Raw genomic sequence first — 71,326 nt, forward strand, 5'->3', positions numbered from 1 at the left:
CCTGCTTTTCATTTCCTTTCAGAAAAAATTACAGCTGTATCATGCCTTAGAAAATTTCAACCTTGAAAAGCTGCAAAATTACAAACTTTACGTGTGGTTTTGAAAGTGAGGATGGAATGGAATTGGTGGATCAGAACTTGCCTCGAACTCTGAGCTCTGGCCCAAACAACTGCTTGGCTGGAGATGATGCTTGGCATACAAGCAACTGGATATGAACTGGCCACACACAGATTTCATCTGGAAATTAGAAGAGGGTTGCTAACCATTAGAGCAATTCTGCCTTTTCCAAGGATGGTATTGGAAATGGAAAATCTCACTGCTTTTGAGATGAAGTTTATTAAATTCTTTATACAATGCATTGTCTGCAACAGCAGGGGACAGACTTGATGTCTCAGGAGGTTGATTTGAGTGCTAAGGTGCTGTGTGACATTGATTACACACCCTGATATTTGAATTTCAGAGGCAGCAGCTGCTTATCCCAGCAGATGTCTTTCCTGTTTATTGTAGGGTGAGTTTTCTTCTCCTGGGCATGTGGATGAGTTTTACTTTAGTCCTGGAAAGATTATGGAGATGGCAAGTACTCATCATGATTCAGGCTATAAATGGATTACAAGCAGGATATAGAAGAAACTTTCCTGCATGGAAAAGACTTCTCCCATTAGTTCTGGAGGTTTTGTTCCCTCTTTCAAAACAACTGCCAGGTGCTCCTGGAGAGTCACTGGCCTGGGCCAATTCTAGTTATAGGCAGATCTCTGCACTGCAGCTCCTGCAGATGATGCAGCAAATGGAGGTCTCTGCCCATGCTGCCTATGGGTTCCTGCAGTGCCTGGAGGCTGCTGTGCATCCTTCTGTGGATTAGGACAAGTAACATCTAGAGCAGGGAGAACACAGGAAGTGAAACCAAACCCACAGTAAGCTACAACAGCATTGTATTTTTGGAGAGTGCATCCTCAGACATACATCCGGCTCTGTTACTCTCTCTGGAGCTCGGTGTTTCTCCCTGTCTGCCAAGTCAAGGAAACCCTCTCTGTGTACATCTCTGGCTAAATACGTCACAAAAAAAAATTCACGAAAGAGGTAAAGCATTTCCTTTTCAGGGTCCCAATCTGGCAGAAATGCTTTGCCACTTTACATGGTACTGCAGCCTTTACACCCTTTGTAAAGCCATGTGTCTAAATCAGTGAACCTAACTGAGCTACTCATTAGAAACTTGGCCAAACCACAAACATTTGTTTCCTTGCTTTATGCCAAACTCTGAGAAAGGGGGAGGGAGTGGCATGGAGCTCATGTTAATGAGTTCTTCAATCCCCACAGAGAGATAATCGGAGCATTGCTCAGAGATTCATCAACTTTTTTTATTAGCACTTTAATGACCTACATGTTGGGATTTTTTTTTTAAGGAGTTACTTCAGCTAAGAGCTAGATAATTCCTCATGCAGCTGTGGTTTAGGAAGCAGCTCAGGGGACACACATGCCAAATTACTTTAGCTCTAGTTAAAAAAAAAAAAAACAACACAACAAAACCGAAAACCAAAAAACAACAAAACATATACTACAAGGTTTCCTGGGTGTCTCCCTTTTCAATCAAGGGCATTATGTCCTCGATCTGTCTCTTCTGGGTTACATGTGGGGGGGTGGTTTCTTTTGCAGTCTTTGCAGCTTCATCAGCCATACAGCCAAGTGCCAAACACTGGTGGTACTGCGTGTTCCCCGTGGACAAAGAACTGTAACAGTTCCCTGACCCTGGTCACTCTGGGAGGCAGGTTCCCTCGGGAGGGATGAAAGGCATTCCAGGGACCAGCACAGATCTTAGAGAGCACTCCTGCTTCAGATGGCTCTATGAGGAACAAAGTTGCTAAATGCTGAGGGCTGGAACCTTTTCCAAGTTGCTGCAGGGTGAACCTCCAACAAGGGATTCCCTGGTGCCTGCTGAGGAGTCTGTGGCCCTGCACACCTGGTGGGAACTCACTACAACCATCTACACATAACAGTGAGAGCCAATGGCAACAGAGAGCTCTCACAGGCTTGGTGGAGGCTGCTCAGAAATTACTCCAAGTTTGGTATTTGCAGCTTTCCTCCCATAAGGAACTGCTCATGGTGGCAGTCCATAATGGCAGCTGCTCAGGAGTCCGTTTGGTTTAAAAGGGGGAGAGCTGAGATGGCCTTTTGCTGTCACTCAGTAGGGCCATCGGATGGAAAATGCTGTACAATCTCTTCCCATGCCTCCCCCGCTCCCCAGTGGCCAGATTTCCTTCTGGTGTTCTGGAGAGAGCTGTGAGAATATATACATTAAAGACAGGGATGTAGTCAAATACTGCAGGATAACCGGGGTTATGAAAGTATTATAGAGGAATACTATTTACTTTTTCCTGAATCAAACCCCAAGTGTTTCCTGTCAGACCTCAGTACAATGGGATACAAATGTACAGTCCATTACATTCACATTTCCTCCAAGCTGCTGTCTCTTTCCTTCGAACAGAGTACAGGAAAGGATGCTTTCTGCCCCCACTTGCGACTCTCAACTGACTTTATCTCTTTTGAAAAGGGATTTGAGACATTCAGCATGCACTGTCTTCAGTAGGTTGCCTCCCTTCTAATACCTATCGCCTTAGGATGGGAGAGGTTGTAAACATGAAGGAATTCCTTTGATATCAAAGAGATCTTCATTGGAGTAACATCAGCATGAATGAATGCAAAATGAGGTCCATGGAGAATAAAATGCTAAGCCTAGAGAAAAAAAAATAAATCAAGATTCACAGCACTAGTCCTGAAGAATAGTAGCTTATACCATATAAGAACCCCATAGTTCTCATTTCCTCTTTATCCCTTCAGGACAGGAAAGAACATCCTGCTCTTCTAATATGAACAAAATAAAAGTTATTTTTGGAAGCAAAAACTCATGTTCAGAGCACATTTTTAAAAAGACACCACTAATCTGTGATTCTGATGATGCATTTGGAGCACAGCACATCCTCTTGCATCAAGAAACCCATGTTTGTTGGCTCAGCACCGTCTACACTTGGGCAAAAGGTTTATGTTGGTTGAACAACAAGGTAGGGATTCTCTGTCAGCACATTAACTGTGACTTGAACCTAAATTGCCATCTCTGACAGGACTGTGCTGTCAGCAGACCCATACCAGATGGGAAGCCCTGTACAACTGCCTGGGGCAGAGGAGCATGTAGGTACAGGAGTGTAAGGTCATGGGCTGGTAGATGTGAGTGTTGATTCAGTAAGTCTGAAAAAGGCTTTCTGTACCAAACCTGGACTCCAGGGTAAGCTTCCACTTTCTTCTTTGTTACACCAAGACAAATTGGACATAGGACAAAGCTAGAGTTACCCCCCACCCTCAGTGGTGAGGTATCTTTGTATGCTGTGCTTGTTCTCGCCCTGGACCCACAGAGGAGCATGTGGCGTAATTTGCTGGACAGATGTTTTGAAGTTTAGAGCATCAAATCAAATTCAGGGCCTTCTGGGCAAACTGCTGCTTTTCATATTTGATGGATTGCTTGAAAAGACAGCACAGAGACAAAATCAATCTCAAACTTCTTAATATGTGTAAACAATATTAATTAATGAATAATGTTTTATTTTGGATTGTGCATTGGTAACTGTCACTCCCAAAGCCTCTTAGGAAGCAACTGAGATCAAAGAATATATATTAGCTCAATTTCTAACAATAAGGATAAACAAACTGTACAGGAGTTAGTAATTTACCAATTCAAGATTAGCAAACAGCTAATGTACTATAAAGAGAGTTCCACTTTCCCTTTAAAATCCATTCACAGAGCATAAGATTTTAACTACTCTCAGTGTCAAGGGCCCCAAATACCTAAGCAGACTCTTGGGAATGACCTCATCTGTAGTTTCTGAGTATATTCCCAGGGATGTGTAATGGTAGGAAGGGCTGGATGGAAAGCTGGGGGGGGCAGGAGCTCACTGCCCCAGCACAGCAGGGCTCCCTACATTGCAGCACGGGCCAGCAGCGCCTGCGGGGAGCTCCTGGCACTCGCCTGAGCAGTGTGTGCTCAGGGCAGTATCCTTCTGTCGCTGCAGCCATCGAGACCACGCTTAAAAAACCCACCCAGAGATATTCCTATGAAGTCAGTGGATTGCTCACATACTTGAAGCACTGATTTCCCTGGCGGGACAAATTGTGTTCAGTGGTTTTCATACGAAAGGACGTGTGATTGCTGTTGCTGACTGTCTCCATTTGTTCTCAGACAGGAAGCGGAGAAGGGCAGCGGGACCGATGATCAGGTCTGTGCAAACAGACACTGGAAACTCAAAACAAATCAGTCACAGAGGTATGTGGATAGAGAGAAGAGAAAAACCTTTGCTTCTCTTTGCCCAGCAAATCCTGATAATTCGTCAGAATGTGTACTAACCAGCTCTAAGTCTGTCTCTTACCCTGCTGATGACTTACCCTAAATTGCAAAGTCTGTGGTTTTAACTGGGATATCTGAACTCTCTGGAACTCTGCAGGGTAAAGATAAATGAATCTACACAGCAGACTTCAATATCTCAGCCATTTTGCTATGGAAGATAAGGAAATTGTGGAGGAATAAAAGCACAAATTCCCTTTAAGAAGAGAAATGTGTAATTTTGCATACCATCACTTACGTACTAGAAAATAATATACAGATCCACTATCTAATTAGAGTTCTGAATGTGTGTGTTATATGGCAGAAGAAGCAGCTCAAACTACTGTGCAGAAAACAGACCTTGGATTGTCTAAAGATAGATGGTGAGAAGCTATCAAACATCCACAGAGATCCGTAGACTTCACCAGAGTGAGAGATACATCAGTACAAATTGAGTCTCTGGCCTCCTGTAGCTCTGCAAATCATCAAAAAGGACATTAATGTCATTAGCAAAACCAACAAACGTGCCTATACTTATTACTTGTTTGTAATAAGATTTGGCTAGTGTATAATTAGAAGGCTGCAGAAGTCTTTTACGACCTCTGAGAACAGTCTCTGCCATGCTGAGGTTCACCAGAAAATTCCTGTTCTTTCCGTACAGTTACAAATTCCCCATCAGTTTTTACCCCATCAGATGGACTGACATAAGCATATGCAATATCATATAAATCCATGTGAACTATGTATGTATATATACACACCTACACACGCATTAGTTTGGTTTGATTATTTACTCTACCAGGATAATTTTTGATGAGGAGTGCTTGTTTCCCAAGAGCCAATAACACTTCTGCCAAGCAGGACAGTGAGTTATCTTGTTTTTGTGGTACATAGGCACAGGATTACCCATTAGATGGCTTGAACACATCTCATTGTGAGTGGTTGATCAAGCCCATTCTCTGTCCTTCTGCTGGGATCCTTTTTTCTCTAGGCTTGAGCATGGCTGTATTGAGTTATTTAAACATGTGTCTAAACAAGCACATGCACAGCCCAAATGAGACTGGAATGGGACAAGTCTCTGAGTAGCTGCTGAATCAAGATCCTGATTTGGATCCCAGTGTCAAAAATATTAACTGGGTGACAGCAAATGACACTGAACAAGAATGCAATTCATGCCACCACCTGTAGAAAACTGGGGGAACTTTGGTCTTTGATTTAGGCTCATATGTTGCGGGATGGGAAAATGGCACACAAATGTTCAGCTGACACTAAAGCAGATGAGAACAGCGGTGTTGGAGTTGGCCCTCTGTCAAGCCAAACTGCAGCTACAGATCCGGCATCCTGCCTGGCTTTCAGATAGGAAACCAACTCCAGACCTCGCAGCTCTGCTCCGTTTTTCTACAACTGGGGGGCTTTTCAGAGCTGTTGAACATATACATGAGAACCGGCTGTTTCACTTCCTTTTCCAACACCAGAGGTGTAAAGAGGTCGGCACGCAGCCAAGAAATGGGGCTGAGAGTCAACTGGGGGTTTCTGAGCATCTGACTGATAGATACCCTTACTTGTATCGAGCGTTCCAGGTGCTGGGGCCGGCTGCTGCTGCTGGGGGCCAGCTCTCAGGTTCCTTTAGAGTGTTCTCTCTGCTATGCTCTGAAGCTGAGCTCAGTGATATGAGTGCTTTGGGAAGCTGGCATGGAGGGACCTGTTCTGTGATACACGCTCTGTCACTTGCACTGGTGCTGTGCCAGCCACGCTTTGGGAAAGCTGCTCCTGGCTTGTAAAATGTGTATGTTGCCTCTCTGCCTTGCAAGTGTGTGCTCGGGACAGCAATGTTCTGGGACTGTGGGAAGGGTTCCTCCCATCTAATGGATGAACAGTACGGTCCCTTCACTTGTGATATTGTTATCAACGATTCAAAATGAGATAGCAAAAATACTTTCCATGCTGTGTAACTAGCTTCCCAGCAGAGATCCAGCTGCAGATATGATACTCACACTCTTGTGCTTTCAAGGGTTATCAGTGTGATTTTGGACACTATTGGAAAGACAGCACTGAGTGATAAAACCCCCCAAAACAACAGCTATAATAAAATGGGACTGTAGTTCTGTTGCTGCTATGAACTTGGTGTATGAATATGGGCAGGTCTTAGGGAGAAAACATCAAATTTCTATCCCCACATATGACAGTCCAACTTTGCAGATGTCATGACAGATGGTCTTTCAAATCCCCTTGCAGGAGGTGTGGCCATAATTCATAACCTGTCTTCCACCTGGGTGTTCATTTTCCCAACCCTTGACTAAAGTGTCCTGAGCCACTGACTCCTCTAATTTGATCCAACACTTTGTGCTTCTGTTTCAAAGCCTGTTAGCAGACAGGCAACACCAGCCAGCTTTACTCACAGAGCCCTTCTGGTTTGTGGGGAACTTTCATTTCTCTCAAAGTCAGACTGATGATTCAAGACTAATGAACTGCTGTGAATACTCTGCTTTATCAGAGGAAATAGTTGGAGGCTGAAGTCTTGGTCCCTAACAAGTCTTTGCGAAGATATTAACATGTCTTGCCAAGACATAGTAATTCGCTCGCAGCCAATGTAACATTCCTCAGAGGCCATAAGGCAAGACTCGAAAAAAGGATCATGTGGCTGGGTCCAAGCTGAATTAGCTACTCCAGAGAAACACCCTGAGCATGTGACTTCTTTGCAGACAGATCTAAGGTAACAAATCCCACCAGATTTTGGTGAATCCATTCATCTATTCTCAAGATGTTTCATGCAAGAAAGAGAAGAATACATTTTCAAAAAAAGAAATTAAAAACTGTCCATACAATGCAGTAGTCACAGGAAAAGAAGTAACCTTAATGACTGGGGTTAAAAAAAAAGAATTGTGGAAGAGGACATTTCACAGCTATGCCTACATTTTGTTTGCTTGCTCTCCTGTGAGAAAAGTGTCAGGAGAAATAAACCAGAAAAATGCTACACATATTCCCTGTAACTGATTATGCAAAATACTGTCCTTCTGGGAGCTGCCTACAGTAGGTTAAACCTGACTTTCAGAAGATGAACAGCAGGTATTCAATTATGGCATTTGAGATCTGTGGGGTGGGGATTATGAGAAGATAGCGTAAGTCAGATGGCTCTTTGGAGACATGCTTTTTATTCAGTGACAGGACAAGCCCTCACACTGGTACTCTCACAGGCACGCAAGGTATGTACAGAAAGGGCAACACAAAGATCCCCAAACAAGCTCCAGCAACAGTGGAGCATGGTTTGGGCTGGGGCAGGATCAGTGCCTTGGATCCTGGGTTTTACCATCCCTGTGCCTCTGCTCAAATGCCATGCAGTTAATTAGTTGTGGGAATAGCCTTGGTGCCTGATAGTTGGGTTACCTCTGTGCCACATGCTATTTCTCCAGCCTGAAGGGCAGTGGCGATTTTATCAGCAGCTTCAGTGAAAACAGGCCAGCAGGCAGTGCTTTGCATCTCCTACGCTAAAAATCGTTACTTGGTTCACCACTCATTGTTCTGACAGTTGTCTCATTTATTCACTTTTTACATCAAAATCCATTCCTCTAAAGCTTATATTCAGCCTTAAGCTTCAGCATGTGTTAATAGTATTAATCATTCTGGAAATAGCTCTGTCTGCTCTGCTATCAGTAGCTATCTTGGAGACACACTGTCCCGGCTCCACATTGCTTCCTGCTCCCTGGGGGTGGCTCTCGAGCAAATAAATAGATGCACAGAAGGGGAGAGGGGCAGGAGGCAGAAGGAAGCAGAGGGGGATGCCCTTGGGCTGTGCATCCATATTTTAGAGGCTGTGCCAAGGTGCATTTAGCTGCAGTATGATTCAGCCATGGCTCTTTCTGGGGGGGTTTGACCTTCCCCTATGCATCCCATCTGTCCTGAAGGAGGCATAACACAACATATTCGGGGTGGTAAACATCGTCTAGGAACCTAGAAGCCTTCCAAGAAGGATCCTACTGTCACAGGCATCAGGGGCAGATGGGACCTGCAGATAGGAGAGTCGGGTCTTGGAAATGCTCTGGGATCCTGCAGTTCAAGTAAGTGTTGATGTTGCTGAGTGACCTGCCCATATGGTTTTGCCTTTTTACTTGCCTGACTTCTATGTATGCATCTCTTCAGAAAAATGAAGGGTATTTTGGAGGGCTTTGAAACCTTCTCCTGGATATATTAAGAAATAACACCATATGTGGAATCACCAGCAGAGAAATTCAACTAAGACTAAAAATAGAGGGGGTTTTTTTGCTTTCTTATTATAAAAAAAATGCTAATGCCCAGTTCTAGGATCCTCACATTTCTTTATCTAATGGACAGTCTCCAAAGAAAAGCATCCTCCGGGGCAATGTCATGTTCTCTTCCCAATTGCCTGAACTGTTTTTTCCTTTCTTTCTAATTCTATAACATCTCACAGCTGACTGTGGCAGTTGTGGAAAAATGCCAGTAACAGTAGTAGGGGTACAAGTAATACATTGCTACCTTCTTTGAATATTACTTAGGAGCTGAAAAACAAATGATGGTTACAAGCATATGACCAGTCACCTGCCTGCTTCCTGGACTATGACTTAAGAACTTCAAAATAGTAAAAAAGTATTTCACAGTTAATCAAAAACCTTACTTTTATCAAGGTCAATAGAGGTGGCTCTGCCCATGATTGCACACAAAAAACATTCCAGCACAACTGGCAAATCCCTTCCCATGTCTAAGTTTCCCATATTTGAATAGTACAAAGTACTCACAGACCTGGTTTTCCATGATCCACAGCAGGTGCCAGAAGAACAAATTTCCGCATAGGGCATTTGGTCAGGTATAGTACTGCATGTTGCACATGATGCAATAGTTATTGAATAGAAAAACATGAGGTCACCTTTTGCTATTGATAATCCATGAAAATGTAAAATACATGAGACATAAGTAGGAGTGGATCAGAACAATGCCATGGCAATTGTTTAAGAAACATTATGCTTTTACTCATAAATCAATAGAGAAGTCAACAAGTTCATCTGAGATCATCGTGTATCTATTTGAGGCACTTCTGTAGTACTTGCATTTTAGAAGATCCCCTAGCACATGTCAAAATATTTTATTGGTAGTTGAAATTAACTTAATTACCTGACTTCTTTGGCATTGATCATTTATTTTGACTCTGTGGTCCTTGGAGTAATATTCTTCCTTCAATTCAGAGCATAGTGTCAGCACTAACAGTGAATCACAGACAAGAGAGAATAATCAACTTGCAGCCTCATCTCTTTTCTAGCTAAGATTTTGCCATGAAGCACATTTTAAAAGGCTGGAAATGAACATAAAACTGAAAGTTAACTTAGCTACTTCATGGTTTTCACTACAGCAGCAACAATATCTGTGCCACTGAACAAATTTACTGAGGAAATGATTTTTGCTGTCAACACCATTGGGAAAAAGCCAATGTTCCTGTTCAATTGACAGCAGTACTGTCCAAGTTAAACAAATTTTAAAAATGAGGATTTTGTAATTCTTTTTTACTCCCTCCAAAAATGTGGTGCATTTCTTGCATCACAGGTTAAGACTTCCTGTTCAACTATACGGCTTTTTAACCAAATGCTTTCCTTTACCTGTTACTTGACATTAACCCACCACTCCTCCTCTCCATCCTCTCCTCCCTCTCTGTGCTCCCCTTTCCCTTCTGCTCTTTAAGTTAACATCACTTTCACAAGTTCCCTTTTAATCAGCCCATGCCTGCTGGCACGAGCTGTCAGCAGTATTCATGTCTCCAGGCTCTAGCCTTGTGTTGCATTGCCTTGGCAACAAGATTTAGCAGCAAGGCAACAGCCTTGAACTTGTCAGAGTCTGTTGCAACGCGCCGAGCATGTATTACTCTCCGGCACCTCAGGTTGCTATAACAACTACTAACAATAAAACTCATCTCCTGGCTTTAAATACAGGAACTTCTACAGTCTGTTTCCTGGCAGGACTGCAGTAATATTATGTGATTCCTGGCTGTGCTTGTTTTGCCTTCTTCTTCCTTTTTGCACATGATAGCAGCCTCCAGGAGCAAGGCGCCGAGGTACGGGAAGGAGCTCGGCAATGGGAAGCACAGCCCCTGACAGTGAGTGTGGGCACTGCTGGTGCAGGGCTGGAGGAACAAAATGCCAAGTGACCCCAGGGACAATGCAAGGCACAGAGCCCCAGCAGCAAACTCCAAATACTCCAGACCACAGGCTTTGCCCAGTGACACTCAGCACCTGGTTGCACCAGGCCTTTGGCTGCAGCACTTCGATTTTTCCCCCATTCCTTCAAAATATCCTGAGTGGCTGGTAACAGCATCCTGGGGAGGACACTGCAGCCATCAGAGAGGCATTTTTGGTATCTATCAGCACAAAGTATTTCCTCCCGCCCTTGCAAATATTCAGCTGGCAATACTGATGAGAATAAAGGAGCAGTGCTAGTGTGGAAAGATAGGCAAGGGACCAATGACTGTTGTAGAATCGTGTATCTCAAGTTGGAAGGGACCCATAAGGATCACTGAGTCTAATTCCCTGCTCCTCACAGAATTACCTACAACTAAACCATATGACTGAGAGCATCCTCCAGATGCTCTTTGAACTCTGGCAGGCTTGATGTTATGACCAGTTCCCTGGGGAGCCTGTTCTAGAGATCAACCACCCTCTCAATGAAGAACCTTTTCCTAATGTCCAGTCTGAATTTCCCCTGACGCAGCTTCATCCCATATTCTTGCGTCCTATTGCTGGTTACCAGAGAGATCAGGACCTGCCTTTCTCCTGCCTGCTGTGAAGAAGCTGTAGACTGCAGGCTGTCATGACACAGATGTCACAAATTAGGTCTGAATCACTAGTGTTAAGTATTTAAAAAACATTTTAGCAGAGACAAGACTTTTAGTGCCAGAGGATCCCTTTATGATCTACATTTTCAGTTAATGAAAATGCAGAGTGAGGATGCAAACTGAGCCAGTGCAAAATCAGGAACCATGGAAATTTCTCAGCAGCTCACCCAGTGCCCTGTCACACCTCCTTCCTGTGCCTTCATTCATGAGGACAGTGCAAAGCATTCATCCTTTTCCTGTATGTCACATCCATGAGTATCTCGTGCAGACTTAACATCATTCTCACTTTTCCATACCACGTGTCATATTTCTTCAAAGAGACAGAACTCATAACCTGCGACTCAAACAATGGGAAAGCTTGTACAAGAATAGCTCAGGATACAGATCATGTCAAGTGTGCTGAGGGATGCAAACAGGAACAGAAAAGGAGCAGCAGATCTTTCCTCCTCTATGAGCGAAGCCCAGATCCTGCAGCCAGGAAGCACTGCCTGTGATACAGTGATTGGTGGGATGTGGGAGGAGGCTGAGCTGTGTCTGAGCAAAGGTCTGTTTGTTCAAACAGATTTTACAATGTAGAAGTGGTGCTTTTCATTTTCCACAGTGCTCGCCAGCCAAAGGACAGTGGATGCATGTGGCAGGAGAGGCTGGAAGTCTGGTCACACTGTTTTCTACTGACTGACACCCTGCAGGGCCAGAGGCTGTGATCCCTCAGGGACCCCAAGCACAGGGCACTGCCTGGACCCACAGGGCTTTTAGAAATTACCCCAAACAGGACCCATGTGGGCAATGCTGCTGACGATAAAAGAATAAGTGCAGGGCAGAAAAGTCGCAGGCAAGGAGCATCCTTGGATATGCACAATCTTTCTACAGGGATCCTTCTCTTTACCTCGCTTGTCTTTTGGGGCTTATGCTTTCTCTTGCGTAGAGTTTTGAGCAAACATTCCCTGTACTGAGTTGCTAAGAGTCAAGCAGCCAGCCCGATAGAGACACCCCAGCCCGCAAACTTCTCTGGAGCTTCTCATATTTCATATTTTATTTGGGGGGAGTTTTTCTCATACTTAATCTAGAGTTTTGGCTTAACAGATAAAAACAACTAATCAAACATAATAAGCCTTTGTTTTAAGGAAAACAGCTCATTTGGAAAGACCAGGGTTCAGTTCTGCAGTTAGATCTAAAGACACTAGTGTCCAAAGACCTGAAATATCATAGATGAGGTCTCAGACAGTCCCAAACCTCTCTTAGATATGGGCTATGGATCACCATCCCTTGGGCATGGGAGTCAAAAAATGTGGCCAGGCACCAAACTAAAGCACCCAAGTGCTTTACATGTTACACCGAGGTTGGTGTAACATGCGGGACATGTGCCAGTGCTCAGGTTTGTGCCCAAGTGCTGATTGCAGCCTGCGAATACAGCACAGCAAATGCAGGTTTGCTCCCATAAGGCCAGTTACAAGGACCTGGGCTACATTTTTAAGGTTTAAAGTTTCTACGTTGGGCACATATAGAATGTTTAATCCCAACTTTTCTGCTTTGTCCCATTATCTGAGACAGAGAGAGTAACCCAATACTTTGTGTGTGGACTCCTGCACTCCCTGGAATAAACATCTGTTTCTTGTACTGTGATTCATTTAATATATTACACAGCTTGGGACACAAAATTATTTCAACACGTTCAGGCTCAAGGGATTTTTCATCAGGTGAGTGGGCCTCGCTTACAAAGGCAGTGGCTTCGGGTGGGAGCTGGGGCTTGTAAAATGTGGCCATATATAAATACACATACAAATAAATGTCTACTACACTGAATATGTTAATTAGAAACAAAATCCATGTCTGATCCCTCACTGGCAATGCCAGACACTTGGATGAGCACTGAGAGGAGAAGTGCCACTAACCCAAGCTCTGGCAGAAACTTGCAGGAGGGCTCCCATTTGCCTCCCAGGCAGACAGCAAGAGGAGTGGGACCTATCAGACACCTGGCTCCATTAGTTTTATTGCTGGAGCAGATAAGGAAACATGGTGTAATAGAAATACTTCCCAGGTGTCAGGCCAAAACACAGACAGGTCATTGCACCTTGTTAATGTTTGTGCTAGTGAAGACTTTGAGGAAGAATGGCATCGTAGGAACTGAATAAAAGTCTCTGTTGTGCAATAAGCATGATTTTGATATTTAAATATGGACTATACCCATAAATGTATGCAATTCATCAGCATATACTTCCTTAGCTGCATGGAGTTTTATGTAGGCTGAAGGAATGATCTCCTAAAGCACTTAACACCAGTGCTGCACCAATGACCACTATGGTCTGTTTTGCATACATTAGATCTAGCTTTTTCCATCTCTTTTTATCTAGAACAGGCAAGGGAAAACTAGAGAGTCCTGGAAATGGCCACAGGGCTCACATTTTACTTGCAAACAGGCGAGTACAGGTGAGTGGGGATCTCCGAGCATTGTTTGGTGTTGAAATGGAGCCAGGCAGAAAACGCAGCAAACATTTCATTTTCATCCCTGTTGTTAAAGGTTTACAGGCAAAGTCCAAACATCTGGTATTTAACTGAAAAGAGCAGATGTGGAAGTACTCAGATATCTACCTGGCCTGCTGCTGCCTCCCTTTCCTTTCCAAATGCAGCTGCCGGGAACCACCCAACCAGGATCAAACTTTCAGTGCTGGCTGCATAAATTGTCCTCCCAAGAAAAACGAAGATAAGATCTCTAGATAGGCTTGTTTCTTCTCTCCCTGCTATCTTTTCCCCCAAACACACCATTTGTTGTTGTAGTTTCCAGTTTCACTGTTTCCAAACACACAAAATTTATTTTAAACGTGATCCAAGAGGACTGGTGCCACATGCTTGAAACTTTCATTTAACTCAGAGCTGAGAGCTGAAAATACAAACAATATTTTGCTATTCTCAGGCCCTTCCTTGTCTTGGCACATTACAGTGCTGCTGATATATACCACCAAAACACCAGCATTAATTGCTGTTAGGTGATTTTCTAGGGTGGACTAGGAAGAAAACTGAACTTAGAATACTTGCTCTCCCCCGCATGGACACAGGTGTGCCTCTGGATGGGAAGGATGTGACCCTGCCCAGGCAGTGCAGAGACATGAATGCAGCCAAACTCGCTGCGGGTCTTTGTGAGTAAAACAACCTGCATGTGACTGTTTGCAGGACAGCCCCTGGAAACACAAACACAAGTGGGTGGGTTATTGTTCCAGCAATCTCAGTGCTGTTACACGGATGGGAGAGGCTGTTTGGCCATGTGTGCAACCTTGTAAAAGTGTGTTTTGTACCTGCGTTGACAGAGAGGAAGTGATCCCTGGTCTTCACCTCCAATCCCTTATGTATCTCCTAATACATTTCCCAGCTTGGAAGCACTGCTGAGGCTGTGGGACTGTGGGACCATGGAAAGGTACAGTCCAGCAGTGCTGGTGGCACTGGTCTCTGTGTCAGGAAAGCAGGGCTGAGAGCATCCTTTCATCTGTCCGGTGACCAGGAGATGTCCCAAGCCACTGGCAGATACCACTGGCATCCCCTGTCCTCATCAACAGCTGTGTAGATGCTCAGTCCCTCGCTACAAATCCCCATTTCTTACTGCTGTCTTCCACATCCTGCATCACTTTGAGGGGAAAAAAATGCATTCTGGTCACAGACCAACACCATGGTCTCACCAAGATGCCAAACAGCTTCTGCCATGAAAAGCCTGTGGGCTTGCTTAAGGTGGGCAGGGATCATTTTGGGAGATTACATTGCAAAGCAGGAGTCTAAATTTCCCAGGTGCCCAACAGGAGAAGGTAAAGGAAATGAAAGTTACAACCACAATAAAGGTATCATGAGTATAGGAGGGTTGATAAGATAAGGTGAGTTCTTTTATGGCTTATTTCCCGGCCTTGATCACTTGATACAGATCAAGATTACAACAGAGTAAATAGCTCTGTCATTTGGTGAGGTTGGTGTCAGGGAATTTTGGTTGCTACTCCTCAGGTCTTTCTCCCTCACCCCTTTCTTTTGTAATCTGATGCAAATAAGTATTATAAAAACATAAAAGATAGCCCAATTAGGACAGTTTAATTCAAAGCAAGGTGTATTGAAGTGCTTCCATAAAAGGTCTTTGCAGAACTTGCACCATTTTAATTGAGATCAAACAACCACTTATAAAGGACAGTTCCATCTCTTTAAACATTTCAGAATATATTTCATAGACAGCATTGCCTGATAAATTAATTATTAAAGATTTTACATTATCTACATCGGCAAGTTCATTAGGACCACTTCAAAGCTTCCCAGAGACCCAAAATGCCCAGGAAACAAGCATCAAACATTTTGGCTTAACCGGAAAGCTCACTTTGCTTTCTCTTATTTAACTTACTAGTCATGTATTATTCAAATGAAATAAATAGTGCTGCCTCCCATGCTTATCTGGGCAAAGCCTTTAGCAGCAATTCACTGGCTCATTCAGCCTGGGTATGCATCAGCCATGGGCCATATCTCAGCACCAGCCCCCCACGCAATCCAGACTCCCTCAGGGCTCATCCATGGGCTTAACGCTGGTCCTGCTGGCTCAGGCCACCAGTGGTACTGGGATGCTCGCAGTGTTTAGACCCAGGTCTCTGCAGACAGGCAGGACAGCAGCCCTCGTGGCCCAGTCACACTTCCACCTGTAAAATGGCTGTTTACTGCAGAGGACTTGTCACGGGCACAGTCAGAAGATGTCTGCAAAATGCTTTTTGGTCTGACTGCATCTTTTCTTACGAGATCATTACTCTGCTGGAATGAGGTTCCTATGCAGAACACCCGTCAGTTTGTCATTATTAATTCTACCAGGAAGGAAAGCAAATTAGTCTAAATTTTAGTGCTCAATGAGTTAGAACCAGTTAGAAGTCACCTCTGGGTACAAAAGCCTTCACAATGTGGCTCTGCAATACCAGGCGCTCAGTAGCAACTAAGAAGCTCTTGCAGACATCAATATCTTCCCTTCTGTTTTCTGCTTCCTTTAGCACATTTTTAGGAGACAGGAATGCAGACTTTTTTTACCTTTATTAAATAAAGATCTTGATCAGGAAGACAGAATGGGGACACATTTTGGTCACCACACAATGCAGTAAGGTGTTTTTGAGTGGTGGCTTAATTCATTTTAAATTACAAAGAGACATCAATATCACATCGATAGTCTGTCCACAGTGATGCTTGTTATTTCTGCCCTGAGCTGGGTCCAAAGTAGCGAAAGTTAATCAAATTCAATGTCCCTGTTTTGCTCTCCTCTCATGCTGGGATTGTAGTGTAACTAAAGGAGGCAGGACAGGGTTGCTCTCATGCTGTAGTTCTTCTTGGACTGGCTGCAGACAGGCAGAATGATATCTCCAGACCTGGAGGAATTGAGGCAAGTTCTGAGAAGATGCTGAGCTTTCCCCTGCCCTGTCCTCCCTCTGGTACTCTGGGCTCTGCCAGCAGCTTGATTATTTCATGCTGTGCACACTCCCCAGGTCACACTCCCACATAGAAGAAGTATTTTCTTTCCTCCCTGTATTTGATTGCCACTGCTCCCACGGTCCGTTAGCTAGCTCAGACTGATATAATAATGATTCACCGGCAAAAAACAATCAAACACTTTCACTGGCACAGGCATTAAGACTCCCTTGTGTTTAGCTACTGTCCTAAATTCAACCAAACTGAAAGCACTGCAGATCAGGAAGGGAAGAGGTAAGACACCCTTAGCTCTGCCCCTGGGAATCAAGCATGGAGAGCAATGCCAAGGGGACAATGCCAAGGGGAGACCAGAGTCTTCTGTTCCCTTGGGTACAACATGCACAAGCCAAAAAGAACAGGAGAGGAAAAGGCATCCCCACTTGGGGAGCTGGAAAGGCATGTGACAAACATTTGAAATGTTTCAGACTGATCCTTCCCCCTTCACTGGGCTGGTTCAGCTCTGGCAGGTGCAGGTCTCCACAACCCTCTATTAAGAGCCACAGCCAAATGCAAAATCTAACCCCAAATTATTATTATTATTATTATTGTTAGTCAGAGGAGGCTGAAAGGACCATTTCACAACCCTGATTGGATTCAGCTGCAGAGTTCGCCATTGGCAAATTATCTCTGTGATCATCGTGACAATGTTGCAGGGCTTTTAAAATGTCCTGACACGTGCTTCAGTATAAGCATCGCTGGATTCTGGCTGGTTTCCAAGAAATGAATCTCCTCAGCAAATATTCTGCAGGGTGAGCATAATGTGGTCTGTAACACAAATGAAAAACACGGCTGTAGTTTACCCTGAGGGGGACACTGATGTGATGATCTAAATGGGCCTTTCCGGGCCAGATTGCCAGGATTGCAGGAATCCCTTGTGGGCAAGGCTGGAATATAGGGTGAGAATAATCGGGAAACAGCAATTAGTTTCACCCAAGGAGGTTAACGAGGAAAGAAAATTTCCTGCTATACAAGTTGTAGTCACCAGCCTCCCTCTCCCCTCTCTGCCATCCCTCCTCAGGGACAGTCTGCAACCCCCGCCCCATCCACCGACCCTTCCCAATGCTGGGATGCTGGTTGCAGGACAGACCTTTTATTCTCTTCTGTTGGATTACAAGTTTTGCTGTGCTGTGTTATGCTCTAAATTTTATTGCAGAGATCTATGAGACAGAGAACTGCAAAGTGGAGAGAGCCTCAGTTGCTCGCCGGGGCTGCCTGCAGGGGAGCTGGAATTGCTGAGCCTGGAGAATGGTCAGAGAGAAAAAGGAGCTAGACTCTTCCAGATGTGCACAGCAAAAGGTCAAGGGGCAAGATGCAATGAGGAAAATCTGTTTGGATATCAGGAACAAACCTTTTTTGCTCCATGTTGGTTAATGCTAGCATGAGGTGCCAAGGGAGGCTGTGCTTATCTGTTCTTGGACGTACTCAAAACCCAGCAGGACCTGCTCTAGCTTTGAAGATGGCCTTGCTTTTAGCAGGAGGGTTGGACTAGAGACTTCCAAAAGCCTCTTTCCCCTGAATTATTCTACATTTAACTCATCCTGGTTTTGCTTCATGCTTCTCCTGGAAATACATGAATAGTTGGGGAGACCCAGGTGGTTTAGTAAAAGCCTGGCTCATGTTTGCTTACTAGATGCAGCAGCACAGCTTTGGCAGTCTGTGGGTAAAGCTCTGCAGGCTACAGCATTGGTGTGGACTGAGGGAGAGGAGGAGGAAGGGCAGAGTAGCTGCTGGCTGCACTTTTTCTCCTGGAAAAATGCAAACAGACTGAGGCCCAGGAACTGTTTTCATGAGCTGGCCATGTACCCACACAGTCTTTCCCTACCAGTGGGATGTTGGGTGTAGCCCCCAGCCAGTGCATCTTCAAGGGCCCCAGTAGTGGGGCATCGTGCAGCCAATTGAGCACCTTCTCCTCTACTGAGGCCCCAGGATTTGTGAGAGGCCCTGAACTAAGATGGGTCCCACTGAGCAGATTTTCCTCCTTTATTCACCCTTTGCAGAGTCACAGTTAACGGGGGTGCAGTGATGAACCCCATGGGAGAGGGGTGGCTCCAGCACTGTCACAATGCTGGGGCCAGAGGGTCCCCAGGGTACGCACTGCTGCAAGCAAACCCCTCTTGCCTGGACACAGTTACAAAGCACTTTTTTTGTTTTGTTGTAGCCTTTCTTGGTGCTGATCTTCTCATGTCTCCATTTCTGTAATAGCCTTGTGCTTCTGTCTGTAGGGTTTACTTACAGCCCACCTGTAAAAAACTGCCGGAGCAGTGCAGGGTGGTGGAAGGTATTTTCATTAGGGAGCACACATGGCAAATGGCCAGATTTTCATAGAATCATAGAATGGTTTGGGTTGGAAGGGACCTTAAAGATCATCTAGTCTCAACCATGGGCAGGGACACCTTCCTCTAGACCAGGTTGCTCAAAGCCCCATCCAGCCTGGCTTTCAACACTTCCAGGGACGTGGCATCCACAGCTGCTCTGGGCAACCTGTTCCAGTGCCTCACCACCCCCACAGCACTGAATTTCTTCCTAATACCTAATCTCAACCTGTCCATCAGTTTGGTGCTGGGGTGGCAGGTGTGAGCCCCCAGCCCCTTCTTCTCCACCCGGCTCGGGCAGCTCCCAAACCCCAGCGGCCCGGGGCCTGCGGGGCGTGGAGGGCGCGGAGCCGGGTGCGCTCGCTGAGCGGCCACACACACCCGCACCCCCTAAAGACGTATTTTTGGAAGTTCAAGAGCGAGGAGGGTCGCGGAGGCGAGAGGTGTGGGACAGGGGCTCCGCTCCAGTCCCTCCCCGGGGAGGGGTTCGGCGGGGCTGCAGTGCACGGGGGCTGCCCCGGCCCCCGCGGGCTCAGTCCGGCGGCCACGCCGGGCAGCGCGGCTGCGGCGACACCGGTGCGCGGTGCCCATCCCGACCTCGGTCCCGGTCCCCAACCCGGTGCCTATCACTATCCCGATGCCGGTCCCGCCCCGTGACGCCAGCCGTGATGCCACAGGGGGAGGCCCGGCCGGCCCACGTGGCGCTGACGCGGCGGAGGCGGGCGGGCCGGCGGCAGGTGAGCAGCGGCGGGCGGGGGCGGCCCCGGGCGGGAGCCCCGGACTGGTGGCACGGAGCGGCTCGTGTGGCCGGGGCCCGGCCGCGGGGGCTCAGCACGACCTGGGCACAGCTTGCCCCTCCGGCCGGTGCCTGGCCGGGTGTCCAGGCCCAGGCCCTGTCAGGGCATCCAGCACTGACAGCCAGGCCCAGGCGGGGTGTCCGGGCCCAGCGGCCCTGTCACTCCTGAGTGGGGCTGGGGGAGGCTTTTGGCTCAGGGGGCAGGAGCATCTCTCCTATGAGGACAGACTGCAGGAGCTGGGCCTGTTCAGTCTAGAGAAGACTGAGAGGGGATCTCATTAATGCATATAAATATCTCAAAGGTGGGTACCAAAAGGAGGTGCCGGACTATTTTTGCTGGTGCCCAGTGACAAGAAAAGAAGTAATGGCCGTAAACTAAAACACAAGAAGTTCCACCTCAACACGGGGAAGAACTTCTTTATGTTGAGGGTGGCAGAGCACTGGGAGTCATTCCTGAACTCTGGACATGTTCCTGTGTCACGTGCTCTAGGTGACCCTGCCTTGGCAGGGGTGTAGGACTAGATCATCTCTAGAGGTCCCTTCTAACCCTGACAATTCTGTAATTCTGTTTGGTGAGTGTGCAGGCAGGTACAGGGGAGGGACAAGCAATGGGGCTTTTGCCTCCATATGTAGCTATGTGTGTTTGGGCTGCCCTGCATGCAGCCAGCCCAGGCCAAAGAGGCCTGGCTTTGGGGTGGTGCTGCTGAATCCTGACTATGCAAGCTTACGTGCTTATTTTGAACAAGGCTATACATAAAGAGAAAGCGAAGCGGAAATTGTCACAAGGACGAGCATATATGAAGGAAATGGGACATAAACTCTCAGGGTGATCTAACACAGGCACAAGCAGACCCAGCTGTAGCCAGACCTCCCGGCCTTGCCTCCTGTCCCTGCCATGGCACTGACACACACCTTGACAAATTGGGCCTGGTATCCCCAGCCCTCGCTGGCAGCCCATCGCTGTCCATGCATGTGGGAGGCAGGAGGGGGTGTCTGGTTCCTCTGGCAGCATTTTCACTATTGCTTTTTGCCCTGTGTGTCTGATGGAGTTGCTGCCCAGGCAGGATCTGCTCTGAGCTCTTGCAGAACTGCCTTCTGAAGTCTGAGTGAGTTGTAGATAATATATGTCTAGACAGTGACAGATTTTGGGATCCAGCTCTGACTGTCTTTATGCAGTGGTACTTTGCATGTTACTCCTGCTCTGCCTTGGTTTCCCCATGGGAAATGGGGAGTGGCCTCTGATAGAATGACTGAGGAACAAATTGGCATAAACCAGCACACACTTGCAAGATCTAATCATAAGTCTTGAGAAGCAAATGCTTGGCCCCTGACGTTCCCTGTTGCCTCATGGTTCACCCTCAGTGCATCTCTGATCATGCCAGTAGAACGTAGTGTTAATGCATTTTCAGCTCATTGCTGGGGGATGAGAATGTTTTATTGGGGGGCAAAGTTTGTTAGCCATTTCAGTTTTGCCCTTTGCTTTCTCAGGCACAGTGGAGCTTATGAAGGCCGAGCAAAGAGCTGGATGGTATTTTGTGTGAGCAGAGGTGAGCGGCATCCAGACGTGGGGAACTACAGAGACAGGTAACAAGGGAGCCTGATACCTTTGAAAAAGTTAGGACACGGAAGGGGACTGGTCCTTGAGCTGTTAAATCCTCTACCTTAATTCCAGCCGTGTTTGATTTTGATCACTGGCATGAGTAAATAATGATTGACAAGCTGTTTTAACTTCATAGAGGCTTATAATTATGGCCAAGGGAGGAAAAGTCACCTGTTAAAAGTTATATGAAGACCAGAATAAAGGGCTAGCAAAGATCTGTGAGAAAATAGCTTTTCTCTCTCTGGAAACTGAAGACAATTTTTATTGTAAAGTTTGTGGAGGACTTTTTGAAAGGGATTTCTTATACTGTGGGGGTTATCTAAAATAAATGTCCTTCTCAATATGAGTTTCATTACTAATCTAGCTTAGTTTTGGTTTTAATATTGTAAGCAAATCTTTCAACAGGGAGAGTACTTTTTAAATGATTTTTTTTTGTCCTTGAGAGAATCTCTTGCTTGTCAGCAAGGAGCTTTATTAAAAGGCAAAGCCTTGTCATGCCTTGCCTGTTTATATGAGACTTTTAGATTCCTAGAGACAAAGCACAGGCCAAGAATGGAAGCTGTGTCCTTATGAGTTTGTAGAAAGAGATTCTTTTCTGCTGGCTAGTCGCTATGTTGTTGCTCTCTGTCCTTTGTGTTTTACTCTATCAGAACATAAATCAGCAGCAATATTATAGAATGTTACAGCAGCTCATTGCAGAGGACAGACAGAAACAATCACAGTATTATAAAGTTCAGTGTAGCTTGCAAACACTGTATAAAACTATGAAAATTGTCCTGGAAATAAATCTGAGGTGTAATCTAATCCCAGCGAAGGGACAAGATAATACCAATTTGAGGATTCAGTGCCTTTTGACCTTAATTTGCTTCATGTGGTCTGGGTTGTGCTGGTTTTAAAGTTAACCAGCAGGGGAAATGAACTCAACTCAAAAGAGAGATTATAAGTCAGAATAACAATTTAATAAAATAATACAATAAGTACGATTATACAGACAAACAATTGGTTTTAACCCGCAAAACCCAAATGTATAACCCAGCACCCTGGGGCATGAACAAAGTGGTGCTCCTTGGGCCCCCCTAAGTCCAAAGTAAAGGGAGAGGGCAAAAACCTGCTGGTGGGAGAGCTGTTGCAGTCTGGTCAAGAGTGGTGATTACAGTCCAGTTGAGGGTGGTGGTCTCAGTCTGGTTGAGAGCGGTGAGCTGCAGTCTTCCTCTGGATCCCACGAGTGGTTAAAAAAGTCCCAAGACTCCAAGATTATATATCCTCCAGTTCAGGCAGGGATGCTCAGTACCTCCCTCAGGGTGGCGGGTTCCTTAATGAGTGTGAGGACAAAAGCAACATCCTGTCTCGCAGGCCTCTTAACACCTAGTTTATAGCCTGAGGAGTCAGGCTCTATGTGCAGATGGCGTAAATGGTTCATTGATAACAGTTTCTGGGAAATGGCATGGAAGGCTATAGAATACACAGTTTTGGGTTACACCCATACCATGATGAACTGGTCAGTCAGGCTCTATGGGCAGATGGTGTAAATGGTTCATTGATAACAGTTTCTGGGAAATCGCATGGAAGGCTGTAGAATACACAGTTTTGGGTTACGCCCATCCAGTGATGAACTGGTCCCAGTTGTTCTAACTAGGACATGGGTTTTGAAGCACAGTGTACCTGCGTGGGCAAAGTCAGTCACACACAAGTCTTGTGTGCTCTAAACTTCCTGTGATGAGACGTGTGAATGGTGGGCTTGGATTGAGATTTTTATACCTGAATGCGTCAGATCTTGGTTCAGTTCTTGACTTGGTCACAGCTCTGCTCTGTGATCTTGGTCAAATCATGTCCTCTTACGGCTTGTGAAGGGGAGGCAGCTTTTCTACCTTCTCAGTTAGATGGCAAACATCACAGGGCAAGGATGCGCCTTATTGTGTTTTGGCATAAGACCATAATGTCACTTGGGACTCCTGGTAGTTAGGGAGGTGTAAATAGAGTAAGTGCCTGGATAAGCAAAAAATGTTTTAGACTTGCATGCTGTTTGCTTCTCCCATCATGATCTGTTTGTAGACATGGCTGTGAAATGAGCTGTGAAATTAACTGGTCAGAATAAAATACTGCATAGTGTGGCATTCGAGCAGCACACAGCCTGCCCACCTTGCCCTGGAATGTGACAGTATTAAAGTTTTAAGATCCCAGCACATTCTTAAAAATGTGAAAGAAGTGGGTAGAGAACTGGGAAGAGGCTCCCTTTGGGCACCCTTTGGAGGTGTGAGTGAAGAAAAGATGGAAAGAATCTCTGAGGAGGTTCAGGTTACTTGATTTTCATACACTTTCTGGCCAGGCATCTCCCACAGCTTGGGCATCCTGCAGTCAGTGAGTGCCTTCCCCTGCAGCTTTCTCTTGTGCCAGCACAGCAGCACGGCCTGGTGCATCACTGTGCATGGTGCTCACAGCGGGCCCTGGCTGGAGGCACTTTTTGGGTAGCAAATTGAGAGACTGATGTTCACTGCAATGCCAAAGGTACATCCATTGCAAAACCACAGCCAAGGAGTGTGATTGGCCTGTGCCCTTGTTTTCCCCTGTGATCTTCCATCCAGGCTGTACCCCACCCCTGCCTGACACCAGCTGAGATCTGCAGAGAATTTGCCAAAGGTCTTTAGAGGAGGTTCCCATAAGTTGTCCTCTGGCAGTCCCTTGTGAGAGCTCAGCGGGCTGTTCCTCCCCTTATAGTTCTGTTCTTCTAGATGAACTAGCACACAGCCCAGAGGTGAATGTGGCCAGTGAACACGTCCCTCTGTGTCCTTGGGAGCAGATATCTTTTGTCTGAGTTAATCCACTCACCAGTCCGCTATGAAACTCTGGGCTACAGAGTTTGTGGTTGGTCCCTTCCTGAGTTCCTGATGTCATGTCTTGCTCTCCCAGCAGCCTGAGCATATAAGCCACAGCATCTCTGACCCCAGAGTGAAAAGACTGGAAGTTTCTCTCAGTGCATGTCATGGGTGGAGCTACTTCTGATCTGTGGGTACTTGGAACCATCCACATGGCATGCCAAGCCCTTTCCTGGCTGTCATAGGGAATGTATGAGGTGCTGTGGTTCCTGGTCCAGTCCACATGCAAGGAGGGTTGGCCAGTGTGTTAAGCTCATGTGTATCACCACAGGGCATGCTGTCCTTCACCAGGTGGGAAAGATCCTTTGTAGGGCCGACCAGCTGTGATTCTCTGGCCTTAACCTGATCCCTCATTCTTAAGGAAAAGGAGTGAAGTGACAAGACAGGCAAAATTCTGATCTGAGAGGGTTGATATTGGCACAGTTGTCCTCAAGGGGAGTTTCCAGTGGTGATGGCTTCTTGCCTGTGCATGTGAGTGACTTGGAATGGTTGGAGAAACTGAGGTTTTGTGCTTTGTTTTAGTTGTAGGTAGGAAGATGAGTCCGAAAATTACAACAGAGCTGCTGAAGCAACTGCGGCAGGTGATGAAGAATCCCAAGTATGTCCAGGAACCTGTCCAAGCCTACATAGTGCCCTCTGGAGATGCCCACCAGGTATGGATGGATGGATTGTGGGAATGATCGTACTTTCCTTCCCTGCAAAAGATAAAAGCCAAGGATAACTGAAATCACCCTTAGTTCACTTGCTTTAATGGTTGCAGCATAAAAATCTGTGTAACCTGAGAAATATTGTGTTGAAAAATGTTTCTGGGGTCTATTCAGGAGACTGAGGTTTTTATGTTCTTGTAAGAAATCGGAGTGGACAGTCTACCAACAACTTCTCATCAGATTGTCTCCAGGGAACTCACACTGCAGAAAAGAGAGCTTGCTGTGTCCATCCTGGCTGTTGGGAAGAATGGATTTACTGGGTGAAGAACAGACATTATCTAGGCTTTAGTTTCCCCATTAGCATCTCCTGATCAACATATACTCTTAAGTGAGGTGATGAAGGATTAGTTGCAGAGCTTTCCCTTTACTAGATCAAGTTCTTACTGGAATTTGCTGCCTTATGCTAAAGCCCTTCAGATCCCACATGGAGGAGCCTTTGGAGAGGCAGGGAAGGAACAGGCCACACTGATGCTTCCCTTTCCATGCTTCTCTGCATCATGTTCTCTGCTCTTAAGATAGGAGGGAAGTCTGGGCCCAGAGTGGTAACCCATGGCAGTAATTGTGATGTGCGCTGCTTCCACTGTTAAGATTTTTGTGGTCTGTGACATAAATTTGAAATTGCTGAACTGCCTTTTACCTCCCCTGCTGGCTCATGTGCTAGTTTTACTCTTCTGTTCTCTCTGTTAAGAGACCCAAGAACTGCCGAGGGTTTTTCCCACCTCAGCCATTTTCAGGAAACAAAAGACCTGAAGCTTTCCTGGCTCACACCCAAAGCTCCCTTTTACCCCAGGGTGCACAAGAGCAAAATGCAACTGATTCGGAACCTTTGCCCTTGACTTGGCACGGGGGTGAGCCGGGTCCAGACTTGCCTGTGCCCTGGGACCATATGTGCAGCATCATATTTCCTCTTAGGGAGATCCAAACTTGGGCAGGTAGGGGGAAGGCGTTTTCTGCAGCTGCTATTGTCTGCTGCATTCCTGCCTCAAGCTGCCTCTGTCCATATATAACTCCGGTTTCATTTCACTAGACATTAAATGCTGTCATGTGAGTTGAAGAATGTGACCCCCAGGACTTCTGGGTTTTTCTGTTGCTTTCTTTTCCTTGACAGAGTGCAGTTAAGCAGAGAACCCCATGTTGCTATTTCCTGCCAGGCGAGTTGGTCAGGTTTCTCTGCAGAGCGAATGTATCTGAATGGAAACGATTACTGAACACTGCTGATCCTGGTACCTCCTGGCTAGCTGGTGCAGGATTTTTTTTCTGTGAGGTTTGGGAATTGGTGCAATTTTTGGCATTGACAGGAACCTGTTGATCCCAGAACAGCCTTACTGATTCCAGGTACACTGAGATAACCTGAGATTTGTAGCTTCCCCATGTTCCAACCAAGGGTTTGTTTGCTGTGCGCAAACACACAGCCCCACAGTCAGATTTTGGTCTTGGGCAGCTCCCTCCATGACTCAGAACATTGTTCTTGGGTATTTAATGATACCCAAGTGTTTGGTGGCTAAACCATTTCCTTCCCACAGCCTAAGCAAGCTGTGTATTGCTGTCCTTGCCTCAGCTATTCCTGAGGCTGTCCTGGAATCCACATCACAGAACTTGTCAACAAAGAGGGCTTTCCCTCCTGTGGTGTTGCCACAGGGTTAGACTGGGGAAAGCTCTATTCCCTTCTGGGTAGCAAAGGAACCCTGGAATTGGACTGATGCTGATACACCCTGATGCTGCAACTTGCTGACTAATTTCTTCTTGTAACACTGGGATTGTTTGAGCTCTGAGTTCTGTCATGCTTTTAATACTGGTTTTCCTGCAAGGCTAGGAGGTTTACATTATAATACTGCCACGAGTCCTGCCACCAGTTGTGTCTTTTGCTTTCCATGTTTAGTTGTGTAAGGAACTGAAAGACTTGCAGAGCTTCTCAAACGCATCTGGCTCTGACTCTGGCTTAGCCAAAGCCACTAATACCTTAGATTTGTGGCTCTTGCAGTCAGCCCTGGATGTTGTCTGGCTGCTTTAATTTTTGCAAATTTTGATGCTGGTGATAAGAATTCTGAAGAAACAGACTGTTTCCTTGGAGACCTGGGTGGTCCAGAGGCAGATGAGAAAGGAGAGAAGTCCCAATCAAAAGTGGGATGAAGTCCATGCAACGAGTCCCACTTCCTTTCATGAATGCTAGGTGTATCTTGTGGCTGCAGGTGTCCAAAGATGACAAAGGGGTGAAAAGCCATGTTTTTGGGAAAGAGGCATGTAAGTCCTTTGTGGTTTGGTTAAAAATGTCTGTCAGAGCTTTTGGAGTGTTGCAGTGCTAAATGCAGGATCCATTTTTTATGTTGAGTCATGCAGTTTACATTGAATCTGGAGTTTGCCCATATGGAAATATTCAGAGATTGGAGAAGCTTCTTAATGGGAGGGAATGATGTTTGGATTAGAGCTTGGGTTTGGAGCCAGTTACAGCTTAACTGGGGCTGGCTTCTACCTTCAGGCCTTGACTCAAAACAAATTTAGTCAGATCTGACTGGTCTTCCACATCAAGGAAGCACCTGCCCAGCTCAGAGCCCTGTGTTTGGGTTGGCAGAGGTGCTGTCTTCTGCTCAGGGCTGGCTCCTCTCACACACACTTGTGCTGAGCTGAGGAATCAGCAGGGCTATAAAGCAAGAGAGAGCTTGTGCACAGGTTGTACTGACCTGTTCCAGTTCTTACCAGTGCAGTTTGGTTTTTGGCAGTGAATACTGACCTCCCTCCAGGTACACGGCAGTGTTTGTTCTTTAATGACACCAGTGTCATTAAAGCTAAGGGTAGCGAGCTGCACTTTTCATTGCTGATCTTGGTTGACATTAGGCTAGAATAAGCTTTAACATGTTAATGGCTTAACCTTGCAGGCTTTGGGGGTAAGCACCACTGATATTTGGGGTTCTTTCTGGCTTAGATGAGCATTTTTGTGATGTAGCCCCATGTTTTGTCTGCTGGACTGACAGGTGTGGTGAAAAGCAGATGTAAAAGGCCTGAGGAGGGCCAGGTTGAAGGCCATCAGAGCTGCAAGACAAGCCCCAGGGAAATACCTTGTTCTGACTGTGCTGTGGTCTCTGCTTTGTTTGGCGTACACAGGTGTTTCCCTGGTAATTTTAGCTCGTGCAAAACATGGGCTCGTCTTTGCACCGTGGGGGTTGCTGCTTGAAACAGAACAGGTGGGTGTGCAAGAATTCAGACTGACAGATGAATGAACCATCTTTCCCTCCAGATCCCTCATATTCCCTTTTAAAGCCCATTTGCCTCATGCCCTGGATTTGGCTGTGGATGGGACAGCATGAGGTAATTTCACACAGTCAAGGTCTTTACTAATTTAGGTCAGCTTTTACCAGATCTAAACCGGATACACTTGTTTTTTTCTTTTTCTATTTTTTTGAACTGTTTTCATCCATTTCACTGTTTTGTGGTGCTAACCCATCCTATGAATGTGAGATTCATGTCTGCACAAGCAAACTAGTCTGTAGTCTCTGCTGTGTTGGTCAAGAGAAATGGAAGAGAAATCACTGCTCTGTTTTGGAATGTACTTAGTGATATGTCAGGCTGAATAGTTGTTAGGAAATGTTGAAATGGGGAATCCTCATCACTCTGCCTTCATGTTCCGTCCTTCTGCTGTGAAATGGGCAGCGGGGAAACAAACACTTGATTCTGTTCCCTGAATGACTTTGTCCTCTCTGTCTGCTGATGCCTTTGTTATTATTTTAAAGGGGGTTAGTGGTGAGAGTGTGCTGTGTGGGGCTGAGGCAGATCTGCCCCATCAGCTAGAGTTGTGCCAAGGGCAGTTATCTCTTCCCAAGGTGGGTATCCTGACCCCTCTCCTCTCCACAGCTGCTGAGCATATGTCACAGCCCAGTGGGGCTGGACAAGAAAAGGCATGGGAAACTAACTGGTCAGAGATGAGAGCATGCATGGTCTCCATACCCCCCTCCTTTCTGCCAGCTTTCACTAGTGTTTGGATGAAATGGAGGATTTCTTTGGAGCATATCCCAGGAATCTTCTCTGGCAATTGGGAGCAAAAGCTGCTCAGCGAGATCCTCTTTTGGGCCATGAGATTTGCTGTTGCAAGGCTCCATTTCAAAATGATGGTGGTGAATGGTTGGTAGCTGCTGCCTGGGGCTTCTCCCAGGAGGGGAGAGACATGGCTGTTCTGGAGGGGGTTTGATCATGGCATGATTTGGAGCAGAAATAAAGAGCCAGTCTCAGGTGCTGTGATTTGTGCTTCCTCACTCCTGTGCTTTGAACCCTCTGCCTTCTTCAGAACAGTGAAGAGTAACAGATTTGAAGGGAGCATTTTCTAACAGTCAGGTGATTCTATCACAGTAGGAACTAAAACTGCCTGAGAATTGGGCTGTAATTTCTTATCTCAGTCCGTAAGATGTTTCTTTTGCCCCAGCACAGCTGGGTGCAGAGAAACTTTATGGGCTGAGAAACAGATTTGGGTTTCTGACCATTTGTAAGGTACAAATCCAGGGGTTTTGCAGCTCAAACATTGGTGCTGTCAGCCTGGATTAAGCTGATTTGCTGAGTTGCACTAGTTAATTAACAGGCCTACTCAGCAGTTCTGACCTCCAAACTTGCCAGAATGGGGTCCCATAAAAAAGGCTTGTAGGCCACATAAAGATACAGTTGTTCTTTTAATTTTGGCAGTTCTTGATGGTATCAGATGTCTGTGCATTCTCAAGGTCTTCTACAATACTGCCAAGGGATGTGCCCACAATCACAGCTTGTGATAGGTTTGGGATGAGGATGGACTAGTAGCCTTTGATTCCCTCTCATCCATCAAACCATGTGCTGGCGTTTTTTGCTGTAGTCTGATTTTGAGTAGGCAAGGGAGGAGTGAGAGGATCAGCATCTATTTATGAAAGGTCCTAAGGATTAAATTTTTTACAGTTTTACCACTTTGATGATTTTCTTTCAATGTCATTGTTACAGAAAGGAAAGGAATTCCTGTAAATGCGAGTGAGGGGACTTCACTGGAGATAGTCAAATTTACAGATTTTATGCACTGATTAGTCTGGTCTCCAAGATCAAGGAGTGCCTCTGGTTTCTCTTCCTTTTGCATTGCAGCTTCAAAGGCATCATTTGTTTGTTGCCCAAAGGGGAGGCTGAGTGTGAAATAAAGGTCTGCAAACTCTGAAGCACTTCAGTGTTTACAGATGTTTGTGGGAGAAAAGTGCTGCAGCTTAAAAAAACCCACCAGTTGAACATAAATACAGTATAATCACAGATGATTAAATGTTCCAGTGGAGTAGAGCCTAGGATTTTTTAACTCATTTTGTTCTCCCTGCGGTGTCCTTTAGGAGAAAAAGCTTATCAAAGTATTTGTCATCAGCTGATCGGGTTTTTTTCCCCTGCTGCTATAAATAATTGCTGCCTCTTTTGTTTTCTAGAGCGAGTACATTGCACCCTGTGATTGCAGAAGGGCGTTCATCTCTGGATTTGATGGCTCTGCAGGTACCTTTCCAGAACTTGGGTTCTTGCATAATTCTCCTAATAAAGAAATAGTTCCATTCATGGCATAGAGGCAGGATGGAAAAGGAAACCTATCGAGCTTGTTTGGACTGTTTATTCCCATTTCAGCATCTGTAAAATTATGTCTTGGCTACCCTCTGGAATTATGTAATATCAGCAGAATAACAAGTTTTCAGAAAATGTTTGACCCCTAAATGAACCTCTCTTAAAGTAAAATCCTGTTAACTCTTTAATGTGGTGCTTATAACCTGCGGTCATTTCTTTTGATGTGCAGCCAGTACGAACAGATTTTTATGTTGCCCGTTTGGGCTGGGTGAATAGTAGATGGACTTTAGTTGGCCTTTCTGTTTAAATAGAGCCAGGGACAGAAACACTGCGTTTGGAAACTGAACACTGTGGAAAAGTTTGCTTATCTTGCCGAGACAGGATGTTTTCTTGGCTGTAGGATAGGTCTGTGTTTCAAGAGACCTAGTTTTTACCCTGGCTGTACCCTAAGCTCTGCAAATTACTCTGCTTTGTGGTTGTTGGAAAGTCACTTTAGTCTACTGAAGTCTTTTTTCTCCTCTAATTGTAAATCAGTTTAATAAATACCAGTACCTATGTGTTTGGAGGGTCTGTTCATCAGTTCCTATGAGCTCTGGGATCTCATGTGGAAGGTGATAAATCCAGGGCTGTGGGCTGCTGTTAATGGCTAACATGAATCCTGTATTAATTTCGTGCCTTCTGCATGACCTCTTCATAGCCTTCCTCTATAATTTGTGCCCTTGTTATGTACTTGGAAGGTCCACGTTCCCAGCCTAATGCTCAGCAAATCAGTGAGGCTTCACACAAGGGTCACCTTGTGTTTCTTGCTTCATCTTTTTGGGCTGAAGCAGCTTAAAATGTGGTTTGTGTTGGGGGAGTTTGGTAGAAGACAATGAATTCATACTTGGAAACTCTGTTCTGGTAATCTGGGCTTCAGTTTCTGGTGACAGAGAGTATGATCAAGATGCAGACTCAAAGGACTTGGATTCAGTTTCTGTTTGTGCCATGGTTTGTTTTGTTTAGTATTGCCAAGAGGAAGGCAGCTCGAGTGCCTTGCTGAGATGTCACTGCCCCTCAGCTGTCTACTTGCATCCCTCCATCTGGAGTCACTGGAATGGGACAGACTCTGGAACCAGCAGAAGTTTATGTTCATGTTTCCTGTTCGGCCATCTCTGCTAGAGCTGTGACATTTGGGAAAGAGGTGCAGGTGACAGCTGGGAGTGATACTCACGTCTGCAGGCCTAGTATCAGCTGTTTCTTGGGGATGGCCAGAGCCCAGGCTTCCTCCCCAGAAGAAGATGGGATGGAGTTTAGGGATGCACAGTATGTGTTACTGTGACAACAGTTAAGTAGAGACCACAGTCTGTTAACAGAGGGTTTGGAAAGCCCCATTTACTCAGTTCCACTGACTGGCTGAGGTTTGCTTAAGTCAAATTCATCTGAGGCAATTCATTAGGGTGCATCCTCGTACACACTGTCTCAGATAGGATTTGGAAAGTCGTAGTTCAGAGGAAACAGTGAGTACTGAAATAGGACTAACTTTTGAGCAGTGAGCAGAGGTGCCTTTTAGGGAATTAGAGTGCATTTCAGACACTGTCCCTGCTGTCTGTATCTCTGCACAATGTCGGCACACCTCTGAATCACCCCACCTTTCTGCCTTCCTGCCTAGGTACTGCCATAGTCACTGAGCAGCACGCGGCCATGTGGACTGACGGACGCTACTTCCTGCAAGCGGCACATCAGATGGATAACAACTGGACACTCATGAAAATGGGTATGCAGGAGGCTGGGATACTGCTCCACTGATAAACAGAGAACAGTCACAGGCTGTTTGGTCACTTCACACATGTACACTTTGGGCTCTTGGTATATCCCATTGTGCAGGGACATAGGGACATCTTGGATACACTGCTCCTGCTTTAGCATCCTGTGATGACTCTTGCTGATGGGTCTAGACATTTGTTACTAAATGCATTAGCTTGGACTTTTTGCATAGTGTGGGAACATTTCAGTAGGACTGCTTCTTTGAACCTCTTTTTTTTTTTAAATCCTCTTAGGTCTGAAAGATACACCAACTCAGGAGGATTGGCTAGTGAGTGTCCTCCCAGAAGGTTCCAAGGTGGGAGTGGACCCTTTCATTATTCCAGCTGGTTGGTTTTACTTTATTTTATAATTCTGGATTGGGCAACTATATTCTGGCTCCTTGCTTCTCTGTCTAGCTGTTGTATGATGGTGTGCAGCTAAACATGTTCCAGCCCAGATGGGATGGTGGGTTAAACTGTTACACAAAACAGGTTGGATTTTGGTATAGGCATGTATCACGAGAGCTCCACAGCAATGGATTGAGTCCAAAACGCAAGGGATGAGAACTGCTTTCCAGTGACCTTACCTGAAAAACAGAATCCCCATCTACCTCCTTTTGTCTGTGCTTTGGCTTGTCATAGGCACTTCAGTACAAAGCTGCTGAATGCCTTGGCCAGCATGTGAGCAAGAACACCCTGGCAAAATCCACACTGCTACTCCTGCTTGGTGGTCTCAGCACCTCTGCAGCTTTCCCTGTAGGAAGCACAATGAGAGGTACCATTTATATCAGAGTACATATCTATTTGTTCTTCGACACATGGGGCCCAATGCAAAGGTCACTGGAGGCAAGGGGAAATATTTGCTTGATTCAGGTGGGCTAAGGATTCATCTCCTGGCTCTGTGGAGGCAGCTCTCTCATCTAGCTTAGATCTAGCATGGTTCTGCACTGGGGTAGAGGAACACCCTTATGGCAACTTCTGGGCCTCTTCCAGGGGCTTTTGTCCAGGACTGTGACTACCTGCCAGCCCTGGCTGTAGTGATGTGTTTGTATAACTGTAGTTGCAATAGATTTTGCCTTTTTTTTTTTTTTTTTCTTAAGGGAATGGGAAGAAGAAGAGTCTGGAAAGAAAGGAGGAGACTCAGATTCTTGAGTCTGCCCTTTGTGAACAGGGCTATTGTTGAACCTGTGTGTGTTCTTTAAAGCCATCACTCTTGACTTTTTTCCCTTTGTCAGACCAGTGGAAGAGGATGTCCAAAGTCTTGAGAAGTGCTGGCCATGACCTTGTGCCTGTCAAAGAAAACCTGATCGATACAATCTGGACAGATTGTCCTCAACGCCCCTGCAAGCCTCTCATCATGCTTGACCTGAGTTACACAGGTGAGAAGCTTAACTCCCAACAGATGTGGGTTATTTCTACTGTCCTATCCCCCTTCTGCTTTTCTTTTATAAAGTAGTGAGAAAAACAGTACTGCAGCACAATATGATCCACTGTGAATAGGTCAAGAAGATGATTGAACCTCAGCTAACAACCCCTTTGTCCTCAAAACTCCAAATAACTATTTGCTGGAAGTTGGTTGATTTCAAAACAAACCATGGGTGTCTGGAGGGCAGCTTGTTTGAGATCGTTCCTATCACTTATTAGAATGGAGTGAGGAGTAGAAGCACAGTGTGTTTTGGGTCCCTTCACAATCCAGTGCGTTGGTCTGTGTTTAAGTGATCTTCCTCAGTAAAGTTAGTGACTGTAGCTTTTCATACTGTGTTTTGCAGGGGTCAGCTGGAAAGACAAAATTACAGCCCTCCGTTCAAAAATGGCTGAGAGGAAAGTCATGTGGTTTGTGGTAACGGCCTTGGATGAAGTAGCATGTAAGTCTTTGCATGTCCTTTCTCAGTTCTTCCTACAAAAGAAATGTTCTTCCTGCCTTGGAAAGGAAGAACCATGCCAGGATGATAAGCACTTTTGACAGACAACTTGTTTGTGAGACATCAATTAACTTGTGTATCAAGTGCAGTGGTGATAACAGGTCACAAATAGTGTGCCTGTATTTCTGCACGGTGCCTTATTACACCAGTGCAGCACCTGAGTACCTTTTTAGCCCAGGAAATGCAGCAAATCACCTTTGAAAAGCAGCCCAGGCAAAGGGAGAAGAAGGTTATGTATAAAGCCTGAGGCAGTTTGATAGAAAAAAAAGAACTGTGAGGTTTTCTGGCTGTAAAATGTCCTGATGCTGCCTCACCCAGTGGAAAGATGGAGACTATTTTCTGCTGTGAAGTCTGAGCTATAAACAAAGCAGTGCAACATGTGGCTTTGTATACATAAGGCAAGGGTGGGGTACACAGCATTCACAGTCATCTTCCTAATTGTTACAACTTCTTAAGCCAGTCTTTACCTCTCCTGTGTTCAGCAAATGATTTGGTTAAAACAAGTAAGTCTGGGCTCAACTTGTGTTTCTAGATCATTTCAACCTAGGGTCTCACTGGAATCTCCTCTGTGTTTGGGGCCCCAAGATGGCTAGGTCTCCGTGCCCTGGCTCCCAGCCCAGTGTGTAGGAGGGGAGAATGGCCACAAAACACAGTGATTTCCCCAGGACTGCTGTTTCTAGTGCTGTGTGTCCTTTGTGCAGAAATCACCAGTGCACAGACTGGTGCAGTAGGAACACAGCACTGGCAGAGTGCCTGTGCCCCATGTCTGATCTGAAAAGGTAGAAATGCAGGTGGTGTGTTCCCAGCTCCAGCACTGCCACTGCCACATCTCTGGTGCTGGGTGAAGCTCTCCTGGATCTGGGACACTGACCAAAGAGGTGTTGTGAAAGAAGTACTTTGGAGAGTGGTGAATATGACTCCTCCCTGGGGAGGCCTGCATGAGCAGAGATTGTGTGTCTCACCTTTTCAGGCGCACCTCCAATTAAATTAATGATAAATTGGTGCCCTGAAGTGGTTTCAGATTAAATGTCTCCAGGAAAGCCAAGCTTGGTTATGAATCAAGAGTTTTAAGATGGACCAGAGAAGGTCATGAGAGAAGCTCATTGTCAGGTGCCTGGTTGATTTCTTATCCTAAAGAGGGAAGGGGAGAAGTTGTCTTTAATTTTATCTAATTCAATTCACTCCAGACAAGTTCTGGGGACAGAAAGAGAGCCACAAAGGAGACTGTTGCCTCCTTACTGCATTGGGAGTCGGCTGAGCAAGGAAGTTTGTACCCATGCTGTAAAGAGTTCTTTGTGGCTCTTTCCTGCATTCAAGTGACCGACTCCTTCCCTGGGGAGAATTAAACTCTATTTTTACTTTCATGGCAGAATTTGCACAGTTCAATGAATACAGTGCTGGGTTGTGATTTAGGACATGTTGGTTCTTTTCCCAGCCGTCCTGCTGGCTGGCCTTATTGGCTTGAGTAACTCATTTCAGCTAATTGGATACCCTGGAGTTTTTATTTGACCCTAAAATCAGGAGTTTGGAGATGCTGAACATCTACTTCCCCTCTTGACTTTGTCTGGAGTTGTGGAGGATAAAATCTTTGTGAAAAATAGCTAAGACTATACAGTCTGAATCTGAGATATTGTAGGCACCCAAATGAGAGGCCTTTTTGGGGTATTTTACTCTTGCCTATTGTGTCTTGCTCTGCCCTCAAGTATCAAAAGAAGAACTGGAATGAAATGATAACTTGTAACTTTGAAGTTTCCTGGCTGTTAAGAAGTGAGTTTTTATTGCATTGCACAGACCAGAAAGAGTCAGACGCTACTTTTTGTACATGTATCCCTGTCTTTTTTTGACTGTATCTGCTTTCTTCCAAGCCAGCCCTCCTTTAGAAATTAAACACCAGTTTTCTTTCCCTATGAGTGTTTAAACTGCAGTTCTAGTGCCATCTCCTGGCAAAAATTTAGGATTGCCTGGAAAGCAGCAGGACGTGGGACAACTGGGTGGGAGCTGGACCCACGGCCTGCAGCCGTGACGTCTCACTGCTTGACTGTGTTTTGCTGAGATTATTTTTGGCTTTCTCTGATGTTGCAAAAGACAAACCAGGACTGTGATTCTTGGCATTCTTATTTTTCAGGGCTTTTCAACCTCCGAGGCTCTGATGTTGAGTACAATCCTGTATTTTTTGCATACGCCGTCATAGGAATGAACACAATCAGGTGCTTGTATTCCCTTCATCAGTTCCCCAAGATTCATTCTTCTGTGGGAGAGCTGTTCTGGCAAAGCATTTATCTTTTGAAATGCCTGTGCTGGGGTGCCTTGGTGTCCTTTCTGAGCAGTTTTGTCCTCAATGTTAATTACTCTCCTGCCCTGATCTGAGCTAGAGAGGCAGTGAAGAGCTCTGCTGTGCTCCTCAGCACCTTGGCTGACGTGCTAAATGGCCTTGGACATGATGGGTGACCCCTTGTCTGTCACCCTGAGATAATGTGGAGGGCCCTTGGAGCTCTGGGTGAAATGTGAGTAAGAGCCAATGCTGGCCTGGACACTGGAAAACTTTTCACTACTGTCTAATTGCTGAGTCACTTCAAAACTGCAGGGACTGTGTAGGAAAGTTTCAGGGCTGGCTTATGACAGAGGGCTTCTTTCCTGTGACTGCCCCATATATTGAGCCTTAGCAAGCAAAAGTCTTTTAGAGGCATCTACAAGCTGCCACCTAGATCCATCTAAGGTGAAACCTGGCTGGATGAGTACAGGTTGTTGTGTGAAGGTTGAGTTGAAGTTTTCAATCCAGTGAAAGTGAGAACAAAGTGATACTTAGAACAACAGTAGCTTTTTTATTTCCAGATGTTGCCCTTAAAAATTAGACTGGCTGTTATGTGCCTCTGTTACTCTCCTGTTTCAAGCACAGTGGTAGGATGTAGCCATTTTGAATGTATCATACAAACAAAAATGCTGTCAGCCCCTTTCCTCTCAGCAGGGTGGCACATCTTAAATTTGAAGCGGGATTTAAGCTGGGTGAAGGCCAGTGGTTAAAACAACATAGGACACAGTATAGCACATAATTCACAAACTCCTTTCTCCCTGAAATGTTGCCAGAAGGGTCTCTCATTCCTTCCTTAACTCCAGCCACTGTCCGACGTGGTCCCACCTATTTGTTCTATCCAATTTGTTTCTCAGGCTTTTCATTGATGGTGACCGGATGATGGACCCAGCTGTGAGGGAGCACTTACAGCTTGACTCCACCCTGGAGCCTGAGTTTAAAATCCAGGTGATGCCCTATGGATCTATCCTGTCAGAGCTGCAGGCTGTTGGTGCAGGCCTCTCACACAAGGAGAAAGTGTGGCTCAGCGACAAAGCCAGCTATGCTCTTACTGAGGCCATTCCCAAGGTCAGTGGCTCTTGCAAGGGAAAATACTTTTCTCTTCTCTGCTCATCCTGGTTAGGAATGGTGTGAATGAGGGCAACTGACCACAGTTTCCCCTCTGCAAAGCACAATGTAGGCTGGAGCTTGTGCTGAAGGGCTCCAGCCCTGCTGAGGTATTGAGGGGTTGTTAATCCTGGAGTTGCTCTCACTGGAGCTGCCCTTCTAACTCGCTAAGCCGATTTAGCCAAAGAATTGTCAGCTTAAGAAAAAACAAGTACAGCGAGAGAGGGGAGGGAGAGAGGGAACAGGGTGGACTCGGGTCATTCTGACCACGGGTGGAGCATCTGCCTTACATAGACCAGCAGTAAGAACTGGAAACTTGCAGAAATTGAAAGTTGAGCAGGACCTCTGGGAGGGTGTATTTGGCTTGATCTGAGTGTCTGAAGGTGGTTGCCCTTATTTAGTTCAGTAGCTTGAGGATATCGGGCTTGTACCAAAGGCAGGAGGGACAAGGTGACAGAGTTGTTGCAGCAGGGAACCTTGTGAGGACACAGATAACCTGCAGGCATTGCTTGTCCATGCAGTGAGTGCATCTGCTGAGGGACAGTTGTAGCAGCAGAGTAATTTCTGTACACCCATACATGCTATATCTTGCTACCCTTGTACTTGAATTTGTCTGTCTGGGACTCCCACAGTCCACCTAATATTCCAGCAGCCATGAAAGGAGATACCTGGGGAAGAATACAGCAGCAGCAGCTATGGACAAATAAGCTGGTTTCCATGCATCTTGTGTACATCTCTTGTTTGCTAGAGATCACATTCTCTGGAATGCCATCCAGTTTACAGTGATATCCAGTAACTAACAGATACTGTGAATAAATATTGTTTTGTGAGTCTATGGAGGATTCACGATACATTTTTGTTCTTTTAACTTCACCGTAGAAAGCCCCTTGCTGTAGGTGTAGTCCGTGGTCTATTCCCAGCTTGGGTTAGTTGCTGTAGATGATTTATGTAGAGCATCCCGTCTGACCTAGATTAAGGAATGTAATGAGTTGGAGTGACATTATTTACCCCGTGAGCTCTGGAAGTTTTGGCTGATACTGAGTCATTCCAGTGCTACATGCCCTCTGTATGCAATGGGGAGAGTCCCTGCCTCAGGGAGCTCTGTGCAATAGAAAGCAGAAGAAGAAGACTGAAATGTCTTGATTAAAAACCACTTAGAGAGTCACTGAAAGAGCCAAAGTTTTCGTAGTTCCTTTCTGGCTCTCCACCACTTCACACCAGCTGAGAACTGGCCTGCAGTGCTTTGAAGAACATTAGTGCTGTAAGTCCATCTACTGTCTGTCTCCATCAGAGCCAAATATTGACACTGGCAAAAATCCAGTCCATTATTAAACACAGATCTGCAAACCCTTTATAGATTTGCTTACAGCTGCATGTAAATATGCTTTTCACTGAAGATTAATGGAACTACCAGTATCTGTAAAAGGCAAGCCAATCCAAGAATCTGACCATTTATCCTGTCTTTGATAAAAATACTTTCCTGACTTTTTTGTCAGGAAAGTGATTTCTTTTTTACTTTGCATTATGAAAATTATGTAATTGTCTTGCTGTTTTTAAGACTTTGGAAATTTTGAGCATGTAGGATTTATGTGAAATTGGTCTTTGCTGAGGGTCTACTGGGCCTTTCCATGAATTTGAGTGATATCTATTTGTATGCTGATGCATTGAATATAGGAAAAAAGTGCCAAGATGCACTTGGGCTGTGCATCTGTAGTGCTCATCCCACCTCCTGATATATAATGGGTAGAGCAGAGAACTGTGGGGCAAAAGACTTGGTTCTTCTTCCTTCTTCTGATATCAAGTGTGATGAGGCTTGGGCAAGTCACCTGGTGTATTTCTGAAGATGTGCTCAGAACCAGCCAAGCATTCCTGCTAATCTGAGGACAGCTGATGTTTGGGGAAGTGTGCAGTGGTAAGGGATCAGTTACTAGCTCTTAATGCAGGGTCACCCCATCCAGGCACGGGAAAGCTTTGTCTCAAACCACTGATATAAGCTCCTTTCACAATGGGCAGCATGTAAAGCTCTACTTTGCAAAGGCCTTCCATTTTTCTTGAGGTCCTGATGTGTTTGTCAGAGCTGCTGATCATTAACAGTGGTGGTGCTCAGTGCTGGAGGAGACAGAGCCTTGTGGGGCCAGCCAGATTCAACTCCAGTGCTTGATACCTGGGGTGGGCACCCTTTGCTCCCTGCCACTTGAGGTTGACAGTCAGGTAACAAGTCAAGGTGACTTTTAGGTTTGTTTCCACTGCCCAAGTTCTACCCTAGTGTCTGGGATTTCTCACTGGCTGTCTCTGGGTCTTCAGTGTACATCAGCAACAGGAAACCTATGGCTCAGACATTTTTATATGTATATATATATGGTATTGAGGATATCCAGATCTTCCCCCTGCTTAATGACTCTTTAGTTCTTTGGATTTCCCTGTGGCTGTTCTTCCTTCAGTCGGGGACCGTTTTCTCCTCTTTACTCCCCAGTGCACTTAGCTGAATACTAGCAACCAGTATCTCACTGCGCTGAAGGGTGAGAGAGGCTGCCAAAGTACAAATTGTGGCCAGGCTGAGTTATTAAATCTGTAGGATTATGTAGTCTGACTAATCCACAAGTAATCCCTGTCCTTCTGCTGCAGGCTTACCGATACCTCACCCCATATACCCCCATCTGCATTGCAAAAGCTGTGAAGAACGCGTCGGAAACAGAAGGCATGAGAAGAGCACATGTAAGTGAAGCCTTGAGAGTCTCCTTGCACATGGCGACAGATTTGCTTTATGTTTAGGGAAAGAAATTACATTTTCCTTTCAGTTTTAATGTTATGGATAAAAAGCAAACAAGAATTTGGATGACAGGATAAAAAAGGCTTTCTGTCAGACATACACTGCTGTTGAAGCAGGTTTTTTGCTTGTTTAGCATTCCCTTGAAGAAGAACATTTGCAATAGTGTGAGGAAACAGCCTTGCTCTGTTGGAAGACCACGCAGACTTGAGAAGTGTTGTTTGGAGTGTAGGCCCTTAAAGGGGTGTTCTTTCCCCTTTGCTAGTTATGTTTTCTTTGTCAGTGGAGTCTTAAAATTGTTATCACTTGAATAAACAGAGCCTAAAGAACACAGAGACATTCTTCAACACATGGTGCAAAACACAGGCCAAGATGTTCAGAAGCAGCCAGTGTCCTCAAAGCACTCTGTTTTTGTCTTGTCATCATGACACTCTGGAAACAAGGTTGATTTCCCATATTTTCATATTTTCAAGCAAAGAAGCTGCCTGTGAAATAGGTTTGTGGTGGAGCTGAACTTTTATTTCCTGTTTGTTTTTAAGCAGCAGTTTTCACAACAGGAGAAATGTGCCAGTTGAAGCAGGGCTGGCAATTTTGGGCTTGTCCCATATTTTCTTTTAGGTTCTTGGGAACTATTACTTTCTATTTCAATGCTTTTTTTCTCCCTGTTAGTTAAGGGGAAGTAAAAGTAGTTGTACTGAGCAGAGACACTTTGTCACCTGCCATCTGAGGACAAAGTTGTGCCTTGCTCTTGTACATGTGCCTTCTGCTTCTTGCCCCTGCATGCTGCAAGCATGTAGTAGAAAAGGAACAAAAATGGGGGTCATCATGCAAGAGAACCAGAAGCTGTGTGACAGAGGCTGTGTGGTGCCCATGTGCCCAAAGGACATGTTCCCCTGTCACATCACCAGATGTGTTGTGTCGTTACCTTCTGCTATCTGAAATGCCAAATCGTGTGTGTTGAAGCAAAAGAGTCTTGAAAGTCTTGAGTGAGGTAAAGCCAGTATTTGCTGGGTACTTGGTAATTCTTCATAGTAAGATATGTCCCAGAAGTAAACCTTTATTAATGTTTATTTAGCTGTCCAGATACACTTCCAGTGCTTATATTAATTACAGGATGCAAAAACCTGCAAAAACCTCTTAGATCATCTGTTGGTTTGTGTTTTGGAAACTTGCAGGTTTGTTTTGCATCAAAACATGTTTATACTGAGGCTTGATAAATCTTTTTTTCCCCTCAATTCCCTTTTCTTGTGCTTATAGATTAAAGATGCTGTTGCCCTGTGTGAGCTCTTTAACTGGCTGGAACAGGAGGTATTGTATTATTTTTTTAAGTTGAAGGTTTTATTGGTGTGTAAAATTATTCATTGGCATAAAATTTTTGCTAGTCTTTAGAGTGCCTTTGCTAAAAGTGGGGAAACACCTGGGGGTTCATCTGGTGGAGTTTGTTTGGGGTGATTCTTTTTGGTGTGGATTTAAATTATTCTTTTATCTAAGGCTGAATGAATTTTTTTGAAAACATGCTCCCATTCATTTTACACAGACCAAAGCTAGAATAAGTGAGGAATGACCTAAACAGGCTTAGTGTAGCATTGATACTGTCTTGTGCTGGTTTGGTGGTGTAAGTAATGAAATAATATCCAGCTTGATAGAATACTTTGGAATTATTGTCATGATAATCAGGGTTGTCTGGCAGTATGAGCAGATTTGGCATTTATGAATGGTGTACACAAATTACTTGTGTATTCACTGGTTTAGAAGTAGACAGTGAAGGTGCAGGGCGCGCAGTGTTACACAGCAGCTTACTAAGCTGTGCTCCTTCTGTGCTACTGCATGTCTGAGTCCATTGACTTTATTTATGGAGATGGCTTGATGACTTCCAGAAGGTGCCTTTTTACATGTCTGAGTAGCTCAAGAAGTCTGCCTCAGGGGTTTGAAACCTAGCTCCTGCCCCCTTTGCCTGTTATCTAGTGCTGGGGAAGTTGTGTCACAGGTTTTAATTTATCAAATGCCTAAAGTAAAATTTAACATACTTTGTTTTTCCTGCAACTGCTTCCATTTCTGATTTAAAAGCATAAAATTTCTAATACCATGGGCTATTTGGAGAGAACTGTTCAAGTTTAGTGTAACCTGTCTGTGAGGAGATGTTGCCTTGTGAGATGTTAGCTCTGTACATATCTCAGTGAAGTTAGTACTGCACTAACTGCTCCCTAGTCAGGATTCAGCAATCCTGCTGTGACCATCTCTGCTCCCTGCTTTTCATGTGCCTTGCACAATATTGCTAGGTTTGTGTTTGTCATTACTGAGGAATGAGGACAGAAAACCTGGAAAGAGGACCCTTCCAGACTGGATTTCATAATGCACAGATAAGGCCCAGTGCTTAAGCATATAGCATTTTCTTTGCTCATCAGTGTACTAATTCAACCCATGTCTTTGCCCACTAGGTTCCAAAGGGAACAGTAACAGAAATAATAGCTGCAGATAAAGCAGAGGAATTCCGCAGGTAAAAAGTAAATCCACTCTGAGGAAGTTTTCTGGGTGGTGTTTTTATCCTTTGTTTTTTATTCTTTAGAAATCCATCTCACTTGCAGATATATTTTACCTGAGGACAAACCATTACTACAGGATTTCTTTGAAAACTTGAAAGAGTTGTGAAGAATTGGGTCTCTTGGGAGATACAAGTCCCAGCCCACTGGATCCTATCTGCTTTTCTTTTGAGATAGCAATGAGGAGTGCTGCAGGTTAGGACACTTAAATACAAGAGAGTTGCTTTCTTACCACAGAGGAATTGATGTAAAAGTTAGATTTCCTCCTCTTCTGATGGAGAAGGAACACCATTTGTATTGAGGGTTACTCCCATGTGTAGATCAGTAGGTCCTCTAAAATGCCTTTGAGTATATAAGTAGCAAAGTAGAAAATGTTCAGCACATCTCTTCCCTGGGTAGTTTGGGTGGTGAATTTTCTATTTCTAAGGAAAGAGTAGAGATGGAAAGCAGGTTTCCAAGTGGTTGGGAGAAGAGGGCTTCAAATCGTACAATTCTTCTACCTAAATGTGCTGGCCCAGATGGCTTTCATGGCCAAGGGGAAGGCTGAGGTGATGTGAAATTGAGGATGGGGCACTCCAGGTGCCCAGGTGCCTGGTGTGCTCCTCTCACTTTTGCTGTAGTGATCACAATCTTTTCTTTCAGTCAACAGAAAGACTTTGTTGAATTGAGTTTTGCTACCATATCAAGCACAGGTCCAAATGGAGCCATCATTCACTACAGGTAAGAGAAACACAGAGTCTCCTTTCATCTTTCAGCAAACAAGCTGGAATGAGTGTCTTGCTTCTTCATGGAGTCACAACAGAGTACTCCAGGGAGATGCTGCTTGCTATCTTTCTTTATTCCACACTTACTGAATAAGGATCTTTCCCTGCTGGCAACATGCATGTATTATGATGCTGATCTGCTCAGGGCCATAGAAAAGGGCTATTTTGGAGCTAGAAGTCTGGGAAGGACAAGTATAAAGTGCAAACTGTTCTGAAATACATCCAGGAACAGATGTTGAGGGTTTTGCTGGAAGCAACAAAGCTATTCTCTGTACTGTAGTGCTATTTGCAGAATACAAATACTCCCCTCAGTATGATCCCTGGCTTAGCATGTGTGGGATTTCCATCACTGCCACAAAAAATCAGAGCTGACACATCCAAGCTTGCACTTAATATAGTTTCTGAACTGCAGATGTGGGCTGGACACCTTAAAACTGTGGAACAAAAAACTTTGTGTTTAACTGAACAGGCCAGTTCCTGAGACCAACAGAACGCTGTCTGTGAACGAGATCTACCTCCTGGACTCAGGAGCACAGTACAAGTAAGTGGGATGAATGGGTTTTCTGCTCCCAGTGACCCCCTGCAGGGTCAATTCACAGTTGCCTTGGCAAGCAAGGCAATGTATAGTTTTGAGCAGGACAGCAGATGAGGGCTGACAGGCCTTGCTGGGGTAAAGGACAAAATGTCAAGGTGCAGTTCCCATCTGAGTCCCATTCCCATTGGGATGGGAGCTGTGCTTTAGCTGGTGGTGTGTTTTTCTGTGTGTTGCAGCTCTGCACACCTGGCACACTCGTGTTAGAATTACCGTAACAGGGAGCAGGCCTGACTGCCTTGGCTTAGCCTTGGACTGCCTACACAGCAGCCTGCACAGCTGGGTGAGGCACCTACCCTGCCAGGATCTGCCCTGGGGGCAGATTTGACTGATGTTAAAGTTAGAACAAGGTGAAGCAAAAGAGCAGGACAGCACTACCCTATCTCTGCCTTTCCAGAGAGACTCAGAGTCAGGTTTCCTCATCCCAGTGGCCACTTGGATCTTAAGTTTGCTTTTGGGAAGGCGTCATGGTTGAAGATTCACTCAGTGCTGTTTTGACAGTGCCATTCAGTGGCCTCAGTTCCTTTACTGTGGAACTCCATAGAAAACTGACTCCACGGAAAATGAGAGAAGTGATGTTTTTAGCCAATGTAAATAGATGAGAAGTGGCTTGTTCAGGAAGATACAGGACAAGCCTGGCTTCTCCTTTGAGATGAGCTTTGTCTTTAGAGCTATGCCTTTTTGTTATGTCAGTCAGGAAGAGCTTTGAAAAAGAACCATACAGACATCCTTTGATAAGATTTTTACAAGGAGATCTTTTTTCCTCCCCTCTGATGGCCTAATTAATGATTTCCTTAGTGCCACTATGAAAAGCAGCCCTTTGAATACAATATAATCTGGACATCAATGGCACTTACCACAGCATTGTGACAGGGATGCTTTGCTTGTCCCTGCTGAGAAGTTAAACCGTGAGCACTTTGTGACCATGGCCTGTGTGTGCTGGGGAAGAGCCCAGGGACAGGAGTGAGCGTCTCAAAGGGAACTCGTTATTTCAAGAGCCATTGTGTTTTTGACAGCAGGCCCAAAATGCTGCTTTGAGCAGGAACTTTGAGCCAGTTTCTGACATCTCAGACTAACCCCTATCCAAATGAAGGATAGTTTGTAGAAATCTTAGGACAAGACATCCTGAGGATGAAAGGATATTATACCCTCTTACACTTCCCTTTCCTGAGGTGGTGGCCGTCATTTGTGCGTAAGTATATATTTTTAAGCAGTTGATGAATCATCTTCTGTACAAATAGACTAAATTTGGCCTGTTCTCAATGGACAGGTACCAGTTGCTGAACCTCAAATTAGCATCATTTTTATGAGCAGTTTAGATCCTAATTTGCGAGAAGTTTTGGGATGCTTATGGTTGAAAGATAACAGTTTGAATTGTAAATCATTATTGCCGCATCTAGGGCATTTGTTCAGGAATTTTTGAGATTAAGAACTGTTACATCATCAGGCTTGTGTAGCACAGAGCAGATGACTTTATGAGCTTGGTTGGTTTGCTGCAGTGTGACTGGATTTTCTGTGTATTCTCACTTTGATCTTTCTTTTTCCTGCATCCCTTTGCTTTCTGCATCTTTGCCTCTGAAGAGATGGTACAACAGATGTGACCAGGACAATGCATTTTGGCACACCATCAGCCTATGAAAAGGTAAGTTGGCATCTCAGTGTGCTTTGTGATCTGACCCTCATTATTAGAGATACTTAAATTAGTAATGTGCCCTCTTACTGTATAGTCAAAGTGCTTTATCAAGTATCATTTATTTACTAGTATGTGACAGCATTTGGATAAAGACTGAAAAGGAAACTGTCAGACTTTGGGCTTTCAAAATATAAAAGTGATTTAGAGACTTGATACTTTTCTATCTTAAAATGCACAGTTCTCATCTGCAAAATGGCATGGCTCCTCTAAAAAGTAATAAAATCAGCGGGCTGAGGATAAACATTACTGGCTTGTCCAACATGGGAGTTAGGGGGATGTAATTTAGTGCAAAGCTCAGTATCTTATGCAAGGCTCCAGTTGGTGTGTACCATATAAAAAATCAGTCTCAGACTTGCCTGAGAAGGCCTGTGTTGGAAATTCAGCAATGTAATTTTGTTTATTTTAAATTGCTTCTTTAATGAAAACTAATTTCATCATTACAGTTCACTTAGTGACAAAAATATGCTGTAGGGTATGCTCAGGAAGTGAAAGTACAGTCATAAAGAAAATCAAGCATGTAGGTCAGGTGAATCCTGCTGCTAAACCTGCTGCCTGAGTTTATGACGCACTTCCATAATTACCGGAGAAGAATCTTCAGAGTAATTTAAACTTTCTGCTCGTGGTTTTCTTTGGCATTACCAGCCACAGGAGAGCATGAGCAAGTTTTTCCAGATCCTCCACAATTTGCCACAAGATGCAGTCTTTCTTTCCATTCCTGGGGAATACAAAGTTTTGGCTTTCCCTGTTTACTTATGGCACACATTTCTTTGACAGGAATGCTTCACCTATGTCCTGAAGGGACATATAGCTGTGAGTGCAGCCATCTTCCCAAATGGAACCAAAGGTGGGTTGGTGAGTTGGAGTGTTTTGACGACAGCAGTGACCTCTGAAGAACCATTAAGTTGTCTGAGAACAACATTATGGTTGACAGGTCTAGATGTTTTAGGCAAATGTTGATGTAACTCTCTATTTCCATCACAACAGTTTGGATTCTAGATTACTGATGCCTTCCCTCTCATCATCAATCAGTGCTGGAAAGTCTGAGGGGGAAAGTCTGAAGGGTGTTTGAAGTGCTCTGGTTCGATGGTGATAGTGACTTTGATCAGTCAGTGGCACTCTAGCCCATCTGTGGCCTTTCTGTGCTTGGAGATTGTCTTTATTCTTTACTAATGACCCTGTCAAAGCGAGGTCACTTTCCAGCTTCAAAAGGACTGTCTAATTCTCTTCCAGTTACTGTGAAATCTCTTGTATCAGTGGGAAAATGACACACAAAGGAGCTGTTTTGATTTTGTGCAGGAGAAGCTGTGACATACATTCACCTCTGGTGAATTTTTTGCAGAACTATTTTCTCCCTGGTCACACCTTGTACAAAACCATTTTTTTTTAGAGTTTTCTTCAGTTTGCATTCTTGGGTAGGCAAGTTATAAAAGCAGCTGCATACATAGGGGTACGAGAAACCCGAACTGAAACTGAAGAGTGGCTGAACTTGGATATATGGGCTTGGTGTTCACGTGCAGGTAATGCAAATTCTGTGTCCTCTGGCCAAAGCAGTCTGAAATGATTGACCATCAGGCAAGAAGTCTGGCTGATTAGTTCACCAAATACAATTGGCAAGTGTCCTACTTTGAGTTTAATTAGTGCAGCTCCCTATAAGAAAGGTACTGAATTCTCTGTGGGACACTTAACCACTAGATTCTTTCCTGAAAACACCAGTGGAGCAAGCAGCAGTGCAATGTGTCTGTTACAGACCATCTTCTGAAGACCTCTGTAACAGGAGAGAGCAAGGCTCTTTAACTGAGAAAGGGCTTGAATGTCAGACTTGCCAAATCCACCCTGTAACTTCTAACCATTCAATGACTTAACTTTCTTTGGTTGGTTGTGGGGCTCTTTGAGGGAGTGATTGTAGTGGTTTTTTTTTGTTTTTGTTTTTGTTTTGTTTGTTTGTTTGGGTTTTTGTTTGTTTGGGTTTTTTTCGTTGTTGTTTTTTTGCATGTTTTCCAGGTTTGAGCCTTCAGTATGATTATCAGCTTCTTTGAGGGAGCCTCAATTAAATTCTCTCTCTCTGTCTGTCTACAGGTCACCTTCTAGATTCCTTTGCCCGCTCTGCCTTGTGGGATTGTGGTTTGGATTACCTGCATGGGACAGGACATGGAGTTGGCTCTTTCCTAAATGTACATGAGGGTCCTTGTGGCATCAGCTACAAAACCTTTGCAGATGAGCCCTTGGAGGCCGGCATGATCGTGTCTGATGGTATTTAGCACTGGTGACTCTCTGGTTACTGGGGGGGGATGACCAAGTTCATTAAGATGCAGAGGGAATAAATTTGATAGTGGTGTAAGGGAAAGGTCAGATCAAAAGTTCTGGTCCTGCCTTCTTGTTATTTTGTCATTTAAGCTCTCTAGATAAAAAGCTTCCTTTTAGCTTTCATGAAGCACCTTTACAGTCAGGTGCTGCAGTTCTGCTTCCTGATCTGTACAGTGCAAACCTCAGGAGACCTGTGCTCCTGACCAGCTTGGCTCTGGCGTGCTGTGGAAGAACTGGCTGTGGTACAAGGTGGACACCAAGCTTTCAAGAGTTAATCCTGTCTTTGCTATGGGCTATTTGAGGCAGCTGTTAAATCTTTACATGCCTTATTCTTCCAGTAGTAAAGTAACAGCCTGCTCAGAGATCTACCTTCCTTCAGAGGTGCAAAGGCCTCTCAGGGAGTCAGAGGAACACTCTCTATAAGAAGTGTTTTGCTGAAAGGGTTATTTAACCACCTGCCTCTCATAAAGACATCAGTATTTTCAGAGTTTCTGGTATTTGGAACAGATGTATTTGGAACAGATGTATTCTGTGCTCTCTCTTGCCTTGCAAGGAGACTCTCTGAAGCTCGAGGGCTGTCTGTCTTGTTTCTTCTCTCTTTGAGAACTTCTGCTGTCACCTTGCTCGGGGCTTCCGTGCAGGCTAAGTAGAGTCAGAAATTTGTTTGCCTCTGTGGTTTCTTGATGTCAAGATTGCTTAGTGACTTCAGTGGACTAAAGCCATAGAGGGGAAGTTTGGCCATAGGGAATAAGTACTTGTACAGTGCAGCCATGTGGCTTAGTTAATTACTGTCTGTTTCTGCAGAGCCTGGGTATTATGAAGATGGGTCCTTTGGGATCCGAATAGAAAATGTCGTCCTTGTGATCCCTGCTGAAACCAAGGTGAATGACCTACTCAAGATGCACCTTTCTCCACAACTTGCTGGTTGTAAAACTTAAAGTACTGGAACTTGAGGTGGGACCATGCTGCAGACAGTTGAATCCTACTCAAGATTCTTGGTCTCCAAAACTCCACATTGGTGAACACTGATTTTAAGTCTCTCTTGCTAATGGGGACACAGAAGACAGTTATACTTCTGCAGAGTTTCCATACATTGAAATGTGTGTGTGTGTGAGTTGTTTTAAAATGTTTTATGTCTGGACATGAAAGACCAGAAGCATCTTATTCAGCCCATTGGAGTCATTGCTGTAGGATTGGTTGACGTTCTCAAGGTGGGATTTTCCTCTCTGGTAGAGAGTCTTCAGTGGCATTCAAAGCAAAAGTACAGACAGATTTTGACACTGTAGTTGCCAGCCTGACTGGGTTATGCTTTTAGAAATGCCAAACTGAAAATAATCATATAATCATCAAGCTAAAGTCCTATACAGCTGTGACCTTGCACATGGCCCTTAGAAAGGGACCACTGAAAGAAATAACTAAGGTTTATATTGAGATTCTTTGCTTGAGCTGGAAGAAAAATGCTACTTTAAGTTGCTACTCTCTCATCTGAATGTTTCCTGTGTGGTTCTGTAGTGATGACACAAACCAAGGTGCTAGTGTGATCTGGCTGGAGCCGTTTCTAAAACTGTACAACCCCTTTGTCTTTCTGCTGCAGTACAATTTCAAAAACAGAGGGAGCCTGACTTTTGAACCCTTAACCCTGGTTCCAATACAGACGAAAATGATTGATGTTAATTTGCTGACTCAAAAAGAGGTGAGTAAAACAGGTTTGCATTGCTGCCTTTTCACTAGAACCACCTTGTTCTACAAGGGCCACTGGCCTCTGTTCATTTCACAGATCTGGAGAGCAGTCCTCAGCACTATGACTTATTTTTAAACTTTATCTATCTTTGAGTGGGAGGGTGGACTAAACAAGCTTTTCAGAGGTCCTTCCAATCTAAATTATTCTATGATGAAGGCAGCAAGGATCCTGATTATTAGGTTGTTTTGATAGTTCCTTTGATATGATATTTGCCACTATCATCTCTTTTCCTACTCCTGCCTTAATTTGCTTCTCTCGGACTATCATGCTGTGTCCCCAGGGACTACGTGATGACTGTCCTATCATGTTGTCTGTATCTGCTTGTGACCAGTCTCATTCAGCCACACCCCAGTTCAGTACCTGTGAACTCTGAGCAGACTTCTGTGATACCTGCTCAGCAGCATTTATTTCCTGAATAGCTTCATACTCTAAACTTTCTATTTAAGTTCGTCACTACCTTCTTGTTTCATCCTGGTTTTCTACCATACTCTTTATTTTGCCTTGACACATCGCCCTTTTCATAATTATAACCCTGTTTGCATTTCCATTTGCTGAAGGGGGCTGTGAAGGGTACCAACATCTGCCCTAGGATTACCTGTTCAGATCAATAGGGCAGTTTGTCCCTCAGGAGTGCATTGTCCATTTACAGTTTTGCAAAGCTTATTAAACTGTGCCAAGGTAGCTATTTGGACTTGCTGGAGGCAGTGATTTGCAGAGACTTTACTTGTCGGCTGAACTGAACCTTGGCTCCTCTGATAACCGAGGACAAATTGCTTCAGTTCCTACCCTTGTCAAATTTGCAAGTCACTTCCATGTAACAGAGGTCTGTCTCTTTGGGACAGGATTCCATCCCAGCCTAACAGCTCAGACCCCAAGAGCACAGGGGCCTACAAATGTCTTTGGCTGCCCATAACTTGTAAGGACATGAAATCTTCTGTGTTTATGCTGAGTGTCGTACCCCTCCCTTTCTCTAGTGTAACTGGGTGAATGACTACCATCAGAAATGCAGGGAAGTAGTTGGAGCAGAACTGGAGAGGCAAGGCCGGCACGAAGCTCTTCGGTGGCTCATCCGGGAGACGGAGCCTCTCGTCAGAGTCCAGTAGCACCACAGTTGTCTGTGGTGTGTAGAACACCAGGACCGCTCGGTGTCCCAATAATCTATGTCTTCTTGGACCTTGGCACCACTGGGAGGATGTTCTTCAATTAACCTTTGGAAATCAGGATGGAATTTCATGTAGTGTTTCTCACCCTGCAACATGTGTGGGTAGTGTGGGGGTAAGGAGGGTTACTGTCTGAAAAATTTTTTGGGGGGGGGAGAGTTTGAGCATAGAAAGCAAACAAAATAAATGAGCACATTGCCTTTGAAACAGGGGTCTTATTTCAATAATGGTTCTAAGAGGCAATACTGGAATATTTTATACTGTCTGGTTTTTCACTGTGAAAACTCAGTATTTTTGCATACTTGGGTTCCAGTTGCTAAGATGTTACACACACAGCAGGACTGATTACTGAATAAAAGATTCCAACCCGCTGTTTGCTCCATCTGCCTTCTCTTGCGGTCAGTCACGTGTTGGGTTTGACAGCCTGAAGAAGGGCAAGAACCCGATCGTTCCAGCCTTATCTGTGCATCCAGCTCAGACAGGGAAGAAATATATATAGGACTGCCCTGTGCCAGGCTCTGGGCAGATGTTATGGAGAGGCCTAGCAGGAGCAGTCAGTTCTGCTCCGTGACAGGTCCTGGAAGGATGTGGAGACACTCGGCAGAGGTTTGTGTGCACGAAGCACCCGGGCCAGTGCTTCTGTCTATTGTTACGGCTTACTGAGCGCTCGTATAGCCCGTGGCAGGGCAGGATGCGTGGGCAGTATCATGGAATTGCAGCTCTTCCTGGACACAAAGAAATTATTAGTTAAAATAAATAAATATGCATACAATGGACAAAGGAAGAACTGCGACATGGGTTCAGTCAGCCCGGCTGGCGCCGTGTAGTGCGCAGGGACACCTGGTGGCTAAGCGAGGTGATGCAAGCTGAACGCTTTCTGAAGTCATCTTGACATTTACACCTTAAAACTCAAGTTCAATATTAGACGTAAAAAACCCAACTCAATCAGCAACTCAATTCCTGATATTTCAAAGAAATGTTCTGTGCAAATAGAAATGTTTGTGTACATAATTTTCTTCCCCTCTTCCCCCAGGAATTTCTCAGGAAATACTAATCTCTGTTAAACAGCATGAAATTAGTATTTCCCTTGAGTTCTGGAAACTGAAAGCAGGATCATGTAGCCAAACAGAAAAGTACTGAGAAACAAAACAAAAGTTCCTGGCTTCCTAGCTGTGTTATCCAAGGAGGTGATAAAATAAAAGTGCAATAAGTGCTTTAAAAGTTTGTTTTTGCACCCCAGCCTCTGCAGCTGGGTACAGGTATTTAAATATCCAAGTGGTTTCTCACTAGCTGGAAGCATTAGCTTTCAGCTCAGCTGTGTCTGTGGAAATCCCACTCACACATCAACCAGTCCAAAGTGTCTCATGAGTATGTGCTATCAATTAAAACAGACTGGGGAAATTGTTTCTACAAAAGCTGCCTGTTGCTTCTCTGGGTTCTGGCTGTGCCACAGGATCATAGGAAAACCGAGGGATCTCTAAACAGGTTGTACAGTAACAAAGTGTGTCTTTCCCAGCAAAATGGATGTGTGTGCCTTGAGGCTGAACGGTCAGAGAGTTGTCAGCCTAACGCTGCAGCCTCTCCTGGCTGTGTGGGAACCCTCGGAGGCTGGAAGGAAGGCAGCTGCTCTCCAGGCCGGTGGTGGGAGCTCAAGCAGAAGACTCTGCTGGTCGGTGCAGACCTGTGGGGGGAAGTGCACCATGTGCTACCCCAGATGGTCCTGAGAATGCTGTCCCAGGTGTCCTGGCAAAGAGCCATCCTGGGTAGGTCTCTCCTCAAACTTAAGGGCAGGTGTTTCCCACAGGAAGGTGGAAGAGGAGGATTTCTACCAAAAGGAGAAACTTTTGTCCTCATGGCCCAAAGCCACTGTGGCTGGCTTAGTCACTTAAGTGGGAAGGGAGGACACAACACCAAAAGCAATTTGCTGGGTTTGAATGGCCCTAATAGACCTTTTCCCCACCTCAATTCCCTCTTTACAGTCAGATGCCAACCTGGGACCATTCCCTTACAGATCCCAGAAATTCATGGCTCATTGCCATCCCGAAATTTCCTCCAGTGCACAGGGCCAGAGATGGGGCAATCCAGACTTGTCTTCTCCTCTGGGCACCCACCCCAAGAGCCTAAGTAGATACCTCCCCCTCATTCACTCCCCAGCTCATCCCTCTGTGCCACCTCGACCCTGTGGGCTTTTGGTGCAGGGAATCTGACCCCACCTTTTGGTCACAGGTTGGAGATCTTTACCCCTTGCTCAGATTTGGCACCTCAGCAGAGGGACATGAGAGGGTGTTTTGCAGGGCAGGACTGGCTGACACACATTCTTATCTAAGGTGTTTCTCTCTCCCTATTCACTCCTTGAAAACACAACTACATTTGATATCCTTTCCTGTCTTGAGTTTCAAGTTTCTGGTGCAAATTAAATTGGAAACCAAGCTCATGCAAGTTCGTGCCAAGTTTGAGTTTTATTTTTTTTTGAACCATCCCCAGAAATAACCACAAAATCATACTGTTCAAGTGAAGATTGTAATTTTATTTGATTAAAAAAAAAAATTCCATAGAGGCTTTTGTTGTTGTGGGAAGGATGGAAAGAAGGAAGGAAGGAAGGAAGGAAAGAGGGAAGGGCATTTTTAATAACAGCATACTTAATGGTCTATTTTCTAGCCATTCTGTTTTGCAGTACTTTTAATCTAGTGGGCATCTCATAGCTTTAGATCATGCTGCAAAGCACTATTTCTGCTCTTTAGGCAGCCTCTCCTACAGGGGTGCTTATAGGGTAAGCCTGTCCAGTCCTATCCCTTCACCAACCCAGGAGCTTGGTGAGTAATTGTACCTCGCCACCACTGCCACCACCATCTGAGTCTGTTTCTACCCCTGGGACAGGGCTTCAGCAAATGCAAACCATACTCGAGGTCCATGTGGACACCCTGATTTATGTCACCAGAGCACTTCTCTCTCTGTCACCTTCCCAGCTGTTTATCAGTGTTTGTGATAGAAATCTCCAGCTACACTGTGACTGTGTTTAGGGGCTCTGGGATTCTTTGTTTCCCTTGGAATAAAAATGTTACAGCAGGAGAGAGACCCTATTTTGCAGTGAAGGAAAAGCCACATCAGCTTTACCATTCCATCACGAATCCTGATGCATGCATTGGCAACATGCCTGTTGGTGTACAAGGCTTTTGAGGCAAATAGATCATTTCTTCTTGAGCAGAGGGATTCATATTCATTTATCACCAGCAACAAGTGCTCCTTCCCTCCATAAGCCAGGTGACTGCTAGGCTTCTCCACAGTCACCCCTCCTTCCTCAGTCTGTGGGTATTACCTTAGGTGTGCCTGGTAGCAGTAAAATTCAGTTGTTTTTTAACTTAGATGGCTCATAACTCACCTATAATGAAACCCCCACCATTGTTTCAGTGAAGTTTTCAGAGTAAGTTTTGATTTACCCCAGCCCAGCCTTAGAAAGAGAAAGAAAACTTCTGAGAACACCATCACTGAGGGTCTCCTCAGCAAACCCACCAAACCAACCTGACGTTCAGGCTACACACAGTGCTTTAGATTCCCAGCAATGATGAAGGGCTGGGGTGTGCATGGGGCACTGGTGCTTATTCCTGTGTTTCCTTCAGCAGATAGTGACAGTGAGAGCCAGGTGGTTGGAGCAGTCAAATATTAAAGCTCTCCTGGGGATCGAGAGGTACCATCCTTTTTCCTTTGCCACTTTCGTTCCTGAGGGGTCTCCTCTGGGTGGTGTGAGCATTTTGGAAGATGCGCATGGTGTGCTGAACGAGGCTCCTCAGTCATTCAGGCAACTGTCAAAAACACCTGCTTGTGGTCTGGATGCCTGGAGAGGACCTGTCTTTTCCCAGCATCATCTCCTTGCACTCAGTGAGGGTGATTTGGCTACTGGTGCTAAGGATTATTGACATTTATTTTTGTTGAACCTGTAGCAATTCACACTTTGTTCCTGGAATCCTGTGGCTTCTTTTTGCAGAGGAAACTGCAGGCCTGGACATCTGGCAATGGTATCTGGAGATCGGGAGTTAAATAACTTGCATGGTGTCACTGCCCTTAGCTTGTTTTACGTGATTAGGACAAAATTCCCCATGGCTTTGGATGTAATAAGAAAAAAAAATGAAACAAGAGCCTCTGGAGGGTAGAAATATGAACTGTGTTAGTGCTTAATTAAGTTGCCTATTAACAGTTGTGTAGTGGCCTGGAAGAATTTTAATGTACCAATTAAAGCAAGGAGCTATCTCCTCAGCTTTCCACCACCTCTGGGGACACTGTCAAGAATGAGGAGCTTGCAGATCAAGTGTTGTTTATTTTTCTGCTTCCAGCTTGTTAAAAATTGTTCTAAATTTGGGATGTGGCAGATGCCCACAGATGTGTTTGCTTCCGTGAGGCAGTGGAGCGATGTCTGTCTGATGAAGATTAACATGGGAAAGAAACAGGGCTGTAATGTTGTCTGACCCCATAAAACCCCTCCTGTTTCTTACAGTTCCTCTGTGTTGCTGCAGGAGGAGGAGGGGGCTGGAGGCCTCGGGGCAGCTCCATACTGACAGTGGGATGTGTTGGTTTAGCACATACAGCCTGGACAGCTGGTGTGAGCTCACAGCAGTTGTTTGGAAGGGATGTGCCAAGTTATCCTCCTGTTCTCTGGCTGTCCCATCACCGTGTCACACACCTTTCAGCAGTTTCCCCCTGCTCCGTCATAAGCTGTAGGGATGGGAGGTTCCCCTCCAAATGGGCCTTGTGCAAGGTGGTTGGAGAACATGGCTGCTCTGATGCCTAAGTTCCTTCTGCTTTACAGCCAGAAGGTACTTAAGGCTATTTTAGTGCCAGCAGACAGCAGCATAAGACATATCAACAAACAGAAAGAAACACTTTTTTTTCAATTATTTTGTTTAAATTGCTTATATTTTACTGGCCCGAGGGCTGGTGAAGGTTGCAGGGAAGTTGGTTCGTGGGGGCTGCCCACTGCCATGCTCCTGGAAGCATGGGCTCCTGGAGCACAGTGCTACCCTGCTCCCAGGATGCACTGTCTGCAAAGCAATCTCCATGCTCAGATGGCATTTGAATTAAAAAAAAATCCAATTCAATCCATTATTCATGTACCTGCCGATTGCTTGCTCTGGCTTCTGGTGTTGGGGCGGCATTTTTTGCATGGCCTCCTGTGTGTGCTTGGCTATGAGCCCTTTCTTGCAGCAATCAGAGCCTGTGACTTCCATGCACAAAGCTGCATAGGACTGATCCTGCTTAAAAACCAGTCTGGGGCCAGCATATTGGAAACATCTCCCAAAACAGAACATTAACCATCTGCAGGGGGTTTGCTGTGTGCCTTTGATATTGCCTCATCACCCCAGAATCATGCCAATAATCCCTGGCTGGGTATCTCCAGAACTGGAGCAAATTCCCACTTGCTGCACCCTGTCCCCCTGTGTGTCCTCTCTCCTGCACAAATGTTGCTCTCCCCTCTGCCATGACTGGGGACTCAGAGAGTGACTTTTCCTTCCATTTGCATTTGGAGCACTTCTTTCAATAAACACCACCACATTCCTCTTGAGGTTTTAATACAAAATAAGCTGGGGGATTTTGCACAAAGGTAGCCTTAGTTTGGAGCACCACAGTCTTCTAGGAAGGGATTTAAGGAGCTTGTAGTGGCTGTGAGAATATCTCTGCTTCAAATCCAAGCAGGCAGCTCGGTAAGTGCGAAGTTGAGGAAAATGTCCTCTTCTCCTTATATTCTATTAATATTTAGGTCTGGGCTTCAATTATTCATTCCTTCAGGGTGTGCTTTTATCATCTCAGTGCTACAGAATTAGCTTGTGCACTGTCTCTGGGCACTCAGAAAAGACCTTTTCGTAGTATTTGTGAAATTTCATATCTTAGAGGCCTTTTGCAAGCAAAATATGTGCCATTATTCAGAAAGAGCAAATCTTCCCCATCCCCACCCAGGGCTTCTTTAAGACCACACAGAGCTGAGCCTCAGCAGATATACAGGATCTGGCCTTGGCTGGAGATGGTCTAATCCAGCACTGCTCGGTTAGAGATTGAGTCCATTATTGCTTTTTTTATACAAGAATGAGGAGATATTTGATGATATTGGATAGACCCAGACCAGTTCCATACACAACTATCACCCTTGGCACAGGCAGCTCGTTTGTCTGAGCTGTGGACAAATCGAAGCACACTGTGATTAAATGCTCTAAATTGTTGACATCTGCATTGTAAACACCTGACTTGTTAACAGCCCATCTTCCTGCTAGGTCACAAAACCTGACAGTCAATTTGCTCAAATAAGGATAATCAGATAACATGGTTTTGAATGCAGCTTGATCAGGGCAGGGTCTGGGAAGAATTCTGCTTTATTTGTCCAAATATTCTTTTTATTTAATGAAGTAAAGCCAACCATGAAATTAGCATTCCCTTTCTCCCTTCAGGAACCTGAATGCCACTGGGAACTCAACACCTCAGCAGTCACTGCAATTTCAGAGTTGGTCAAAACAAGGTAAAAACATAAAATTTTCTTTTTTTCTTTTTTTTTCCTATCTTTTAAAAATATTTTGTGGGGTTATTCTGTTCTGGGGTGAGATCATAAGACTGTGAAAAGTTTCACGTACCAAAAACATGGAAAAATTATTGAGCTAAAAGAGTCACATCCACTGAACATTTTAATTTTTGTTGTTATAGAAGAAGTTTTGTGAATACTGGCTATTCTAATTAAACATAAAAGATTGGATTAATTTTTAAAGTAAACAAAAAAAAAGAGCAAGAAGTTTTCTATTTAGAACTTGTTGGAACCAGGCACTCTGGCATTTTTTGAAACTGTTTGAAATATTTTTGACATAAACCTGATGAAACCTGGACTTAATCTCCTGTATGGGCTGAATTTTGAAGAACTTGAACTTTTCAGATAAGAAACACAAAAGCATAAAAAACTCCTTGAAGTCAAACATGTTGCTGAAAAACTGCTGCAGTGATTGCACTATTTCTGAGAAACAGGAGTAGCAGCTAAGATGCATCCAAGTGTGTGTTCATCCTATCAAACAGGGCTAACACCTTGAGTTTGCTTTCTACAGTCAGTGGAGACATAGGTAACCCCAGAAATGATGTAGCAAACTCATGAGTTGAAGTGTCCTTTTGGGGTTCTGGACTTCTCTGTTGGCTTGACAAGCAGACAAGGCTTCTTTCTCAGCCATCCCAGCTAAGTGGAATAAATAAACGTCTTCAAGTGACAAGACTCTGGAGTGAAGCACAAACCTCTCCTTGGCTTGAGGCAATGCTTCCCGCTGTGGACCTTCACTGACCCCCTCTGGGCACAATGCTGAGGTACCACTTCTGAGACGCTCACACCATTTACAAAGTTCTAAATTATTCAGATTTAAAAAGTGTTTCAATTTCAGACCAATGTCACTGGACAGCTCTGAACCGATCAGGTTTTGAACACAGCTGGGTGAGAAATGCTGATCCAGGTGAGCAGCTTGATGGACCATGCTTGTAGCCAGCAGCTGTTTGGGCATCATTGCTGATGCTCAGACCTGCTGTGGCACCTGTGGGCAGAGAGCACAACGTGCCAGCACAGTGAGCAAACTGCATCCCACCCCAGCTGCCCACAGCTGAGCTATGGCAACAGGTGTTTTGTCTAACCTCTTGTCCAGATTATGCCAAGGCAATTTAAAAGAGTTCAGCACCCAAGGCAGAGACATCAGGTGCTGTTACTGTCTTTGGGTTTCCCACAGGGGAGTAAAGCCAAATGTTTCCACCTGGCAAAGCAAATAACCCTGGGCATTGATGGTTCTGCATTTCCTTTGCTGAAGGCCGTGGGTACCGGTACCTGCACACCTCGCAGTGCAGGGGATGGGATAGAGATGTCTTGTGTAGTTTGCCTTGCTTCTGTTCCAGGGTGGAGGTGACAGGAGGCAGGTGTCTGGGCCATGGCTTTAAAAACAGCTCCTATTTACAAGTGCACTGTTTAAAGATGCTTGTTGTTATTACCACAGGAGCAAAGTTGGGTGTTTCCATAACAACATAAGGTGAACATCATATGTTTGCCCCACAACAGGCAGCAACACAAACCTCTTCCTGGGTGGGAGGCAACAGGTAAGACTGTGGCTGTTTTGGGGTAACCAGCCCCTTATGAAGCCAGGCTGCAATGTAACATCTCCTGCGAAAAGCTCCCATGAAAGCTTGTGATAGTGTGAGCACTCTGATGGAGAGATACCCAGCTCCCTCACCCTTCCTCACAGGGTCTTCCACCGAAAGCTGCAAACCTATTTTATATTAAAGGCTCAGCATAGCTACAAGGAGGCTCAGTGGGACTCAATTTTTCATTGTGAAATATCGATAGAGGCAGCTTTTTTTGCATGCTGCCTCTTGCTCCTGCAGCACAGGCTATAATTTCTTGTCAGCTCTGGATTCTGCAAGCAACCCCAGCTGAGCACCAGGGAGGTGCAAACATTAAAGAGGGGGCACCATGAGCCCCGAGACAGGGGTGGAGAGTGGGAATGTTAAGTGGCAGTAAAAGCTTACAACCATAAATTAATGTTTCTTTTTCCTATCAGCTCTCAGTAAAAATAAACCTTGAATCCTAGCAGGCATAGCTGTAAAACTGCACGGATCTTGCTTTAATTATCACCTGAGCACCCTGTGCTCTCTGCTGCTGTCTCAGGGATGATGGCACAGCGCCCATTCAGCTCACTAAACAAAAGGTGGAGATAATGTGAATCCAACACTCCAGCAAGGGGTGTTGGCACTGTCAAAATGTGGGTGGTCCTCAGGGAACAGCCCCATCCAGGAGCACCCTCAGTCCTATCAATGCAGCCTGCTATGTCCTGCCACTCCTACTCTGGGATGGAAGATGGGCTCCAGGGCAGGGATCACCCATCATCTTCTGCCTGTATTCTTCTTCCTGAGCCATGCCAGACATCTTAAGAACAGTTGGGACACCCACCTTTTTCTTGAACCTGAATATATGAAGTTAATCTTGCAACATGTGTGAACACAGGCTGTTGTGCAAGACCTGGATAAATGGGAAAGCTCTTGAAGAAGTAGGAGGGTTTTCTGCAAGAGAAGTACTAATAATAGTACAGCCTGTCTAGAAGATGTTCTAGCTCCATTTATCCAGTTTTCTGTGTACAGAGGGATATCACTCAATCACAGCTCAGTCTTTGTAGGCTGAAGTATCAGGGACACAGCAGGAGAAAAGTGTTCCAAATATAGGGTGGAAGAACTGTAAAAATCCAGAAAAGTTCCTGCTGTGAATCAAGGGGAGACATGCAATGGCACCAGATAAGCACCAGAGTCACAACTAACCTGGTAATGACCCTGCAGTAGAGCAGTTTCTCATTACCTTTAAAGAACAAAGCAAGTGAGCTTTATGCTGCTACGCCCAAGCATTTGAAAGTGCATTTCATAAACATAGAATTTTTAATACAAGCCATCCCACCATTAATAACAGTCTACCAGCATTACAAATTGTGCCGCAGATGCGTGGTTTTGCCAGCTTTGAAACATCAGCAAATTTAGTTTTAATCTGCTGTACAGCTAGAAATAGGATGACACTGTTTTGCATTCAGTGCATTTATTGAGATGAGAAAACCAGCAGGCATTAATTTAAAGTGATTAATTCAGGAACATGCAAATGTGAAGGCTGTATGGAAGCAACAGACCATGTGTTGCAGAACCACAGTTCAGTTCCTTGGTTCCCCTGGGTTCACCACCTCAGAGCAAATGCTCTGCACACAAGGAGGGAGAACACAGTCTGAAGCAAAAGTGCTGATTCCAACGGGGAATCCGTGATGGGATTTAGTTTGGCTCTCAGCTACCTGGGTGGCAGAAACATAGCAAGGAGGGAGATTTACAGGTGGTGGTGGGCAGTGAGTTGGACATAAGCCTCGCCAGGTGGGACACTGTGGTCCAGAGACTTCTCACACAAGAGGTCTGAAAAAAATCCTACCCAAAGGGGAGCTCCTTGTATGAGGCAGGCAGTGACCTACCCCTGCTGTGTACATTGCATATTGAAAATGACTCTCAGCTATCTGTGACATTTTCACAGCACTTGACAGTGTGAAAGTGCTTTTAAAAGAGAAGAAACAGCCCAAGGAGAGGAGCCTTTCCACAGCCCTCCTCATTTGCTGGAGAACAGGCAGGGGACCTATGTGAGCTCTGCCCTCGTGAATGGGGCAGAAGCAGATTCAAGCCCAGCACAAATTGCTCTCAATTACCACCTGCTCCCCAGGCTCAAGATGACTTTTGGGAAGATGACAACCATAAGTCTCCTTCATCCCACTGGGTACCCCCCACCAAGCTGCAATAAAGAAGCCACTGTATTGATTTGCCTTCCCCTTCTGAGGACCAAACCTTGGCTTGGTCTGTAACACACACAAACCAGCTGGCAAAGACAAACTGGATCATTAAGGCAATAAAAACAGTGAACATATAGAGAAACGTGGAAAAAATGACCCTGGGATGTGTTCATATTTTATGCAATTGCTGGGATAAAACCTCGAGTCTATAATATTAAATGAGCACTTCAAAGGGATAGCTTATGCTAATTTAATTAAAGGCAGCATCCTGGCTGAATTAAGGAGCTGAATTAATATTGTGCACCACCCACTAATACCATCCTGCCATGGATGTGCTTACTCTGTGTTGTCTTGATGTGCTCACAGTTTGTTTGTTTTTTTCTGGACAGGATGAGTATAACCCACCCCCTACCTGCCTCCCCCCCTCCAGTTAGGCAGGGTCAAATTTTACACTTCTAAGTCCCAAAACTCACAAATGTGTGTAAATACATCTCTGGGCACCTGGGCACTAATTTATCCACCTGTGCTAGAGAGGTGTTAGTCCTTGCCTTCCTTAGCTTCCCGGGGGAAAAAAGAGAGAGGTTTATCAAAGAAGCCTGAAGTTAAGTGCTGTGAACAATTCCTCCCCTACCCTTTCCCTAAGTATGAAACAGGATTGAACTCTTCTGGAAAACAAATCAACTTGTTAATGGAGTTTGAGACATCATAAAGGTACCATAAGCCTTCAGCTTCACACTTCATATGTTTATATCCTAATTTTGCTTTGGGCATATTCTCTTCCTTCATGTGTGTGGGAAAATCATCCTTCAAGAGCCATAGTAGGGTGTGATGTTGGAAAGTTTGACCCTTACATAGGTGCCAAAATGGAGCTTCACTAGCTGGCTGGCAGGGCCAGGGGATGGGGAAATCTGTCTGCCATTTGGGTGGAAAGATGCATCCAGCCACTGCTCTCCTCCCTTCCAACTATTTCTTCCCACTCTTGGCATTTAGAAATTATAGGGGCGGATGTTCCGGTTATTTATACAACAAGGACATCTTAAGTCCTCAAAGCAGAAACAAACAAACACCTCATATCCTTATGTGCTGGACCCTGGAAAAAGCTAGATGACTCTTCAGGAAATTGTCTCTGGGCACAACTCAAACCTCAGCCAAGCTAATGGGAGAGTTTTGGTTAATCTCAATGGGGTATGGATCAAATGTTTTGCTTGTCCCACATTTGGATGCAGAAAAGAGCTTATGGCTTCTTTGTGCAATACGTTGCAATGTGCTGAGCTTCGAGAATGTGTTGAAGTCCCTCAAAGCTTCTTGGTAGCAACAAAGCTGCCAGAAAACTTCTGAAATGCCATGTCCTCACTGCCTCTACTTTGGCATGGCAGTGTTTGTGAAACAAGCTTGTTTTTCCTACCCAGCCTGCGTTATGAAAAGAGCCAACAGGCAATTAAAACATTGTTGGGTAAAACCTGATATTAGTCCATAATACTGATTTGATGGTTAGATCTTCAAATCTTCTTACAAGGAACTCTTCAAATGCTTTTGCCCTCTGAAAATTAGGCATAGAGCTTGAGTCTGTTGAAGATGGAGCTACTTGGGGCTGAACCTGCAGCCTAATTTGAGCCCACCAGAATCAGAGGCAATTTGTTTGTCTGTTTGCTTCAATGGGGCACTGTCACTCTGCTTCAAAGTGCTTGAGGGTTAAGGGTGCCAAGAAAGTGTAGTTTCATTACTAACTGTGGAAATTGTGGAGGGAAGTGCATCTCTGAGGGTATGAGGATTGCCTTCCTGGGGAATAAGACTGTCATTATAAGCCAGACCAGGTGCAGTTTTGATGAGAAGAAAGTAAAATAGGAAAAAATTGCAGTATAAAGTTTCCTCTTAGTGCTCTTTTTCCAGGCAGAGGAAGCGCTAAGCATAAGTGCACTAAATGGGCAACTGAATTCTAAGACTGCAGTAATACCTTCTGCTGATAAGTAAAAAGAAGAGAAAAGCATTTGCTGGATGGCACCTGTTACTCCTCACTGTTGGGCTAAAAATGGCTTATGGAGCATGTAAGTGCCTTTGCAAAAAAATTTGCTTGTCTGCAGATGTCTGTGTTCTGCAGCAAACTGAGACACTTGGTCACAAGGCCAGTTCTGCCCATTAGCTCTGAACATACTGAAAATAGTTACCATGGAGAAAAGTATCCAGTCCCACATGAGGTGGCAAAACTGAGCTCTCAGAGAATGCAGGTGTCACTGAGAACAAGGGATCATTGCCACCACCCAGGATATTAAGATGGAACTTTTCTAGTGTGTCACTGCTGAAACACAGCAGATCCATTCGTGTGGTCCATAGAAGGGATGCTTCAGTGTTTTCTGAGCCGCCATCCTCAGTGTTTATAGAACACTCTGTGCTGCCTTGTAGCACTGTCAGAAAGCTGGCACACTGCCCTTAGAGAAGGTGTATTTACAAACATCTGTATTCTGCAAACAAGTGGACTAAGAAGCAGACATTTCTTCTTCCATTAAAGCTGAGCTCCTCAGATGATAAACACCTATTTATGAAAGCTGGAAAAAACTAATATGCCAAACTAGGCATGAAATCTGCAATACTTGGGACTTGGATTTACACTTAGTTCTGCTTCCTGCCAAAGGTGTGAATGAAGCAAGTTAATAAGTTAATAACTTACTCGTCTGAGGAGTATGTAATGTCAGACCCCCAGAGGAGTTGGAAGGACTGCTCTCACCTCTTAGAATTTCCTGCTGGCTACCAGTTATTCTTTTATCATCACACTTTAAAGTGAAAACACTCTACATTATTCTCTATGACTGTATTGCAGAACACGACTTGGGAATGACCTGAATAGGAAGGTCTGACAGATTGCTTTTTCTAAAGGCTCTTTAGGGAAAAAAACAGACATGACCCTCTGCTAAATTACACCTGTGTTAAAGTAGTGCACTGCCACCGCTATTGACAGCACTGAACCTGGCTAAATGAGTGTGAAAGAAGGACTGGGACCAACATCACATTATTTTCCACTTAGTAGAATTGCTACCATCTCCCTTGAGCCCAGGAGGTTCTAGAAACACTTCTTTGGTTCTGACCTTCTTCCCCCAGGTTTGACAGGTCATTAGAGATGGTGAATTGGCCATATCTTCAATCCAGTACTTTAGGGCACTTGGAATGTAAATAGTATTCTAAAGATGATTTCATTATTTTGGACTACATCAGTGGGAATGTACTGTAAATGATTTGTGAGAAAAATATTTGAAGTCAATTTGTTGGGTATGAGCTGCTGAGCTCATGAAAATGACTTTTGGTCCATCCTCTGCCCCCTGCATTAAGTTCATCCATCCTTTCCATGTTTTGCCTTTTCTTCCCAAAATGCTGTCGGTGTGGGAATTAGTAATTTGTGGCTGGGTCCCTGTTGAGGGGAGGTACTATAGATTCATTTCCTTAAGGCTGGGGAGGAATAGTATTTCCTGTTCATGAAAGTTCAGATTACTTGGTAGCCTGAAAACCTGAGTGCAGGCAGTGCCTTGTTTTGTGTTTGGGATGTGATCCCCTCCCTGCTCCAAGGTGGAGGAGAGGGAAGGATGCTATGGGGCCACACTACCACCTGCACTGCTGTAGGGGCAAGTAATCCCATGGCCCTGAAGAGGAGGTTGTCAGCACTGTCGTGGTGCTCCACTGCCTGACCCCGTGGGTTGTGCACCACCATGGTATCAGATCCCATGTGGCCACCAATGAAAAACCCATCTTAAACACAGAATCATAGAATTGTCTAGGTTGGAGAAGACCTCTAAGGTCTTGAGTCCAACTGTTAATCCATCACTGCCAAGACGACCACCATTACCCTTATCACTACATCTCCACTTTTAAATACCTTCAGAGATGGGGACTCCACCACTTCCCTGGGCAGCCTATTCCAAGGCCTCACCAACCTTCTGGGAGGAAATTTTTCCTAATACCAATCTAAACCACCCTGCTGCAATTCAAATCCTTTTCCTCTCACCCTATCGCTTGTTACCCTACCTGGCTACAGCCTTCTTTCGAATGGGGTGGTGTCTCCTGAGCCTCCTTTCCTCCTGGCTAAACGCCCGCAGCTCCCTCAGCCGCTCCTCACGACACACATTTTCTAGACCCTTCCTCGCCTGTGTCTGGACACGGTCCAGGACCTCAATGTACTCCTAGTACTGAGGGACCCAAAACTGAACCCAATGTTTCTGTGCTGGGCTGGCGATGTAAGGGCACCCTGGGCAGGGTAGGGGGTAACCCGGGCAGGGTGCCGGGCACCAGGCAGGGCTCTCCGGGAGCCAGACCGGGCAGTTCTCGGTTTGGAGAAAGGAAAGAGCAGGAGCAGCCCCAGCTCTGCTCCAGCCGCCGCCGCCGCCGCTTCCCATCAGCAGAGGGACCCCTCGGACCGGCCATGGCGCTCGCCGGGGAGGCGAGCGGGGAGAGCCCTGCGTGGGCACGGGGATTGACTGCGCTGCCAGGAACCCCCGCGGCTTCGGCTGACCCCAGAGAATGGCAAACAGCAGGCTTGGCACGGAGATGCCAGACAGGTTGGATTCACCCCCGTTCCTCCAGCCCCGCGCCCGTGCGTGCCCGTCGGGAATACCTGTGGATGCCATGTGTCCCAGGCCCCGCGTACATCACCCGCTCTCTGCCGGGGTGAGCCAATGTGGGAAAGAGCTGTGGAAGAAGGGAAAACCGATGAGGGAGAAAGGAAAAAGCGAATAATCAAAAGTGAATAATCAAGTCTGACCACTCACCTGCAGTTTGTTTAACACCTTTTGTTGCTGACAAGTGTTTGAAATTATGGAGGTAAAGGAGTCTTGATAAAACTAATGCCTGTTGCTACCAAACTTGTTCTGCAATAGTGTTATTCACGATTTTGTGAGCACTAAGACACAAATACGGAGTGATTACATGTGGGTTTAGGTGAATGCAGGAGTCTGGTCTCTTTGCTTGGAGAACATCATATGCCTCTACTATGCTGGTGCCTCAGTGAGTGTCATCCCCATCTCCATCCCCCCCTCCAAAAAAAGAAAGAAATGTCCCATCAATGTTCTGGAAGTAATAAATAGAATCATAGCATCATTAAGACTGTAAAAGATCTTCAAGATCATTGAGTCCAACCATTATCCTAAATTAGCAATAGGAAAAAAAGCAGAGCAATCAGAGGGCATCTGCTGCATCCTAAAAAACTGCTGGGTATCACTATGCTAAAAACTGACTGATAATGGGGTTGACTTCAAACCTTTGGTGAAGTCTGTAATATTTTTTTTCATCATTTTTTTTTAACCCATCAGGGTTAAAATTTGGGTTATGGCCTTGCAGAGAGCAGTTTTCCTCAGAGTGAATGCAGCTCCTGGTTTTGAAGAACAGGAACTCCCCAGCTTCAACCCGCTCTGAGAATGGCCCTTTGGAGAGGAGTTTGCTGGGCTTCTGCGCTCGCGGTGCAGCCTGACGGCTGCGTGCTCCAGCTGTGCCAAGAGCTCCCTGGGCACCCCTATGAATTCTGCAGCTGAAAATGCTTCACAAAGTTCTTGCCTTTCTGCTGTCCTTCAGAAACTGCCAGTTGGAGGAGGAAGAGTTTTTAGTGCATTGAACAAGGTCAGTTCAGGAAGTCAAACACTTTTTTCAATTTGTCACTCCTCTCTCTTTGAAAAGGATTTTCTTTCTTTCATAATTGCCACATGCAGTGTTGTAGGAGTGTCTAGGAGATGCCGAACACAGGTAGATAGACCGCAAGCCAGAAGCTGAAGTGGAAGAATGGGTCCCTGCCCCGACTGCTTGAGTCATCTGTATTCATCTGTGCTGCAGTAATCCTTCTTGCAAAGCCCAGCCATATGCCTTTGGTACAGCTGCGTGACTAATCCTTAAGTAATCGTTTATTTGGGGAATGTCACCTCTGGATGTGCAATTTATTGGTCCATAACAGTACATTTTGAAGGGAGCAGGTTGAAATAATCCAATCAGCATTTTGTGAAGGGGGATATGACCCCTTCCCCTTTTCTCCTTGTCCCCAGCAGAGTACGAGGAGTACATGGTGTGCGTATGAAGAGATGGGAATCTCAGTTTCAAGGAGATGAGGGGTGTCTGAAGGCTGATTGCAGTGTGAAGGGCAGACCTGGGAGGAAACACAGGGAAATGCAATGTGGGAAAAACTGCTTTGCCTGGCTGTTGGAGCTGCCTCCTGTAGGGTAGTAGAGTCCCAGAATGCTTTATGAAGAAATGATGGGAGCCGTATAACTGTGCCTTGAGTGGAATGCTCTGTGACTTGAGAATATCTGGGCTTCTGTGTCTGAGGCCGTGTCATGGCCACACTGTGCTGTATGAGTTACATGCAGCATAACCATTTCTAGTACTCCTGAAATGTCCAGGTCATGATCCTCCGGGTGCAGAATTCTCTCATGCTGGTTCTTCATGAGCTTTGGTGGCCTGGAGGAGTGTAGTTGGACTTAGATGTGTCCATCCTGCTACAAGCTGGTATGTTGTGAAGGTCAAAGCACAGCCAGCTAGTCTTTAAGGGTGCTCTCAAGACTGACAGCTAGGAAGAATGTCGTATATGGAACCAAATCCCATCCCAGCAACCCCCATGCAGTGGAGAACTTGCTTTCTCAATATCTGACTCCTGAACATAATGCTCCAATCTTCACGTAAGGAAACAGAAAGAACATTTTCAGTCTGAATTCCTCCTGTTTTTTCACTTCATGTCTTTTTTCTCCTCTTATAAGACGAGTTAAGAACTCAGTAGCTTGAAGAGGAGGGTGCTGACAGTCCCTGGGGCTGGTTTCTTGCCCTGGCCTGCATTCCAAAACATGATTTGAGTTGTCGATATAACTCAGGGAAAATTCAGCCCATTGCAGGACCGGTTGCTATGACATTTTGTAGATCACTATATCAGGAGCAATTGGTGCAAGAGTAACCTGCATTCTGCTTTGTGTCTGATTAAAGCCTTTTTGACAGGAACTCTATATGTTTGACATGAATATGGATGATTTGCCTTCACAAATCAGAAAAATCTCTATTTACCCAGTGGTGGTAAAGTATAACTCCTGTGGGACAGCTCTGGGGTTATTATGCCTTTTAAGGAATAAGTTAAAAATAAAGTTATTTTTAATTCATCTGTTGCTTCCTTTGGCAGTAATATTCATTACTTACCTTTTGGCATAGTGATGAAGAATTTCTAGGTGACAATTTGATTTGAAAAGTCAGAGGAAATGTTTCTAAAAAAAACTGATTCTCACAAAATGAAGAGAGGAGTGGGCTAGCTTTTTCCTCTAGTGTGTGACAAAGAGGTCAAAACTGGGCATTTCCAGACAAGGCTGAAGGTATGTTTCTGTCCTGCTCACTAAAAGTTGGAGATGGTCAATGGGTCATTGAGCAGTTATCCCAGGGGCATTATATGTAAGACAACTTTGCTGACTTTCAGTCAACTTCCTCAACACTACTGTAGTGAAGGAAAAAATAGCTGGTTCAAATGAGGACCAGAATCTGGATGTCTGGTTCCAGGAGGATTTTTAAGGCAATGCAAATGTTTCTTTAGGCTATTTTTTTGCATTCTAGTTCAAACTGCTGTCTAATCCTGTCTAGCATCTGGTGCTTCAGAGAAAGGAAGGGAAGAATGAAATGAAACCTCCCTGTAGACCCAGAGCATTCAAGGAAACTGCAATTTTTTCCTGTCTCAAACAAGACTAGCAATCATTAAAAAGACAACTCACAGAAGAACAGTGCAGGGGTGTGGTCATTTGCATGAAGTTATCAATGTGTCCCTAGGTATGAAATCTTCATTTGCAACGCCTTACATCAAAAACTGGCCCAGTGGGGTCATTCATGAGGTCACTGACATTGGTTACTTTTCCCAGCTGATGCTACTACCTATTTTGACTTTGCCCTTTGGCTTGCCTTTGGCACTTGGACTGTATTAACCACTAGCAATATGAATCAGTGCACAGCACTGACAGTCTCACAGCCACTCAGGCAAGCTGGAGATGTGCCGAATAAATAATCAAAGCTACTAATGAGGCTGCATAACGCTGGGGGCTTTCAGGGAACTTTCTTGCAATGTGGTTGTGTCACAGTTGTTTGAGAAGAAGAAGAAAAACATAATGTTTGTTACAGGAGAGAAAAAATTCAACTAGAATATCTTAAGTCAAGTGAGTAGCAGCTGTGGTGTTTAGATTTTCTTATCACACGATTTATGATGTTCATTATTTATGATATTATTGTTGGAGCTACTGTGGCATAGAGAGAAGGGCAAAATGATTTTTATAAGGAGAAGTAATAGCTTTTTGCTGTAAAAAGAGCTACTAGCACTATCTAAAAAACCTTTCTTTTGTTGTTTCCACATAGGTATGCACATCTGGGAAGTGATTGTGCAAACTACAAACAAACCATCTCCTTTTTTGGCCAGAGGAATTCTTCACTATAGAATTTGAAAGCTATAGGCTTATCTCCTCCAGGAATTTACATGAGTTAAAACATCAATTATCAGCTGGGACTTGTGGCAAGGCACACTCAGGAAAACACTGCTTCTGCACTTCGGATGTACCAGGAGAGTGGAAAGAAAGAAGGTGCAGAGCTCACATGCAGCACTTGGGAACAAATTGTCACAATCCTCAGCAACCTTTGCCACTGGAACCTGCTGTCCATCTTTCCAGATATAACAGCTCACTTAATATAGAGCAAACATGCTCAGGCCTTGCTATGACAAACTACCCCATAGCACATCTTTCCTCATCTGGCCAAACAGCTAATCCCTACCTGTCCTCAGTTTTTTCTGTAGGTCATTACCAGAGGAGGAGGAGGGAGGAGGAAGCTTGTCCTTTTCTGGCCTGTGCTGTAGTATATATTTACAGCCTCTTGGTCTCTCTCCCCACCCAGAACTAAAGGGAAGGTGGAAAATCTGATTTGATAGAGGTAACTAGAACAGTTTGTCAGGTAAAAGCCTATGGGCCAGCAGGCACACTTCACCTGTTCTCTGCAGGAATTTCTTACCACATTTTGAGTGTATCTGAAAATCCGTTCTCCGTTACCCATATTTCTAAATACTGAGTTTGGAATTTTTAATTCCCTTTAAAAAAATCCAACAAAAATTAAAGAGGTGTGCTGTATTATCTCTTCTCTCAGCCTCTTTCATTTAGCAAAATTTTCTTCAGTCATAAGGACCACCATTACTCCTCACCCATCCTGCTGGCAGCCTGCTGCAGCTGCAGTGCTGTGACTGCTAAATCCACCTTGATTTCTCCATGTATTGGGAGGGATGGAGGACATAGAACATGGGACATCCTTGGTTCCTCACAGCCCTGGTCTCAGAGGACCTGGATACCATTTTGCCTGGCAGATCCAGGGCATGTTGCCTTTGGGAACAGCTTGCATAGCCCAGACAAGTGAGACACAGCCACCGATCACTTTAAAATCCTCTGGCACCTTATGTAGAAGTCAATTCATTATGTCCCAGCCTCAAAATCATTAGTCAGCAGTGGCCATTTTTTTCAATTATGGGGTTTAAGGGATTATTGTGAGTCATTATCCTGAGGTATTAATAGTTGCATTGCTTCTGAAACAGTTCAGGTAAGGAGGTGGTGCAGCAGCTGCACCCAGGGCAGCCGGGAGCTGGGAGCGCGACCCTTTCTTTTAGTCTCTAGAGCAGAACTGAAAGGAAAACATGCCCTTGTGTTAAATATTCAACTCATTTCACAAGCTTTTCACTTTGTCTCTCGAGAGGTCAATTAAAGCTTCACGGTCTTTCCTGCCACACCGGCAAAAAAAGATCTTCATCTGCCCTTCCTTTGATTAACTATGTTGTTATAAACAGACAATGCAGCACAAGCAAGGAAAACTAATATGCCTTCCCCCCAGCTGAGGTCCTTGTAAATGAATCCAT

The 71,326-nt window shown here is 45.0% G+C and overlaps 1 protein-coding gene across 4 annotated transcripts; it reads left to right on the forward strand.

The window, feature by feature from the left end:
• The first annotated feature begins 19,640 nt into the window (after nt 1-19,640).
• Nucleotides 19,641-51,542, forward strand: XPNPEP1 (X-prolyl aminopeptidase 1). 4 transcript variants are annotated; one of them, XM_027692174.1, is made up of 21 exons: nt 19,641-19,707; nt 21,255-21,350; nt 24,762-24,892; nt 30,355-30,418; nt 32,130-32,234; nt 32,518-32,610; nt 33,498-33,641; nt 34,032-34,127; nt 36,310-36,391; nt 37,350-37,560; nt 40,225-40,314; nt 41,624-41,674; nt 42,805-42,863; nt 43,549-43,626; nt 44,140-44,211; nt 45,844-45,904; nt 46,730-46,799; nt 48,032-48,205; nt 49,064-49,140; nt 49,854-49,952; nt 50,975-51,542. In XM_027692174.1, the coding sequence occupies exons 3-21, from the start codon at nt 24,776-24,778 to the stop codon at nt 51,101-51,103; spliced, it is 1,872 nt and encodes a 623-aa protein (XP_027547975.1). In that variant the 5' UTR covers nt 19,641-19,707; nt 21,255-21,350; nt 24,762-24,775; the 3' UTR covers nt 51,104-51,542. The 4 variants fall into 4 exon arrangements, with proteins under 4 accessions (XP_027547975.1, XP_027547978.1, XP_027547976.1 ...); XM_027692175.1 differs by lacking the exon at nt 19,641-19,707 and adding an exon at nt 20,038-20,068; XM_027692176.1 differs by lacking the exon at nt 19,641-19,707 and adding an exon at nt 20,317-20,338.
• The last annotated feature ends 19,784 nt before the right edge of the window (nt 51,543-71,326 follow it).

Source organism: Neopelma chrysocephalum, unplaced genomic scaffold (genome assembly GCF_003984885.1).
Source record: "Neopelma chrysocephalum unplaced genomic scaffold, ASM398488v2 Primary Assembly neopelma1_85, whole genome shotgun sequence".
Taxonomy (NCBI): domain Eukaryota; kingdom Metazoa; phylum Chordata; class Aves; order Passeriformes; family Pipridae; genus Neopelma; species Neopelma chrysocephalum.

Bases quoted from the DNA above. Each gene is read 5' to 3' on its own strand.
- XPNPEP1 (XM_027692174.1), top strand. From the start codon at position 24,776: ATGAGTCCGAAAATTACAACAGAGCTGCTGAAGCAACTGCGGCAGGTG. The intron at 41,675-42,804 runs GTATTGTATTAT...TTTGCCCACTAG, and splicing joins TTAACTGGCTGGAACAGGAG to GTTCCAAAGGGAACAGTAAC. The intron at 44,212-45,843 runs GTAAGTGGGATG...TTGCCTCTGAAG, and splicing joins GACTCAGGAGCACAGTACAA to AGATGGTACAACAGATGTGA.